The sequence below is a fragment of the Cibotium barometz genome, chromosome 63 (assembly GCF_041138505.1).
Source record: "Cibotium barometz isolate CiBa-2024 chromosome 63, ASM4113850v1, whole genome shotgun sequence".
In the NCBI taxonomy this organism is placed as follows: domain Eukaryota; kingdom Viridiplantae; phylum Streptophyta; class Polypodiopsida; order Cyatheales; family Cibotiaceae; genus Cibotium; species Cibotium barometz.
In genome coordinates, this window is record NC_141108.1 from 25,406,619 (window position 1) to 25,467,566 (window position 60,948).

Genomic DNA, 60,948 nt, shown 5'->3' on the forward strand with positions numbered 1-60,948 from the left:
ATGTTGGCCTATCGCCTTATTGATACTTGGTAGGCGAGGAGTATTCTACTCCACACCGATGCCTTGGTTGATAAGGGGTAGCCTTGCCTAAAGTGAGCTAATAGATTCCTGGATGATACCTTGTGTTAAACATGGTACCAGGATCGATGTTAGTTTTGCCTTAGGAAGGTCGCCATTGTGTGTAAAAATTGTCACGTGCATTAAACAAAAAAAAATAAAGGCAAAAAGCTCCTGTAACTCTGATGTTTCTTGTTTCCCTAGGCTTGTGGTATTAACTTGTTCTTAGAGTAGACACAGTGTGGTCATGTGTTTATTTATTAAGCTTGGTTATTTTCCTTGACTTAGGCCAGTTATAAACCTTGATTAACCTTTGACACCTTGCTTACTCTTGATTTACTTTCAATAATTTTAAACTCCTGTTAATTTGCTACACTAGCTCATTCATGTGACCCTTAAACTAAGTTCTCATAGCAACATCCATTGTGGTCTAACATGCTTGAATTTATACACTTTATATCTTTTAAATTCCAGCATACCTTCACTCTACTTCCCTGTTTTGCAGACGGTCTACCACAACAACCCTCTCGAGCTTACCATACCATAGCTTCCGAGGACGGAATCTACATCAGGAAGGGGGGCATGTTAACCTATGACGGACATTGAGACGTACTATGTTTTACGTCATTAATTTAAATATTCTGAGTCATGGGCCGGGCTTGTCGGCACCATATGTTAAGGATGAAGGGATTGGGTGATCGCCGATGAGAGGCGCACCTTGAATATCAGTAGGATAAGGGTTAGGGTCGGTCGGCCATGTATGGGCGCCCAAGTGTGAACGGCCAAGTCACCTATAAGAGTCAAATGTAACCCTAAAATCCTCATTCTCATGTGTTGTGAATACAAGAGTGCTCTTGCCTTATCTCTTTGGTTTCCTTCTCCTGCGTGTGTGTGAGAGAGAGAGAGAGAGAGTGATCGAGCACTGTGTAGCGGCACGGCGGCGGAGAGGCGGTAGAGCGGACGGGGGCGGCTCCTCCTTCACGGCTGCGACACGGGAATCCTTCAAGGCGGCAGTTAAGCGGTGAGTGACACACCTTTTTGCATTCTGTTTTGAGCTTGCTTCCCTGGTTGTATGCTTGCAGCCATTCGTGGCTCGCATACGGTGTTCGGCAAGTCCCCAGCTACGACCTGTGCGGCAAAAGCACACAAACTTGTTACATCTTACCATAGCTTTCTTTAATCCCCTACCTTCCTCATGCACAAATCTTCCCATTTTCTCTGCTTTCCATCTATTGATTTTATTGTTGGTGTTTTTATCTTGCTAAAAAGAACACCATTATAGGTTTCCCTTTATAATTATCACCATGCTTTCTTTTGAATAAAACTTGCCCTCTTGTGTTCTTTCTGTTAGACTTGGTTGAAAGATGTACTCCTTGCATATTAAAACTCCCCCAACTCAAGTGTTGTTTTGCCATGAAGAAACAATTCATGGGCTCCCCTCTTTTTCTATATTGCCATGTTGCCTTGAAATCTCAACATATATTTTTCTTCTTCTAGGAAATGATGATGATTATGATGGTGGTGAGAGCAACAGAGCGATCCAATAAGATGTTCTACATTGCCCGCATCCATCTTCATCTTTTTTTTAAAAACACACTAGAGAGAGCGAGTAAGCTTGTCGAAGAACCTAATTTTTATGTGGGAGAAAATGCAATGTACTATGAGAATCAAAGTACACAAATCATACTCACAAGCCATATATCAAAGTTTCAAAAAGAGATCTCAATCTCAAAGTTCCAAAAAGAGATCTCATATGCTCAATACTAAAGTGCTCAAATCAAGTTCCAAAAATAGATCAGTATTCTTTCAAGGAACACGTTCCTTGGCTCTTATAAAATTTAGAGAGAATTGTGCCAACCCTCCACCCTTATGAAATTGTGGTTTTAATACTTATATTTTAATTTATATATGAATATACACAAAAATTCTTATTGTATTTTTTAAGAAGTCAAAGTTCCGAAAATAGATCTCACATGCTTAGTATCAAATTATGCAAATCATATTTCTATTTCTAAGAGTATATATATTACATAGCATTATTGGAATATACACATTAAAAAGCTCTCTATTAAATTTGTTGAACACATAGCATCCCTTCTTCATATTGAGCATAGTCTATGCTCAAACCAACGGTGCTCTTCATAGATTTCTTTTGAGAAACAATAGCCTTCACACCATTTTGCTCATCAGTTCATGAGAAAACTTAAAACTAACACATCCCTCTTTTTGGTGTGCTGTGCATCCTTAACCCACAACCACTTATCCCTTACTTGGATAGGCTTAATGCAAAAAACCATGGGAATCACAGACCACGAAAACAACACAACATATAACTGGATTTTATAGAGAATATTTAAGAGAGTAAGTTGTAAAACAAACATGTGAGGAGATCTGCCACGTGCAGAAACAAACAAGCGATACAAGATTTTCATGTGGATGATGCATGCGTGGGCAAAGAACGAGGATTGGTGACAAGTGGCTTCCTATGTATTTGTCTTCCTTATCGGTGATCGATCAGCGCTGCTAGCTGTTACCCTGTCCTTGCCTGTGTGAAAACATTGATAGTTCTGATGGCTCTCCTCTACGCCAATGCCCTTTCAAGCACCCACAAATCGCGTCTTGCTTCCTCTCCCCTCTCTAAGCACACCATTTGCATTCGTAGCAGCAGCAGCAGCTGCTGCTCTTCTAGATCACTAGCACCTCGGAAGACAGTCCTGTGTGCCCCAAGGTTGACAAAAGTATCCCCTCAATCCTTAAGGTTAGTTTAAACGTCTTCCATTATACACATTTATATAATGGTGATCTTCTTTGTGAGGGCAGTTGTAGTTCAGAATTGCGACGCTTAATATGTTTATTTGTGTGTGTGTGTGTGTGTGTGTGTGTGTGTGTGCAGGTTCGCATCACCTTTCTTTGTTGATGCAGGCCTGCTTAAGCTCAGAACTGTGATCGCACAGATCAAGGGATCCAGTGGTAATGGTGGAGCTTGTAAAGCCACTAGCTCGATCTCTTTGTCCGCAGAGACCCTCAGATGGATTGTCACAGGAGCCGCAGCGTAAAATCCGAAACAACCCACCACCACACACCACCCGCTCCCCTCGCTCCCCCAAAACACAGTTTGTTATTCTCAATGTGTGTAGCCATGACCTTGGAAGCCTCAGCAGAGTTGAGGTTTTTGAAAGGGGGATGGCTGATCAATGTGTGAAGGAAATCATTGCATACTTTATGGCGGGGCCAAGGTAGCCCATGATTGCCAGGATTTTGAGAATGTTGGCAACATCCATTCTTTACCTGTCAAGGTCGTTTGACGGGTTTAGTTACAGATTCCACACGGGATCCAAGCTGTCACTCTTACTCATACCTGCACATCAACATCAGCTTTGGTATCTGCAATTGTACGACCTTGATGGCCATGGTCTTGCAGTTTTTCCAGAAAGGGCTCCCAGCTTTGCCGGTCGGTGGTTGCCCTTGCCTTTGCCTGGAAAACTGCCCTCCTCATGTCCTTTCCCTACACCATTGCTGGCCTAGACTGTCCTGAAGTCAATGTTCGGGTCGGTCTTTGCATACCTGAAAGTGTAGGGAAAGACCGTCGGGAGGCCTTTCCGGGGAGGACTTTTTGGGAGCCCCAGCAATGTCTAAGACTGTAGCCATTTATGGGGAATGGCTGATCAATGTCTGTCCGGATACTGTTACCCAGCTTCATGTGTGAAGGAGAGTCATGGCATACATGATGGTTCAAGCACCCTTGAGTGTCTTCTAGGCAAGTGGCCCTGTTACAAGGGGTCATGGCATACATGATGTTTTGGTTAAAGATGGCCAGCTCCTCTAATGTAGGCTTGTTTTTCTGTAAGCCCATGAAGTTGGGACCCTTCTCATGCCATGTGTGATTTGATGCAGGCTGCTCATGTTTCTGAAGAACACGGCTATCAACAAGTCATTCTTGGTTCCTTTGTTGGCCCTACAAGCACCTCGAGATGCCGTCACTTGGATTAGGTAAGCTGACTGATATGTATAATTGGGAAAAATCTGCCATTATCTTTATTAATGCACGGCACTTGAGACGTTATATACATGGAGTACCTTGTGGGGATACCTCAAATGTCTTTCGACTTTGACACTTGCAGGGGTGAATACGGCCTTTGGGCAGCATTTCTGGCTCTATTGGTTCGGCTATTCTATCACATCCCTGGTAATGTGTGGTCTAAAAAAATCCTTCTCCTTTGTTCATGTCATCTCACATAGTTATAGAAGTGAACACATTATATATCTGTTTAGGGGCTTTAAGCATCTATCATTAGTGTCTAAGCCTGGGCATTCCAATCTATTGTTTTCACATACCAGTCTCCTATTTGTGTTTGGCTTCCTCAGGAGAGCTTGAGTTGCCTTTGATATTCGTGCTGCTTGTCATTACATCCCCTTACCAAGCTATGGATTTCAGGCAAGTTGAAGAGAATCATTCCTCTTATGTATGATGTGGATGCTTGTGTAGTTACGTTGGTTAGCAAAGTTGTCATTGTTTGAATTAGTTGTTTGGTAATGGAGGAAACAGACCATAGAGCATACATCAACTAAGGCTGGATACATGCCCTCTCAACTAGAGAGCAAATCAGGACTGCCTGAAGCACCCAACCCTAATACACATGCAGGGGGGCCGCCTTCACTACCGGTGGATTGGAGTCTATCATACCTGTTGATAATTGGGATGGATGGTCTCTCATGCCGGTCAGGTGCCCTGCGTGTCTGTATCCAGCCTAAAAGTGTTCCATAGGTGCTTACATGCATACAGTGTGTGCCCTTATGGATAGCTTATGTATGTAATGGCTGATGTGTGATCAACGGTGTATTATATATGCTTACTGATTGCATGTTTAAAATGTTTTTAAGAACCTATAAAAATTGCTTCTGAAAACACTTCATGTGTATTGCAGAGGGACAACAGCAGCTATTGTTGTGTGTGCTGGTGTTGCTGCCTACCTAGCATATCAACACTTCTCTGCAGCAGGTGGAATCAAAGAATCTTTTAAAGAGGGCACATTTTTGGCAAGCTTGGCAGTTATTTGCCTTATAGTTGTTCCAGTTGTTTTGTTCTTTGGAGGGTTCTGAGATATTCAATATGGTGTAGGGTGTCTTTCTTGTAAGGTGGAGGTGTTCTGAGGTAGTAAATATGGGATATGGTGTCTTTCTTGTAAGTAGAACTTGCACAACAGTGGTTCTGAATATTCAGTGTATGTTGGGTTTTATCCAATTGCCTAATTTTCCTTGATAGCAGCTGGCTATGAAGTTACTTGGATTCTCTACTGTACTTGGGCTGCTAGAGTACCCCTGGCCTGCTGGCCTGGTGGCTACGTCATTTAACTTCTTAGAGATTTGGAAAGAAGGAGCACACCATAGCAACAGCAAGCCTTGCTACATAATGCTGTCTCTGCATACAAGAGTTGCTACTTACCGACTGCTCGGCCTTTTCCTTCTTTTGGAGTCTTTAACAGAGTTAGAGCGTGATCCTGTGGATTGCTTGAAAACTTTCTCACTGCAGAAGGTAAATAGAGTAGAGCAACTCTTCTGGGCCAGCGATATGACAATTCTTCCCCTTCTCGAAGCAATCCATGGCAGAACGGCAACTTTTAAATCTCCGAAATATCTAGTTTTTATTACTAGAATCTTTGAGAAATAAAAAATCATTAAGGGTTGCTCAAAATCTTAGCCAATACACTGTTCTTTTCGAGCACTCCATGGCAGTGCTCGAAAAAAAACCTGTAATATCACCTTCCAATTTAAAAAAATACCTGCTAATTTATAGCTTGAAGGTGCCAATACTTGTAAAATTTGAGGAAATATAACCTTCAATACTTGTAAAATTTGAGGAAATATAGTACAAATATCTTTAAAATAAAAAAAGTTTTCATTGATAATTTTTTAATTTTATATATAAGGGTTTTCCAATTTTTGAGAAAATGATTTTTTTCGAGTAGTGCTCCACGGGGTAGCGAGAGTATGTTTTTTCATGTGGCATCAATCCTACACTATTACTACACTATTACTTGTTATTTTGTCCTATTACTTTATTTTGCCCTTGCCATAGCACCCATGTGTCATTCTATGGCCATCCCATTTTACCATGTGCAACAAGGAAGAGTTAACTAGTGAAAGACTCAAGTCACTTATATGATTTAATCATCTTTCTCTTTCTCTCTATTGTCATTTTTAAAAAATAGAACACCTCATCATTGTGTGATAAGTGAGCACACCTCACCACACAAATCACACTAATGAAAAAAGGAAACAATTACTTTTCAATTAAAAAATATTTTTTTAAACAAAAATTATATTTACATGCATACATACATATATACATGCATACCCAGGTGCATCTATTTGAGGATATAATAAATGAGCATATCTCACTACACAACTCCACTAGCAAAAAGAAAAAAAGTAAAAGCAATTACTTTTCTATTAAAAAAATATTTTTTTAAACAAAAATTTTATATACATTCTTACATATACATATACATGTGTACCCACACACACACATGCACACACATGGGTATACACAATTACATGCACTCATGCACTCACGTACACACGCATAGACACTTAAGCATACATGTGCATAGTCATACACTTGCATATGCACGTGTGCATGCATTCACATGTGTACTTGATTCACTAGCATGCACACACGCATACACATGCACACTCCAGTGTACACACATGCATGCACACAAGCTGTACACTTGTGTGTATGCACACACATACACACAAGCTCACATATATGCGTACACATACATGCGTGCATCCACACAGGCGCACAGATGCACGCACATGGTCTTGCATACGTGTACACACTCTTGTGTGCGTGCACACAAAGACACATACACGTGTATACATATAGGCACGCGCACAGACAAGCCCACGGTGTACATGCACATATGATTATCGGTACACAATCATACGCGTACACATAGAGTCAATACACGTAGTCTCAACATGAGGGTAACATGAGCTAGGTTCACTAAGACTTTAATAGATCGGGGTACACTAACATAGACATGTGCGCACACACAGTATTGACACAAAGACACGCACGCATGTGTGCACACAGAGTTGGCGTGCACACACTTAACATACACATGCATGCATATACACATACACTTCCACTACGCACGCAATCGATACACATGTACGTGCACATGGAATCAACACATATATGATCACGTATATGCATGTGCACTACACACGCAATCGATACACATGTACGTGCACATGGAATCAACACATTTATGATCACGTATATGCATGTGCGTGCACACACCCATGTGTGTACACATGCACATGATGCACATACACAAAGGCATGCATGTATACACACTCTTGTATGCTTCATGTGCATGTGTGTACACATGCACATACGCATAAAGACATACACGTATGCACACTCTTGCATGCTTCCACGCATGCACTTGCACACACACCAAACATGCATACACACGTGCACATACACTCGCACACGTACACTCGAGCGTGCATGCATACACGCACATGCACATATACTCAAGTGTGTACACACATACGTGCACATATGCATACACATACATGTATACATAAGTGTGCGTGCATGCACACGCTTGTACACACGTACACATGCATGCACATACACGCGTGCATTCGTACATAGGCACATAGATGCACACCCACTCTCTTGTGCACATGTATATAGAGATATACACATGCATACATATAGGCACACGTACATACACTCTCAGGTGTACACAAAATCGACGCACACCCAATCACACATGTACATGCATGTACACAGACCCATATATGTGTGCACACACAAGTGCATGACGCATATACACATACTCGCATGTTTTTACACACGTACACAACACACACAAAGACATACACATGAAAATATGCGTGTATGCACACTTGAACGTGAATACACATATACATGAGCACGTATGCATGCACACATGCACACGTGCACATGTACACGCACACCTACACACATATGCATGTGTATACACATGTGAATCCACACACAGGCACACATACACTCTTGCGTATGTACACATACACATGCATACATAAAGCACACAAACAAGCATAAACATGGTGCTGCACACACACATGCAATTTTGTCGACACATAATCATACACGTGCGCACATTGAGTTGATACAGACACTCTCAACATGAGGGTAATGTGGGAGCCACCTTCATTAAGGCTTTAATACATAAAGGTGCACTCACACAAATGTGTGCGTACACACTATCGACACATAAAGGCACACACACTCGCACACGCACGTGCGAACACAGAGAGTTGACATGCATACACTCGACAAACACATGCACATATATACACACATGCACTTCCACGTGTGCACATACATAATCATACACACATGCACGTGCACATAGAATCGTCACATACAGAATCAACACATACATAAACATACAGAATCAACACATACACAATCATACACACATGCACGTGCACATAGAATCGTCACATACATGCACACATCCCCACACATGCATTTATGTGCATACACATAAATACACACACACCTGCATGCTTACACATACACACTTGCACACACACACACACACACACACACACACACACACACACACACACACACACTTGCACACAGCACACATAGATATACACATGCACATGCACGTGCATGCACACACTCGAGCATGGAAACACACACACACGTGTACACGTGCACAAAAATGGGTTTATGCATGCATACACACACACATGTACACACGCATGCATGTACATACACACGTGCATCTCCACACACACAACAAGCACATAGATGCACACCCACACTCTCTTGCGCACATGTACACAACGACATAAACATGCATACACATTGGTGGATGCTCATATAAACACACACACACATACAGGGCGACACACAATTGCACGCATGCGTACACAGGGTTGATACACATAGTCGACACACACAGTTTGAGCGTGCGGGTAGCATGAGCCACCTTCATTAAGGCTTTATTACTTGATGGTGCACTCAGATAGACACGTGTGTACACATTATCGACACATCAAGGCACACATAATAGCATGCATGTGCACACTCACAAAGTTGGCGTCGTGCACACAGTTGACACACACATGCACATGTATACACACATATATGTCCATGTGTGTGTACACATAAAAAACACCCACACATACATTATCTAAGCGCAAGGGTCTAATCCCTCTGCCAGACCACTGTATGTAGAAGGATTAAACATGCACACACACACTTGCACACATATGCACAACACACAAACACACACATACGTGTACATATGCATGCACACATAAGTATTCGAGCATGCGTACACACGTACACACACATGTACATACATATACACGTGCATCCCCACACACACAAGCACATAGATGCACAAAAACACTCTCTTGTGCACATGTACACAAAGATATACACGTGCATATACATCGACGCATACACGTGCATACAAAGATATACAAGTTCATACACAGATATACACGTGCATACACGTTGACGCATGCACATATAATCACACACACACACACACACGGAGCGACACATACAATCCCACGCATGTGTACACAGAGTTGACACACATAGTTGACACACACATTCTAAGAGTGAGGGTACCATGAGCTACCTTAATGGTGCACTCACATAGACATCTGCATACACACTATTGTTACATAAATGCACACACATTTGCATGCAATTTGCATGCAAGTGCACACTCACAAAGTTGGCATGCACACAATTGACACACATGCACATGTATACACATATGCATGTCCACGTGCACACACACACACGCGCGCGCGTACAATGTCTGAGCACAAGGGTCTATATCTATAGTAGCGAGTGTGTGTGTGTGTGAGGGTGCACATGTGGGTGCATGTGTGTGTGTGTGTGTGTGTGTGTGTGTGTATGTGTGTGTGTGTGCGTGCGTGTGTGTGTGTGCGAGAAAGAGAGAGAGAGAGAGAGAGAGGTTTGAACTTACACACATGAAAAGAGAGAGAGAGAGAGATGTTGAACCCATACACACGTACACATACATATTTATAGTATTGTTCATCCCAAGAAAACATATACACATCTCACACTATGAGTGTATTCACACATAATCACTCATATTCGAATATAAGCTTACAAGTTGGTACATAGGGCAATTGAAATATTATTTCAAGGTGATTACCGAGTTTTGTTTCAACGCACGGGTCTGTGACTTTCATGCTCTCTTTATTCTGAAGGCAACACAGTCGTTCGAGCAGCAATGCGGGAAACTAATCTCAAATCTACTACCACATGGCAGGTCTAAGAGCTCCTCTCTAGTCACGTGTCACATGGCAACAACAAGGTAATACCAAGAAGGTAGTGCGTAGGGCGTAGCAATGCGGGGTCAAGTACTAGTTACCTTCAAAAAAGAAAAAAGAAATTATATCATATTAAACTGAGGTCTTTATAGATCTATTATGTTCTCTCTATTCTTGATGAGAGGGCAGCAACGCGGGGTCAAGTACTAGTTACCTTTAAAAAAGAAACAAGAAATTATATCATATTAAACTGAGGTTTTAATAGATCTATTATGTTCTCTCTATTCTTGATGAGACAACTCAAAAAAAGCGGATCTCCCCCACTTAATTGGTGATGGACAGGAATTCTTCCTCATCCAACTGATCGTCTGTGCGAGAAACACGTTGACAGCTCTATGGTAATTGTGTAAAACCCTTGAATATTGCCAATTAAACTAAGCCTCGGTCCCTTGTTTGTAGCTTGAAAAAAAATGATTTCTCAAACACTATAATAAAGACTTTAGTGGATTTGTTTCTTTAGTAAACATTTGGGAAACTTAGTTTAAAATCATATACACATTTCCTCTTCATTTTCCATGAAGTTGAAAAATTGATGATACGAGGAAACATGTTTTCAAAATTTAACACTAATATTGCATGTTTGTCATCTAGCACAAGATGCTCTATCAACCATTTTGAACTTTCAAGTGGTTGAAGTATAAGGTCAACCTAACATTTCCAAAACGTTGCTGCTGCATAGTAGCAACCCATGAGATGCCTTTAGTGGTTTATACCAACAATGGTGGCTCTGGAGGACCAACAGAATACTAGTTTCATTATAAGATAGGGAGTAAATGCAAACAAGGTGATGTCATTTGGATTATGCAACGCTCTAGGCATGTTCTATAGTCACTTGAAAGAAAATTAGTTTCATTATAGAATGGGGAGTAGATCCATAAAAGGTTATGTGCAATATTCCCATACGCATTCTAGAGGACACCTTCCATGATTAATGAGAGCATTCTTATATTATTTTAGTGTACTTAGAGAAATATCCAAGCACCTAAAGCACCTTAGGTTTTTTCTCGAGGGGTTCACCTAAAAATATGTAAGTATACCACGTGTGTTCACACTGAAGGGGTTTTTTAATTCAAAATTTTAAGGTAAATTTATAGAAATACATTTACAGAAGGGGTTTTTCTAATTGATTTTGAAAAAAACTTATAAGTCTATAAAGAAAAAGGGGTCATTTTATTCATGAAAAATTCACAAGTAAGGGGTTTTTAAAATACCCCTTGAACACACATTATACGTAGGGTTTCTTAGTAATGCACCCCCCTCCTCCCGAGGGTTTTGTAGATATACCAAGATAGGGGGTTGAGTCTCACTAGTAAACATGCGCTTTTCTTTTGTAACTCCAGTACCATTATGGCATGCTAGACAAGGGGTCGAGTCTCATTAGTAAACATGCGCTTTTTTTTGTAACTCTAGTACCATTATGGCATGCAATATCACCAAGTGGTTTGTTATTTTAAAGAAAAAAACATTTATTGTATATGTTTTCTGAAAACAAAGATTTAGTAACTCATAAAAACTCAATAATAAACGATGTATGTCTCTTGGGATAAGTGTGCATATGTACTATGACCTCTTTGTAGACTTGTGTATCTAAAGTCAAATTAATAGCACATTACATTATGATAGATCAGGGGTGTGATCACGAATTATGTCGTAGATCTACTTGCATTTTGGAAACTTGTGTACAATGTATTCAAAAAAATTAAAAGAATATTTCATGCTCCACGTTTTAATCTCTTGTAGATCAATGTGTGTATATATTTTAATCTCGGATAATCTAGTGTGCTTGCATTTTGGGATCTCAAAGAAAGTGTATAAATGCTACGGTACTCAAAATATCAAATTAACTCAACACATTCTGATCTCTTGTCGATCATAGTGTGTATTTTTATCTGTTTTGGGGGTCATCATGTCATAGCCTATTGGGGTCATCATGTCATAGCTAATAGGCCCAACCATTCTGATTTTGGGCAGTTCATGCATTGATTATTGCTATTTTGATCATGTCCTAGCCCAATAGGCCTAAATGTTTGATTTTAGGCAGTTCACACACTAAGTATTACTACATGCTATTCTTTGTTGGTGGTGGTTATGGAAAGTGGTAAAGGCAGACTAGGAGGTTTATAAATGTCTCTTACTAATTGGTTTTGTGTAATTTGAGCAACATTGGGTACTTGTTATTGTGTGGCTAGTGTTGTAAGAAGTGCTATGTGTTGTCTTTAAAGAGGTGGTAAATGCTTATAAATTGATAAAAAATGACCTTGAATTTCTAACTTAACCTTGGTCATACTTTACATATGCATAACTATCACATGTAAGCAACTTCTCTCTCTAAATTATTTTTTAGAGAATTCTATTTTGTTAATGAATACACTTTTAATCCTTAATTGTTATTTGAATTTGGTCTTAACCATCCAAATTCTATTAGCCTTCTGCCTTCGAGAAGTTCAGGTGTGAACAAAGTGTTTGGCTTTTAGTCTTCAATATTCAGTTCATTGCTCTTCGCTTTTAGTCCATGGTTCTCGGCTTCTTTTAGCATTCAGCACTTTTCTCTATATTCAGAAGCATGTTTTTCTATCTAAAATTTTCTATCTTCAACAGTCAATGCTTTGCATTCCAAATTCAATAGTAGTTGGCTGGGTTTACTTTCAGCAGAGTTAGATTACAGTAGAGTCAGATTACACGTCTGCCAACTCCAAACTACTGACTCCACGTCAGCATCAGACCTACTAACTCCACATTAGCTTTGGATCTATTGATGCCACATCACCTTTCGAACTCGTCAACATGAAACCTGTTGACTCCACGTCAGCTTCGGATCTACTAATGCCACATTGAACTACTGACTCCACGTTAGCATTGGACCTACTAACTCACGTCAGCTTTAAATCTACTGACACCATGTCACCTTTCAGAACTGTTGACTCTGCGTTAGTATCAGACCTGCTGACTCCATATTAACTCTGGATCTACTGATGCCACATCACCTTCGGACGACCTGCTCACTCCACATCAACATAAGACCTGTTGATTCTACATCAACTTCCATCGGGCCTACTGTCTCCATGTCAATATTAGGCATGTTGATTCCATGTATGCTTTCGTCTTGCTGTTTCCCCATCAGCTTTTAGTCAGCTGATTTCGACCTGCTACTTCCCCATCTGATTCCGCACACTTGCCAATTTTGCAACCTACTTTTGGTAAGTTTTCTTATCCCTCTACAGGCATTGAAGTACTTTGACTTCCTTTTTTGCAAGTCCTTCTTGTGTCAGCTACACTTCAGTCTGTACATTCCTTTGTTGTGTAACATGTCCGAAAACACCAATGAGTTGTTCGGAATGATGTCCATTGAGGACAAGTTGGATGGAACCAACTATTCCATGTGGATGTATATGATGCGTCATGTTCTGGTGGTGGTAAAGAACCTATGGGTATATGTATCTGGTGCTGACACTCGGCCTGTTGGGCCAACATATGATCTATCAGCACATCCTCTAGATCTGCTATTTTGGCACCAGTGAATCAGTTCTAGTGTACAGCCTGCACATGTTCCTTCTACACCAAAATAACTCAAATGGGATACCAAACATGCATAGTTGCACATGCACTTATTTCTCTCTCCTATAAACGGTAAGTTTTTCCTGTAGGAGGAACATGTGCATGTACAGCTTGCACGTGTTCCTTGTACATTGGAACAACTCAGATGGGATGCCAAAGATGCACATAACGGCAAGTTATTCCTCACATCCGATCATGTTCCTCTGTTAAGAGTGCATGGGACGTCCTTGCAAATGAAGATTAACTTTATATTAGATCCGCAATGAAGCTCGAGTTGCCTATCTTTAGGAAAAGCTTGACTTGGAGCATCTGATAGAGGGTGAATCTATGGATGCATTTCTGACCCGTGTCAAGGATCTACGGGAACAACTGATCAATATTGATGAGGTTATTCGGGATAGTTCTCTTGTCTCTACCATTCTGAATGGCATGCTTGAATCATATCAGGGATTGGCTACCATACTTCGCCTCCTCATAAAGAGCAATTCCGAATTGTATACTTTGGATAAGGTGGTGGCTCTCCTACTTCAAGAAGAGAAATCTTGTTCTCATTAGAACAATATGTTACTTCCGATCAGGCATTTGTTGCCTCCCATCATGGCAAAGGTAAATATGGGGCTCCACCTCATGCCTAAGCCAAAGGGCAAAGCACCAGCCCGGTTAGATAACCCTAAGCCCAAAGAGGAGTCAACTGAGAAGAAGAAGAGATAGAATTACTGTCAAAAACCTAGTCATGTTTTAGAGGACCATCAGAAGTAGAACGAGAGTGAGAAGAACAAGAAGAAGCAAGGACTTGCTTCCACTATAAAAGACAATGCAGAGGAAGTAAAAATTTTCACATGATGGCTATGTAGTGATCATAACATGCAGTGATCTACCTGCCTCTTATTTGTCCTTGTCAAATGCTTGACTGGTACTTTGATTCTGATGCCACTAAGCACATTATTCATGTAAGCAATTGTTTTCTACCTTAAGAGATGCTCTGTCAGGTGGAACCATACTCTTGTTTTGCTGACACCTTGTATGTACCCAAACTCCACAAGAATCTCATTTCTGTCTCAGCACTTGCCAAAGTTGGCTTGAAGATTCAGTTTTCTAATCATTGTTGTTCCATTCAACAACAGAACTGATTCTGATGTGCTTCTCTTGTCTAGTACATTGCGCAATGGCCTTTTTTTAGTGGACATCTCTACTTCATAACTTTCATTGATGGCTACACATGCTTTTGTTGGGTGTATGGTCTAAAAGTCAAGTCCCATGCCTTCTCAACTTTCTGTCAATTTCTTCCTCTTGTTGAAACTGCTTGCAATCATAAGCTGCTAACATTGTGTACCGATAGAGGGGGGGAATATTTGTCAAATGAGTTTGCTACTTTCATTCTGCCCCATGGCATTTCTCATCAGTGTACTACTCCTTATACACCATGGCATAATGGTGTAGTTGAACATTGGAATTAGACACTCATGGAAATGGCCAGTATCTTTCTTCTAGATTTTGGTTTGAAGTAGTCGTGTGCCAATTGTGTACTGAACTACTATCCAATTAAGGCTTTGAAATCTATTGACGGCTTATGAAGCTTGGAATGGTAGGATTCCAGTCATTACTCATATGCATGTATTTGGCTATCTGGCTTATGTGCATGTACTAGCATAGCACAGACATAAGCTTGAAGCAAAGGCTTTGAAATGTATCTTTGTAGGGTATAGTAGTGAAACCAAAGGATATCAGCTGTATGTTTCGTCCACTCGGAAGTTAATTGTATCTAGAGATGTCATCTTTGATGAATATACATCTCATCCCATGCTTTCCTGTCAACTATAGCCATCCATTGATTCTCCGGATGTATTTGATACATTGCTACCTTTGTTTGGTATTGGTATTGACTCCTTTGAGCTAGCTCGACTCTCAGCCACCTACTCTGCACTCCATCAACAGATTCAGTAGCTTAACAATATCCCTATTGCTCTGGATCTCGCTATGGGCATTATGAGTTCACAATCATGCCGTTTGGATTGACTAATGCCCCGGCGACATTCAATCGTCTTATGCAAGATATTTTCAAAGAATACTTGGATGATTTTGTTCTTGTCTTCTTTGATGATATCTTAGTAGACTCAAAGAATGCTGCAGATCATGAAGATCATGTGCGCAAAGTCCTGGAAATCCTAAGGAAACACCAAGTCTTTGCAAAGAAGAGCAAGTGTTCCTTCTCTGTTGTGACCAGGTGGAATACTTGGGATTCATAGTGTCAGGGATTTCTCCTAACCCCGCAAAGATCCAAGTAGTAGTTAAATGGCCAAAACCCAAGTCAGTAAAGGAAGTCAGATGATTCCTAGGGTTAACCGGATGGTATAGGATCTTTATACCTAGGTATGCTCAGATAGCATCCCCTCTAACTAACCTTCTCAAGGAAATGAGTCAAGTTCTTGGATACAAACTGGATGAAGGATGCATGTATTTTAATAATCGGCTATGTATCCCCAATGATGAGGGAATAAAGGGAAGAATTTTGAGAGAAGCCCATGATAGCCTGATAGTAGCTGGACATCCGGGGTTTATAAAAACCTATATGTTTGTGAAGAAAAGCTTCTTCTGGCTAGGACTCAAAAAGGATGTACTTGATCATGTAAGGAAATGCTTGATGTGCCAAAGAGTCAAGGCAGAGATAGTCAAGATGCCAGGGAAACTGCAGCCTCTAGACATTCCACAGATGAAGTGGGAATGCATCAGTATGGACTTTGTCACTGAATTACCTTCAGTGCAATCAGGTTACAAGTCCATTTTTGTGGTAGTTGACAGGCTAACCAAAGTTGCCCATCTGATTCCAGTGAAAGAAACATACTCTACAGTGGATGTTGCCAGAGTTTTCCTTAAGGAGATCTTCAAATTGCATGGTTTACCCAGGAGGATAGTAAGTGATCGAGATCCCAAATTCACATCAAAATTCTGGACTACGTTCTTTGAAGCAGTAGGAACTTTCTTAGATCTCAGCACAGCCTATCACCCCAAAACAGATGGCCAGACGGAAAGGGTGAATCAAGTAATTGAAGATATCCTTCGGTCATGCTGCACAGCAGCAGGGAACCCAAGAAGTGGTTAAGTCATTTGCATCTGGTTGGATTTGCATTTGGTCGAATTTGCTTAGTGTCATGAAATCGCACTATAAAAGTTGTATATTATGCGATATTGGCCACCCAAGGCCTAGTTAAGTAAGTTTTGGGCACCCAAGTGTGAATAAGGGCCAAATGTATATAAGAAGGTATTTTCTCATAATGAAAAGACACAATCTCCTTTTGTGCTATAGAGAGTTCTTCTTTGTGTCTCTTGAGAGAGATTGATATTGAGAGAGAGAGCATTCTAGCATTGTGCCTCTTCTATGCTTGTATGATTCATGCATGTGTGGGAGCGAGTGAGAGAGTGATTACCTTATGCGGCGACGGTGTGAGCGACTCTATGGTGACAGCGTGAGCGACTCTATGGTGACAGCGTGGAGGTGGAGCTTGTAGGTTTGGAGCTTAACAAGTGAGCTTGGAGGCCTCAAGGGACTCAAGTTTGAAGCATTGGTAAGTGTCCTATGATGGTTGTGATCTATTGCTCATCCTTTAGGTGAATGTATTGAGTTCCCTCTTGGAGGTGTGGTAGCCCATAACACCTAGATTTTTGGTTGGATGGGTTCTCAAACTCCAAGTTATGAGCTTTTTAGGTCTATAGAGAGGCAATGACATGTAGAACCCCCGGGTAGTAAATTTCCACTTTGACCAAGAAAACGAGGTCCAAATCTTGAAGTTTTTAGCTTTCTGGAATGAGGAAAGAGCATACTATCTAGCTATGATGTCAAAATAGGTTCAGTCTAGAAACCCTAATTTCTACAGAAACAGGGTATCCAGTGGAAAAATGGATGTAGCGGATATCTTCGGTGTCTAAATGGTGAGGTCTAAGGCTAGATGGGAAGCTTAGGGTATGGGGAGCCTAGCCCTATGCTCACTTTGCCAAAATGAAGTGTTTTTTGGACAGGGCAGCCTTCTTGTCTGGCTAGTAGACTTGCCAATTGGAGAAGTAAACGGAATCCGAATCAAACACTTGAGGGTTCCAAACGTAGCCCTTGGAGACTAGAATGAGACTATGTAAACACCTTGAAAGCAGCCCTAACCCTCTCGGCCTAAATTAGGGTTTAGTGCCATAGCAAAAAACTACCAAACTTCTCTCCAATCACAATCCGCACTTCCCCTTTGCTTTGGTAATGTCGTCTCCCTCGGACCTTTTTTGAAGGCATGAATTTCATCAATTTGTAACTTGGCATCCACATGTAACCTCAAGTACCTTGCATAAGTGCTTTTTGCAAAACAATTGATAGCACCTCCTTTGTTTTAAAAGACCAAATCTCAATATCAAATCAATTGAAATACCAAATCTCAATATCAATATCAATTGAAATCAATTGTAATACTAATTCCCATGCTAGATGCATCCCCAATAGGCACTTGGAAGTCTATGTAGAACATTGAAGCTTGCCGATCTCCTGGCCAAAAGCTCTTCCCACCCTCGTACTACCTAGGTTGAAACTAGGCACAAGTTGGGGCCATTTCTTCACCACTGGTACCTAATCCTCCACCTTACCACTTTTCCAAGGCACTCACGCGACAAGGTGGATTCAAGACATACTCCCCCCAGCTTTTTCTCCAAATACCGAGGTACCCTCACACATCACTTGCTTTACTGGAAATTGAAATGTGAATACAAGTGTGTGTGTGAGTTGTATAGCATGAACTTGAAAGTGTAAATGAATTTCACTTACAATTGGCACTTATAGTTGCATTCCATGAACATCCAATATACGAGGTTAATGTCGTAGAAGAGGTTATTTGGGAATACAATTTAGCTCCTTGATGTCTTCAATCCCCATGGCTTTATGTGGAAGCAAATCAATACCAATTGCACAAAGAAACCCCAAAAGAGAAAGGCAATTTGACTTCAATGATCCACTTGTGGGTATGCAATTCCCTTGATGAAATCAATACATAACATGATCAATGAGACCTATGGGCATATGTCTGTGCATGCATATTGAAGAGAAAACCCAAACAAGCTCCTGTTGCATAGGATTCATTATTGCCCCTACATTCTAGTAGTGCATTGTGTGAAAAATGAATGGATAAGATATGTGAAGTGGGAAGAAATTGTGAGAAATTGGTTGTGATGCTGTGTATGTTTGTGGTGTAGTGGTTTTAGGATAAAGCTTCACTGTTTGTTCTTGTTAATTTTGACATTCGCATCATTGAAAACACTAACGTCGTGAATGAGCAAGTTGGTGTGCGGTTTTCTTTCTTTTTTAAAAATTTCATAAAAATCAAAGACATAAGGGACCATTGACTGTGCCAAGAAATTGCATTTCATTCCTTTTAGGAGTGGCACAATCAATTTGGTATCAAATTGGATAAGTATTACGCACCCAAAATCACAAACTTTTGATGCAGGAAGTTCCACATAAAAGTGCAAAAAAGTTGTTCACGTCGTGAACCATTTCCTGTAGTCGCTCACGAAATTAGTGCTGCAATTAACGCCAGAAATCACGGGATTGCCTTGCCATAAATAGAAAACCTTATCCTCTAACACCTCTGACACCGCGAAGTCTGCCAAAATTTTTGAGCACGTGAAAGTTCAGTAAAGTGTTCACGACATGAAACATTCTGAATTTGTTCACGGTGTGAAACCCTTACTGGTTCACGACATGAAACCCTTTTGAAATTGTTCATGGCATGAAACACTTTCATGTTCATGACGTGAAACATTCTCTATAGATTCACGGGTTGACCAAACCTAACAATTAGACAGTCCAAAGCCACAAGGGTTGGTTAAGGAGCGCAGCCTATATCATAAAAGAGGGGATCTAATCCTAAAGGCAAAATTTTTGAGCACGTGAAAGTGCAGGATAACGTTCATGCCTTGAACCATTTCTTGCAATTTCACGGCTTCTGAAACATAGCGATAGAATCAAAAGAAAAATCAAATTGGGTTGACAAATAGCTTATCAAATCGTGCATACATGCACTTAAGATCTGGAAAACTCATCAGAGACGATCTTATGTCTGACAATAGTGCAACGAATCACCCAGGATCTTCCTATCAAAGAAGTGGGGTTAGGACATTCCGAGCACACACCTGAGTGTTTTAAGAAACCTGACCACCGCTGAAACTAGTAGTAAAGAGTCCATGGAAGAAGGGTTGAGATACGCTAGGTTTGGGAGGAAGAGAAGAAACCACACTCCCCAACCAGGTCCAGTGGTATCATTGATATGGCCCGGGGATTTTTCGGTCTCCAAACCAATCCTCATGATGAAGAAGCGCAATCTATGGGCATGGGTACGTCAACCAGCGTGAGACTCGCTCCACAACAAGAAGTGCCATTCTAAATGTCGAATTCTAGGCAGTCGAATACCGACACCCCCCGCATGAGACGAGACATAGAAAGTACGGCTAGGACAGGTCAAATATTCTTCCCCACACCACCGAGAAAGTAGAGTTATATCTCAAACGGAGTGTGGTGGAAAGAAAACTACGAGAACTGAGCTTAAGGAAACAAGAGCTCGATACTCAAAGGACGAGAGCTTAGCAAAAGGAAACAAAAAGTTTTAACCCACTCCAATCACGAGGGAAGGAACTAGAAATAATTATGGGTAGAAGTGAGGGAGAGATTCCAAACTTAGAACCCATAAACAAGGAATCCATAACAGAGGAAGGGTTTACAACCATAGAAGAAGAGGGTAACCTAGCAAGCATGGAAGGTGAAGTAGAGGACCGACTCTACACCAAAAAGGATATTGATCAGATGATCAATAACCCTACGTTCCTACAAGACATGGAACTTTTGATTCTGCAAAGACATACGGAGGTGACTAATGGGGAGTCACTCTAAGGTACCGTCGGCGGGGCTGGACCATCCCATGGACCTGAAATACCTAGAAGAGCCAATACAGGAAGGGGACAAGGTCTAGGAAGGGGGGGAGCAACTCCTCAAATGCCTAGGATAGATCCAACCATGGACCTTAAAGTGGCCATAAGGGTATGGCAGCAGAGATGGCCATAAGGGTATGGCAGCAGAGATGGGCCGGGGATGGCCAGAGAACTAGGCACTGCTCTAGAATCTCGACCTTCCTAGATGAAACCCCATATCATTTCAAAACTTGTACAAAAGTTCTCTAGGGACGGGGATCCTATCCAACATGTAGAGATTTTTGAATCCACATGTGAAACCTGCGGGCCAGTCAGTGATGTGACAATGATACATGCCTTTTCACTAACCTTGGAAGGAAAAACTCATCAGTGGTTTCGAATCCTTAAGCCTGAGGATAAGGTTAATTTCACAAGGCTAAAGAATATTTTCTTGCCCAGTTTTGCCCGAAGTGGTGATAGATGGAGCCCTGTGGCACAATTACATAATATCAAACAAAAGGAAGATGAGTCGATGAGAGACTATGTTTCTCATCTTAAGCACTTGAATTCGAGGTGCAAACTTGGGGAAAGGTTAACTAATGATCAGTTGTTACCTTGTTTCTGGAGGCGGGTTAGAGACCATAAAATGCATGATTACCTGGTACTAGCCCAACCTACTACTCTTGATGCATGTTGCAAACTGGCAATCGAATATGAAGATAACACGTTGGAATTGCCGCAACCAGAAGATGTTAAAACATCTTCAGCAACTACGACTTCGCGTGTCTCGAGCCACTAAGAAATTGGAACTCGAAGCAAGCAAGTCAGAAACATGACAATGGATGAGATCAATAATGCCATATTAGAGAAATTGAAAGTCAAGGAGGGAAGAGAAACATCTGGGCATGGGCATAATCACCTTTACCCCCATAGGGAATTGGTGTGGTGCTCTATGTGCGGGTTAAATCACACCACCACTGAGTGTCCATACTTAAGAGCAAGGCCATTACTCTATTGTGCTCACTGTGTAAAATTAGGAAATCATGACACTTCAATGTGTAAATATCTAAGGGTTCAAAATGTTGCACATCTACTTGCACTTAGAGCCCCATTGGCTTTACCAGCGCCACCTGTACAGATCACTGCTACTGCTGGATAACCCAACTCTTCCTACTTACCTAGGGGGATGTTTCGGGTACAAGACGCTTCACCTTTGCCGCCACCAATTCTACCACCACAACTACATAGGCTAAGATCAATCAAGTATTGATCGAAGAGTCGTCAGAAGATGTTGACATGGTGCGGGAAATAGAACTTAGTGGGGAGTACTTCGAGGAAACCGTTGAGGTTACGCTAGAATACTATGTCTTACATAATAACACGCTAATACCTGTGTTTCAAACCACGGTACAATGGAAGGGCAAGGACATGAACTCGAATCTGAGAAGAGAACTGCTACAATGCTTTGGCTACGGAGGGCCCCATTGAGTTGCCGAGTGCCCAAACAAGAATATGGGTCATACACATCAACCCACAACAAGTGGTGGCTTTGCCCAATGACATGCCAGTGCTCACCGGTACTAAATGTGGAATTGATCATTTGATCAAGGATTTTCCATTCCGAGCAAGTGGCTCTACTTCTAGTGCGCCAATCAGGCCACCATCCAGACCATTAGTGTATAATCTAGGAAGATCACACCACTCAATGTCCTAACAAGAGCTCAAGCTCAACTAGGAGACAAAGAAAGAAATCGAGCGAATGCGACTATTTCTAGAGCTGGCAGGAGAAGAGTGAAAAAAGTAGGTAAGGGTGACACAAGGGTCACAATCCAAGACGGATCCGAAGAAGATACAATTGATACCGGATCCACCCAATCGAAGGAAGAGGAGTGTCAAGGGATTAATCATAGAGGATCAGACCAGGAAAAACAAAGAGAGCAACCAATAACTCCTAAGGGGGTCTGTGAATATCCCAATGCCGACGGGGAAATAAGGAAGCTCGAAGATGCCAAGGCCTTAGTCGAAGAGTACCAACAGCTCCATGAAGCCAAGATGAGGGCCAACCATGTAGTAAGGGATACAATTTATCCACAAAACGAGCCAACCCGGGATAGGGAATTGGATGTGCCAACCCCAATTCCGGAAGGAACAGAAGAGGAGTCCCAAGCAAACACACTGTCCAGAATGTTTGAGGAAAATGGGTTAGGGGAGTCCATCCATTCCTTCCCTATGGAAGAATACGAGACACCTACATGGGAAGAACCCTCTATCTCCAAAGAACCCAGAGACATAGGAAGCCTCGTGGCTATGCTATCCATGCGTGTCCAAATTCCAGAGATGAGACTTTGCCGCCTTTGCAGAAAGAAGGCATACAAGGGAAACCTGAGTCGTTAAGATACCAGTTAACCAACAACTGGGATGCTACTACGAAAGCGACGACACATGCTACCATTCCAATTCATCATAATGGGTACTAGGCACTGGCTATCCTGGATGGTGGGGCAGGGGTTAGTATCATTACAAAATGTTGCTGGGAAAACTGGGGGAAACCTAAACTAAAAAAAAACAGATCTGATTGTTAAAATGGCCGACGGAACATCTTCGAGGCCCATTGGGCTTCTGGATAATGTTAAATTTAGACTTTTTCGTTTCGCTATATCATCGTACATTCGTGGTCATGGACTTCCTGCTGCCAGCCAACCTGACACATATGACATAATATTGGGGAGACCCTTCATGAGGGAATCCAAATTGGTGCATGATTGGGCCTTGGATCATGTGTATGTATGTAGGGATTTGCAAATCTTAAAGATTGATATCTGAGAACATGGAAAGCACACCCCATGGAGGGGCAGTTGTTTGGTAACGATTCGGTCACAACGGAGCGAACCACCTCTATACAGATATGCCAACCCTTGGAGGGAGATCCCAAGGATGAAGAGGAAATGAAAATGTATGCATCACTCTCTCCTCCTGACTTTAGTGAAAATTGGAAGCATGTGTTGGCCACACCATTGATGTGATGCAGCCCAGAGGAACCTAGTATTTGGAGTCTGGAACCATCCCCACAACCTCTATCTGCATGGTTAATTGGCAGAACATTGATGAGGAATCATGAGGGGAGACGTCAAGTACAGAAGGTACTATAGCACAAAGCCGTACAAATGCTCAACGCCTTAAACGGTGGCGGAAACAAAAACGGTATATAGCCCGATGAAATGCCCTATTACAAAGAAAACCCACGGATGCCTAGTGGCTAAGGTACCTTGAGGCCACTAAGGTACACGATGAGTTCTCAAAGGATTGGGGCGAGGAGTTGAGTAAGATATCGTTGGAGGGAAGGCACAAAGAGAAAATCATCCTTCAAGAGCCAAAAACACCCAAGCTTACAAAAGTTGGGCACCAAAAACGTAATAAAGCCCTAGCAGAGGCAGAACGTGAGGCTAAAAAGATCATGGCTAAAGCCAAAAGTGACAATGAGGACAAACTAGACTTGCTTTCAGTACCCGACCACTTCAAAACCTACACTGTTGATGAACGGAGGGTGGTCCGACTGACATCTACAAGGGTGAAAGAGGATGGGCTATCCACATCATACGATGGCCTGACAGAAGTCAAGGAGGTAGATATTGTGGGACCAGTGGAAGAAGCCATCTACATTGCTAAATATTTGACTTCGGTTGAAGAAGATGAGCTCATTGCTCTCCTCAAGGAATTTAAGGATTGTTTTGCCTAGAATTACAAGGAGATGAAGGGGATACCGCCTGAGGTGGTACACCATACGATTCCAATCATGGAAGGTTCGAGACCAACTAGGCAAAAGCCATACCAGATGAATCCTAAGTATGCAGCGACAATTGAAAGGAGGAAATTGACAAGCTCATTGCAGTGGATTTTAGCTATGAAATCGAACATACGGATTGGTTGTCACCAATCATAATAGTGTCAAAAAAGAATGGAAAGCTTAGGGTATGTGTTGATTTAAAAAAGGTTAATGCAACCACTAGAAAAGACCATTATCCACCATTGCCTTTTACATAACACATTTTGGAAAGAGTGGCTAGGAGAGAAGTTTACAACTTCTTGGATGGATTCTCCGGCTACAATCAGGTGTCCATAGCACCAGAGGAATAGCACCAGAGGACCAGCACAAGACCGCTTTCAACACAATGTGGGAGACATTTGCATACAAGGTTATGCCATTCGGCCTCACAAGCACCCCAGTGCACTCTTGATGGGTGGACCATCTAGCCTGCTTGAGGAAAGTGTTCGAGCAATGTCGATTATATCATATATCACTGAACCCCTTGAAGTGTCAGTTTTGGGTCAAGCAGCATGGTGTGATATTGGGACACATTGTCTCAAAGAATGGTATATCCACGAATGATAGCAAGGTCAAGCTGATATTGGAGCTACCACCGCCACCAACTACAAGGGAATGCAAAGGTTTATGAGTCATGTGGGGTATTATCGTTCGCCGCTTCATAATTTTTTATGCTGAAATAGCCAGACCCTTGTACAAGCTCCTCATTGTTTTTGAGTGGACCGAGAAGTGTCACGAAGCATATGATCGATTGAAGCAAGCATTGGCCAAGCACACCAATTCTACGACCCCCCAAACATCTGACGATCCATTTCATCTAACATTTGCTTCAACACATTCACTCTAGGTTGGACCAATTTAATGGCATTAAATAATCTTGTCCATAAAGTACCTTAAATTGACTCATCCCTATGCTTCCGATGATTAGATGCATTGTAAGCAAATTCTACCAAATGTAGATAATTCATCCATCTTTTGGGTTCTCACTTGAAGAATATCTTCGATTACCTAGTTCACCCTCTCTGTCTGGCCACATCAGTCTCTAGATGATGAAGCAGTACTAAGATCTAGAGAGGTTTCCACAGGTTCAAAGAATGCAGTGCAAAAAGAAGATGTGAACTTCACATCTTGATCATTGACAATCCGTTTGGGTAATCCATGGAGTTTGAATATTCCCTTCAAAAAGAAATATCAAGAGTGTAATAAGTCATTTTCATTGGAATCAAATGACCTTTATCAAGTGACCTACTACAACTGGAACTATATCTGCATTAACTAAAGGCATCAAGTAATGAAATCCATCCTTGTACAACACTTCCATTTTATTTGTGCAATACATAACGGATGCAACTTTCTCGGCATTTTTTATCCTTTTAGCTAGCAAACATGCTACTTTCGTGGAATTTTTGTCCTTTTGATCTTGATCTTCTTTTATTCTTTTGGCCTTGACAAACATATTTTAGTACATCCTTTTTAAGTCCAAGCCAAAAGAAACTCTTCTTTACATCCATGAAAGTCTTCACATATCCAAGGTGTCCTACTATAGAGCTATCATGAGCTTCATTTAAAATTCTATTTGTGAGATCTTTACCTTTAGGAATACACAATGGATTATTGAAGTACAAGCATTTATTCTCTAATCTGAATCCTTGAACTTTCTTTACTTCATGTGACATCTTGCTTAAGAAATGCAATAGACGAGCCAAAGAATTTATGTGATCCAATCTTCTCCATAATCTCAACAATGAGTAAAGGATTTGAAATTAATGTTACTGCGCGAGTAAGGAAGCCTTCCTGTTAAACATTTGCAACCATATTCTCTTTGCATGATCTACACTTGATATCGAAATCAAACTCTTAAAGTGTTTGCATACATCTTCTTTGCCTTATGTTAAGATTATTTTGGGTTAAAAAAACCACTTTCTAAAACAAACATAACCAAAAAGATAGGGTTGTCAAAGCTTCAAGGTATGCAATATTGCAAGTATCTTAAGATCATGGACATCATACTTCCTTTCATGAGGTCGTAATTTTCAAAGACTCATAAGGGAAATCCTTATTTCATTAGGATTCATCCAACAACAAATCCACTGGCATCAATAATAATGACTTCAAAGGGCTTCTTGAACTTTTGTAAACTTAGCACCAAATTACTCACTAAATCAACCTTCAGCTTATCAAAGGTACTATGACACATTGCAAACCATTGGAATGGAATATCCTTCTTAAGAAGTGTTGTCAAGAAAGCTTGGTAAATTGAGGAAAAAAGATCTAATACCACCCTATCAAACCTATGAGTCCTCTGACTTATTTTATCGTCTTTGGTTTTGGCTAATCATCAATACAGCTTGTACCTTGGTGGGATCAATTGATATACCATGTTTTGGCACTATAATCCCTAGTTATTCAATCCAGTTGAAAATGATAATATCCTGACCACCACCAATCAATCTTTGTAAATATCTAAGCTCCATGCAAACGGTCTAACAGTTTTTTTTATCTTGGGAATAGGACATTAATGCTTAATAGTAAGATAATTCAACCCTCGATAGTCAATAGATAATGTGAGAGTCCCATCCTTCTTGTTCTAGAAAAGAATTGGTGCACTCTAAGGGGATACGCTGGGCCAAACAAAGCCTTGCTCTCCAAAAGTTATCTAAATTATTCCTTGGGCTCAATTGCCTCTGGAATGGCCATCTTATAAGCTATTTTCACTATTGGTTGGGGGCTCCGAGGACCAACTCTAACCTCACGAGTCAAGGGTATTTCAATCAAATTCTCAAGAAATATGTAAGCATACTCACTTAGCCCTTCTAGATCCTTCGTATATATGACTTTATGCCTATAGGATTGAGCTTAACAACATAAATTGCTTGCTTCTTCCTGAGTACCTCAATAATTAGATACCCTTACAAGTTACAGGGGAGCTCTAGTTACTCCAATCCCTTCCACCTTGTGTAAGAGAATACAACGCGTAGTGTATACAAGATAACACTCACAAGAAGTAGGATCTTTCACAGCACAAATTTCTCAATAAGAGAGATAGAGAGGAATATTATATTATTGAAGTGATACAATAGATGGCAAATCCCCACAGACATGTGATCATGTGAAGGGAGCTTTGATGGCTGATTTGGAATTGTTAAGATGGATGCCATATGCTAGTAAAAACTAGGGAGTAAACTCAAAGTGATTATTGATAAAGTGTGTGGAGAAGGGATTGGTGGCTATGTATCTTTATAGGCCTATATGCACGAGGTGGTCATAGTAGATGGAGGCTATATGCTAGTAGAAACTAGGGAGTAAACTCAAAGTGATTACTGAGAAAGTGTCTGGAGAAGGGACTCGTGGCTGTGTATCTTTATAGGCCTATATACACAACGTGGCCATAACATGACCATGTAGGTCAGTGGTCATAGTAGTCAATGCCACCATCCTCGGTGTAGACTCAACCTATAAAGATGTAACAAAGACTGTATAGGGCCGTGGTCATACTTGGTGCCAACGTCCTCAATGTAGACTCGGCCTATAAAGATGTACCAGCCACTATATCATTCCCACCACGGCCATCCGGTCTCATCTTGGACCCCATTCAAGCCCCATAATGGGTGTCCAAGAGTAAAGTCTACCTACTCCATATGTGGACCATTATAAGATAACGGTCCAATGTAACATGTAGCCTATTTAGTAGTGTGCCAAATCTAATCCAAGATATCTCTAAACCATCTGGCCTCATAGGCCACCTTCTCATGTGAATATCTCTAAACCATCTGGCCTCATAGGCCACCTTCTCATGTGAATATGAGGATTCCAAGTGCCCATGATGCTCAACCGTGGCTACTTTTCATAATGGGGGTTGTATGAACATGAGCTAGCTAATGCCAGAACAATATAATATGAGAGTAGAGCATTGATATCCAACACCTTCTTGATTGTTGTGGACTAAGATCGTATGCCTCTAGTAGTAATGAGATCTGGGAGTGGAAGGAGTTGGGAAGGTAATAGCAACATAGGTATTTGGGCAATCCTTCATCAAATATCCTAGTTTCTGGTCTCTAAAAAACACTCACTCTTGAGCTGAAAGCTGAAATTATAGATCTAATGGCATTCTAGGGAAATAATGTTGGCATCTATTGGGCCCACTAGCTTCTGATACTTGGCCCTGATCATGTCCCCTATTTCTCTTTGACTTTGACATACCAAAATTAGATGAAGCTCTTTGGGGGAGGGGGTAAAAGGGCATTTGATGGGCCATCTCCTTAGGAAAGTTTTGTGCAAAATCTTCAACCATCCTAACTACTTCAGCTATAGATGAGGGCTTTATGTTCTTCAATAATATGTCCAAGGGAGGATCGGATCTTTTGATAGGGTCTCATCATCCATTGTAGAAGCATACAGAACTAGACTTACGCAATATCGGTGATATGCCTCAATAGGTTTGCCAACCCAAGATAGTGCTAGAAACTCATTCATCTTCTCTTCTTGAAATCCACGAGACAACCCTTTGATGAAGATAAGTCTTCATGTCTTTCCATCTCAACTAGTTGTAGTTTATATGGTTAGATTCAATGTGGTTTCTTGAGCTATTCTGGGCTACACAAGTAATATTCAATTTGGTAAGAGCCATCTTGTGCTTCTATCATTGTACCTTGCAATATCAAATTACTCATCTATAGAATCTGTCCAATTACACACTACCTATTTCAAGTTGTTACCCTCACCTTGGAATGGTTTTGACTGAGATCTATGGAGTGCCTCCTTAACATCATTATCCAATTCAACACTACCTCTTTGAGGTTTTTACCCTCACCTTGGAACGGTTTTGATTGGTTGAACTTTGAACTATAGTGAGGTTATGACAATAATAACCCATGTTTCACTTATATATAGTGCCCACTGCTGCTATAAATATGAGCTCTATGGAGTGCCTCCTTAAAATCATTATCTAATGCCTCAATTTTGGGTACAATGTTTTGAGCTTGACAGCCACACCTCATGATTCTTCTGAACAAAAAGGCTTTTGTTGAATGAAAATATTGGCAATGACGACTATATAAGTGGAAAATTATTTCTTTATTTCCTCAAAATATTCACTGCATTGCCAAGAAAAGATCCTAATCTTGGGCTCCAAAAAGATGAAAACGGTGATATTGGCCTATAATTATAAACTTTCTACGAGGGAGAGGGCGATACACACTAAGATGATTTAGCTTAGCTAAATTTCATCTATAAGGTAAAAAGGCTTATGCCACGAATTTTGTACTCTTTTACAAAATCTAAACTCTCCATAATCATGGCCAAGTTTAAATTAGAGGCATAGAATGGAAGATAATCTATGTCTATCACCAAAATAAACTTTTCTTTGTCCTTGTCCCACCGATGATGCCATAAATATTGACTGATAAAGCTTTCTAAAATAATATTCTCGACAACCCAGATAGAAATTTGCAGCTTACTGCTCAAATGCTCAAAGGTAACTCAGATCGCTCTAATAAGTTCTAAGCCATATTGTACTTTAATTCTTCAAAACATTACTTGAAATAAAAGAAAAGATTCAAACAAAGGACAATAAAATATGTATTTTATTCCAAAAAGTTTTATTTTAAGTACATCAACGAAAGAGGTCATCAACAACCAAGCCTAGCTCTCATGGAGTGACCATGTGTGAAGAGACACTCCATAGTAAACTTGATTAGATGCTTGGCTGTAGTCGAGATTCTATGTCAAGGAATATAATGTCTAACTATTCTATACATCAATCTATGAGCTTTAAGATCTATACATCAATTGATGAGATCTAGAATCTCATTGAAAGCAATCTGTAACATCCAATCGAATTAGGATTATTCCAAGGGCAATGTTCTATGACAATGGCTCATCCTGGTTATAGGTAGCCTTGATCCATTGACTCATACCACCAGTACCTTCGATCGACAACTGTCATAATGTAAAGGCTCTCAAAGTGTTGGGCTAAGGTAACCCTATCTACACAACTAGATAAAGAGATAAGGTGCTCAAATACGAAGGCTATCATGTCATTCTCCATAGATAGCTCGGTGTTTCCAGATAGGTAGGGTCTCACTGTTGCTCCATCTAAATGAGAAATCCAGAAAAAAACTATAAGTTTTAGTTTAAGAGAGTGCACCATACGATAAAAATTAAATCAAAACTTTGTCTCTCTAGAAATAGGCTTTCCTTTGGAGAGATTGACTTAATTTAACCATATTTGATACAACTTGATTTTCTAGAGTCATCCTATCCTTAATTCTACTTACTTAGAAGGTCACTTCACTTTCTTTCTCTAGAATTCTCCTTCTAAAGTTTTCTATGTCTATAATCCTTTGTAAGAATTTAAAAATGAATTTCAAATTTAAATTCTAACAATTTTCCTTGGGCAAGATCGACAATTCCAATTCAAGATCAATGATCCAACAATGTATTCATGGTGGTAGTTACTTTATGTACTTTTCGAGTATTATAGGAGTCTTTACTCTATTTTACATCCTCTTATTAGAAAAGAATATTTGACTAGTAGTGTACAATCCAGGGTATCAAACATTATATCATGCTATTTTTATACACATTACCGGCTTGTAGTAGTAGACACACATTGTCATGTCACTTTATTTTATACCTTATTACATGGGTCTCTACTTATACACATCAAACATATTTCTCCTCATACAAGGCTACATAAAGAGATAAGAGTATATACTATAAGAAAAAGTACTCTCATACTGTAACGTATAATGTTCGGTCCATAGTGTGAACCCAATTATATAAGCTGGTGCTATAACTATGCCATATTGTAGTAATCTAAATATGACTGTCATATAGCTTGTCATCCACAGACGACATATCAACCATAATCTCACCAACCGTGCCAGTGGCATAAGTGTGGCTGCTATCACCTATGCGGATCATCAATGTCTATAGCACTAGTTGAGCTCAATATCTCAACAATTATGATGTTATTCTTAGATGCCTTATTCTGCGTCAAATGAATTTAATTCACAACTAGGAATCACAACTGAGACAGAGATGACATCTATCTCCACCAGGAAGATGGCACTATCAAGGTGAACTTAAAAAGCCATTCCTATAGAGATGTGACCAGGACGCCTATCAACATAGGGTCGAACATGACAACATACTCTACAAGCTTAAACTTATGTCAAGTGAATGGACATAGCTGTAAAAGATATGAGCAAGATGAGGAAACTTCCTGAAATCGGCCTCTGATAGAAACCAGAGTGCGGTAGACTAGCAGTCACCCGTCCACTTGTAGTCTAGATGTGAAAACAAAACAGATTGGAGCTAGAGTGCCCAAATCTGAAAACAAAGCGACACCTGTTGGCCCCAAAGCTTGGCGCCCCTTGCGGTATTTCTTTATTAAATTCCAAAAAAAAAATATGAATGGCTGAGTACAACAAAAATCAGCCAAGAGTTTACACCTGTATGTCCAATCTGACGGCCCACAATACCTCTTAGCACAGAGGATCTATGCACACAGATCTGTGTTCCACAATAACACACTGTGCCTCCCTCTGATCAGCCAAGAGCACTAAGCAGGGCAGCCATGAGCATACATCTGGAATAACTCAAGTGCTTGATACAACATCTCAGCTCATACATACATATGTTATCCAAACTCTGTCTCAACCCTTGTCAATCTGCCATACCCCTCCTCTCACAAGGGGCCAGATAACTCATATCTGCAACAGACATCAAGCAGTAGAAAGAGAGATAGATGAACAGAAGCGGAGCTTACCAAATTCAGCTCGTGAAACAGCACTGGAGAAAGCAACGGTACCAATCTGTACTTGCAGGTACTTGTTCCCACAACCCTGCTTCACACATGTGTTTGTACTTGTCTGTACCCTCCTCCTTGTGTTCACTTCTATGCTGTCTTTGAAAGTACAGATCTAAAAAACAGCACTGTACTTGTCTGTACTTGACTATACTTGCTTGTACTTGCTTGTACTTGACGGTACGGGCTGTTTCTGCAGAAAACCTGAAGTAGTCACCTGCTGATTTGCTGCTGGTCACCTGCGCCGTCTGCAACAGTATTGCCCAACACCTGTACTTGCCCCAAAACTGACCGTACAGTGTACTTGCAAAAAGTACAGAGCTGTACTTGCAGTCGTATAGCCTGTACAGCCTGAATTCAACAGTCGCAGCCGCCTATATCTGTCCCACAGCTCTGCGCCTCTCTATCCACAGCAGTACCTGCTGTTCGTACAGCACTGTACGATTGTTGTACGGCCTGCTTCAGCACACAGCTCACAGAAAACAGCAGCAACAACCCTAATCAGCAGTCGACCTGAGTTTTCTCAGCTTTTCCACGCATGTGAGCCCACTTTTGCTCCACGACTCTCAAAAGGGAAGAGAGAAGAGAGAAACACACACTCCAAAAGTGGAGTGGCCCTCCTCCCCAAAATAATCCCTAGGGCCCCAAACTTTAAAAGTCCCTAGGGGCCACTAAGGCCTAGGGGCAAACTTTAATAAACATTAAAGTTTAATGTTCTAGTTCCCCCCCTTCACACCTAGGGATGTCCACACATCTTAAACTCTGTCCGGGCACCCCCGCCCATGTGAATCATAAAATATTCTGACTCTGCAACCACCATGCCCACACTTGTGCTGTTCCATTTTCACAGGGCCATGACACTTCCATTGCTTCACTATTAGACCCTGAAAAGGAGAAAATTTGGATGCACATGTTGGCTACAATGAATGCATATCCTAGAACCATGGGAACTTAGTTCTAAGACAAAGATGGTAATGGCATTGTTCTTATCACAACCATATCTACCGTACTCGCAAAACCAAAAGGGGTTGAACTGCTTGAAAACCACGAAGAAACAATTCCTACGAAATGTAGTGTCATACCACTCACAGGCTTTAGTGCAAGCCTCGGGCAAAGCTATAACTCAGGATTGATGATGAGGACGAGAATGTGTTAGAAGAACACCAAGTACTCTTCATAGAATTCCTTGAAAGTAGAGAAGCATCTCTGAGGAAGCTAAAAAAACCAACACATGTCAAAACGAGAGACTCGCCTAGCCTTAAGGATGAAGAGCATTATTTGCATTATGTTAAAGACTTGAGAGCTGCTAAGGAGTTCTGTTCCAACTGGCAAGATCTAATGAAAAAACCAAGTCATAATATTTTTAAAATAGATCTTGAGTTTGTTAAACCTTTAGAAAAGAGAATCACATTGATTCGACCGTAATTTGACTCCAAAAAGGCTTCTAAGTTTAAATGTTTAAGATGAAACAAAGTTATACACGAGGGACAAATCAAGAGAGATCGCAAGAAAAGAGTTACAATGATAATGACCAAGAAAAGGATTGGAGACAAGTCCCCTCACATTACAAGAACTACAAGATTAAGAACAAAAAGATGTGGGCACCAACAACAAAAAGAGAGAAACAAAAAGAAATAGGGGTATCTTATGATGGACCAAAAGATGCCAAACAAATTGATCTAGCATTACCAAGGAAAGAGCCCAAAAAGATTTAATTCTCTACTAACTTAACCCCCGAGTATAGAGATTGAATTAACAAAGTTACTCAAGGAGTACAAAGATATATTCACTTGGAGTCGATCTTAAGGGAGTCTACGGTATGTTAGCATACGATTCCACTAGTGGTGGACAGTGCAAGGCCAGTTATACAAAAGCCTTACATGTAATCCAAGACCAAGGAAAAAGTTGATAGACTTATCTCACTAAGTTTTATATATGAGATTGAGCAAACAAACTAGGCATCACCAGTGGTCATAGTACCAAAAAAGAATATCAAGATTCTCGTATGCATAAACTTGAAAAAGGTAACTGCAACCACAGTGAGAGATCATTACCCACTAAAAGGGTAGCAAAAAAAGAAGCATACAACTTCTTAGATGGATTTTCAAAATACAACCGAGTATCTACAGATCCCAAAGACTAACATAAGATCACCCCCTTGTGTAATTAGAATGATGTCTTGTGTGGTTAAAAGTTCATACTTCTTGCAAGTGTCAACATGCGTCTCCATGACTATAGTGCCTTGCACAATGTGCTAGTTTTGGGTTAAAATTCCCCAACATGTTTTCAACTTAGTGGTCCAAGAAGGAGATGTGCATTGCAAAACCTTGCCATCCAACACCTTGTGTCTAAATTCCCCACCTAGTTGAGTCTGTCCAAACCATCCACTTAATTTAAGTCACGCAAGTTGGCGAGAGGCGTGCCAAAAGGATAGATAATGAAATACGTCACACAACCTTTAATGAGCGTCTACCATCCTATTCTTGCTCCTCGAAACACCAAGTGCAAAGTTGATGTTCAACCGGTGAAAAGGATCAAATCTTTGCCAACTAAGTGAATGAGTTTAAACCAAGATGGGAATGCTCCTCAATCTTGAAACATTCTTTCCCATTCATGTAAGAAATCCTTTTAAGTTTATTCAAGATAGAGACACACTCTTTCCCATTCAATTAAAACACAATATCACCTTGCTGGGGATGAACCTTGAATCTTCAACACCCTCAAAATTACGACGTAGTTATGAAAGTTTTCTTAAGCTTCCTCTAGTCCTCTAATTATGAATGCACCTTGAATATGTGTGGCAAATGAGGTAATTTACTTGTCCTCAACAACTCAGTTCCGTAGACAAATAAATAAGTTCTTACCGGTTGAAAAGATTATCTTGGAAATCCTTTGTTTTAAGAAAAGGAAATTGGCAACATCTTTAGAAACTAATCAAATCTTTTGTGAATACCAATTACATATATTTACTTATTTATTTATTTACTTGCATCTACATTTACATTTACATATAATATATCAATGGTAGAAACATAAAATATATATCTTTGGCCCATACAAAACATCTATAAAAGGACTACAAACAAATTGCTGTGACAAGTTGTTCATAAGAACAGCAGCATTCCCATCGAAGCCATGACTGCCACCATGAAAAGAAAAGGTATCCACTCTGATACGACAAGTCATTACTACTGTCATTACTACTCTGATCCCCAGCTGTGTAGCTCAATCAATTGTTCCTACCCTCAAGGTGGGTGCCCAAGTTTTGAACCCCCGCTCTATCACTACTGTATAATAGATTATACTCTTAGAAGAATTCTTGTCAAATACCATACCAAAAAGACATGCCTGCACATCTTCTAATACATACCACAACCTGTTGGACTGCTTTGTAATCCCAAATATGAGCATCAGGCAGACCGAAAAAGCGTCCGGTTATTGACAAGCTACTACATATTGGCCTTAAATCATCTAAACACTCTCAGCTAACATCCACTGCAATCCAACAACTTTTCATTTCTATTTGATCCAACCCAATTTGTCCATTTGGATACAAACATCATGCTGAGTTGCACATTCAAATGACATCTTCATCATATCCAAACAAACATATTAATAGCCTCTTAATCGAAAAACAGCCAAACATACAAAATCATTAAAATTGATATCATGGTGCAGTGCACATTCGGAAGGCATCTCAATCATATGCAAACACATGATTAAATGGCCTCTTAATCAACAATAAACAGTAGAACATACAAAATCAGTCAAGTGGCATCTCAATCATACATGATTAATTGGCATTTTACTGAAAAAAGAGCCAAACATACAAAATTATGGAGATGTTACCACATGAGCAAGACTGATTAGGGTTTCGCAAAACCCATTCTGTTTAATTAGCGTTCGATCTCCCCGGATTTCTTGAGCTTGATTACAATTAGAGTTTAGGGTAAGGTTAGGGTTAGAATTATGAGACTAGGGTTAAAAGCCTCAAAGTTCTTGACTTTCCTAGGGTGACGACTGGCAACAGAATTAGTGCAAGGGTTAAAGTTTGAGCACCTGCAGAATCAGCTACCGTTTGCAGGCGTGGCTTCAGCATCATTGTCACCGGCTCCATCCATCGGAGGAATAGTCTGCGGAGACAATCCAGTTCAGAGAAAAGCAGACAAATGCAAAGAAACCGACCCTAACCCTAACCCTAACCCGAATCTTGTCGGAGATAATGATGGTGATTGTGTAGGCATAATACCAGGTCAGGCTTGAAGATGTTGTGGACGATGGAGGCGCCAATAAGCAGGGAGGAGAGGCACACCACGAAGGAAAAGCTCATGGAAGGAGTGCCTGTTAGAGGCTTGGCCATTTTCTCTCCGTCTCTCTTTCTCGATACGAACTTCCAAAGCTCTAATGGTGTCTAAGAGGGGTTCAGACGAGTCCGCCCGCCGCCCAAGATGGACAATGTGAACGCATAATACATGGCATTAACGAGGTATGTTATCTCAAATATTGTAGTTTGGAAGTGTTTTTCCTCTCATCACAGCTTTGTAATCTAAGGATTCCATTAATGGAAAATAAAAGTGCACATACAGATAATATATGTGTACATGTGTGTGTGTGTATACATATATATAACCACACCACTTCCACTCCAAAAATTACTAGACCTAAGAAACGTGCGCTTCCTTGGAAGAATACTTTTGTTCTTGTAAATAGAATACCATAGATTTTGTGATTTTGATTTGTGTAATTGGATTTACATAGTATGTTGTATTTCAATGCAACGTTTGATTTGTGTACTTGGATTCTCTTTGTAAGATAAAATGGTGTGGCTAAGAGGAGGCATAAAACATCAATGCACAATACCATATACACCTTAGCAAAACGGTGTGGCTGAGAGGAAGAGAAAAACTCTCATGGAGATGGCACATTGCATGCTTTTATGTTTAAAAAAATAAAAATGTATGCTTATGTGGAGAAAACGATTGGAGAAAATAAATGCTTTAGAAATCAGCCCATACTGGCTAAAAACCAACTCGAATTTTAGCCCACAGATCAACCTATTGTGATGAGGCAATTATGGATGATGCAATGGATGAGGAAAGGTTAGTCATAAAGTCATCCAAGAGTATGCCAAAATGGCTGGTGCAGACATTATGGGACCACAAATTAGCTAGTCCTTTACCTAGCATAACACATGGAGGTTCTTATTATGTATCTTATTCTTTTGTGGATGATGCTCTCATTGCCATTATATGCAATTAATAGGAACTTTTTTCCTTTGAGGAAGCACAAGAAAATGATTATTGGGTGTAGGCCATCACGGATGAGTATGAGTAATTCCTAAAAAATGACACTTGTATTTAGCAGATTTTGCTTATGATAAAATGCCATTGGTACAAAGTGGGTTTATAAGCTTAAGTGTAAAGCTAATGGTAGCATTCAGTCCACAAGCAACACTGAGTGTTCAATCACAGCAACACTGAGTGTTCAGTCTTGCATATAATAAGCTAAGGGACTAAGTGTTCAATGTAAAGCTTAGGCACAAAAGCACAAGACCATAAGAGCACTTAATCTATTATAAGGGGGGTGATGTTCAACTTCATGATTTTAGTGATTCTTATCAGGCTATATGTTATGACACGTGAGTATCCACTAGTTTGCTTATACCTTGGTGGTTCATGTATATCATGGCTTAGCTAACAAGAAACAACCAACAGTGCCCACTTTGAGCTGTGAAGTTGAGTACATGGAAGCTTTAACTTGGTGATTCGTATATATCATGGCTCAGCAAGAAGTAGCCATGACAGTGGACACTTTAAGTTGTGAAGCTGAGTATGGGGAAGCTTTTACAGCAATGGTGGAGTGTGTATGGCTCAGACACCTTTTAGCAAATCTTGGTGTTGGACAATCCCCCATCTCCATCTTCACTACTGACAGCAGCCAAAGTGCATTGGCAATGTGAGGAATCCAATGTTTTATGCTTGCACAAAGCACATTGAGGTGCATTATCATTATGTCAAGGAGAGGCTCATTGCAGGAGACATTAGTATAGCTTATGTCTCTTACACACGACAATGTGATAGATATGTTTACAAAGCCTCGCTCTCTCACGTGAGAGAAATTTGAAGCTTTTCACAAAGTTTTGGGCTTATTTGGGGATTGATAAGCCACATGATCCCTATACATGCTCACATCATCACTATAGGGGGGATTTGTAGCCATTTACATAGTAGTGATATGTGGATAATAATGGATCAAGACACTTTTTCCCACTTCAGGAGGTTTTTCTCCCCAAGCATCTGTACATACTTTTATGAGTGCGCATGACCTTATCATGCCACTTCACTTATACTTCACTCATTCTCATCAATCTACTTTGAGTGTTGTGCTTTCATCTATCTCTCCTCGCTTGCTACTTCTATGTGTGTGTTGCTACATTGATCTCCATTCCAACACTGTTGGTGTGAAGAAGAAGATGCACATAAACCCATTTTTTTATGCACGTTTAAGCTTCAATTGTCCAAGTTCCCTAATGTTTTATGATGCCATTGGTGCATAAAAATTTGTTACTAGAGATGGGGGGATATCTTGGAAAAAATGAGTGCGGTTCCCTAATTTGACATGATGGTAGATTTCTTCTGACATTGGGCTTTCGCGTCTTGCTAAAGATGGATCCACCTTGTCGACGAACTCTAGACTGCCATTTTGAGTTGTCCTCCTTATGTCTTCCACATTGGCTCTTCTATTAGTTTTACTTGTTTGTATCTTTTTTCTTTCTTTATCTTTTTTGTTTCCTGTCTTTTTGTTGTTTTGTTTTTGTTGTTAAATTTAAGTTTTTCTATTATTGCCAAGTATATGTTTTTATACAATTAATAGCAGGTGCTACGTTACATATGTACAAGTGAGGTTCAAGGATTTTTTTGCAAGCTCAATGTGCAAAAGCGAAAAATCTCTTGCCCATCCATGAGGATGAAATCTTTGATTTCACCACAGTTGGTTTTTCATTGGTGCACTTGATTAAGCCATTATGGGGCATTTGAGCATAAAAAAGGCCTTATAAGGATCCCTAATTTTAAGGAATTAAGACTAATTTTATTGAGGCTTAAGGAGACAAAGCTCATAATGAAGCCTACTTTTGGGCCGGGATCTCTCTAATTTTCAAACTAGGATTCTCTTTCTAGCTATTAAAACCCCTACTAGCATAATCGCTAATATCTATGCTTTCAATCTTATTTACTCCACTTTAATAGTCATATTTCAAATTCCCCCCACATTCCATATCATCAAAACCATTTCTTTCACTCATTACTATTATTCATCACGTTTCCCACCAACCTATGCAGAGTAAGATACTCTCTCTCCCTTTTTCCCAAGCTCTCCTCTCCTATTGCGAATACAATAGGTCTACCTCTCTCTCTCTCTCTCTCTCTCTCTCTCTCTCTCTTCCCCAAGCTCCCATTGTGATACAATCCGACATCCCTATTGTGAATACTATAGGACAGCCCGGAGTCACTTTAGAATAGTCTCTTCCATTTTTCAAATGGCACACAGAGAAATTTCAGATTTAACAAGAGTGCGGAAGGTGGACTTGCATGTTCGTATATTGAATGAATATGCACCAATAAAAAAAGAACGTCTGAATGCACAGGGGAAGCATGCATGAAGACAAGAAGGTCGGCGGACTAATGTGGATCTTTGGGTTGATGGATATTTATATCCTAACAATCCTTCTTCACATTGTCCACCCTTCACTGATCTCCCTAGTTTGTTAGAGAGGGTGAGAATGGGCTGCTTGGGTATTGCAAAAGGTTAAGCATGAGTGATGCATGGAGAGTCCAATTTCTCCACTCACAAATACAAAGCTTACAAAGCACTTTGAGTAGAGTGCAACATGCACTATAAGATGCACAAAATAATATTGTAGAGCTCGAGAAAAGAGACAAAGAGAAAGAGGCTCGCGTTATGAAGCTACAAGACACAATCTCTCGAATGAAGATCACCCCCATGGGAGAAAGAGAGCGAAAGAGGACAATCAATAACATTCAAAAACTTGTAGTTGGTGATGGTGCTCGCAAGCGAAGAATCCATGCAACAAGGTTTATTTTTTGTTCTTTGTCTATTATTGTGCAAATCTAAACTGGTCACATCTTCTTTCCTCTAAACTAACCTCTAAACTCACGAAAGAGTTTGGTCTTGGTCATAGTCTGATTCAAGGTTCGAGTCTAATAAGATTTTTCTTAAACTATCTTTCTCGAAAAGGTTTGATAATTCAGTTACTATTTTACAGAATTTCTTTCTTTGAATCTTCACTTAACTGATTTCTAAATTAGTTACGAATTCCAATGTGAGGAATAAATTAATCATTTATTTGAATAGTTCGATCTCGATAGATTTCCTGAATTTTCTTTTTACAATCCGTGTGAGTATAAAACGATAGAAATTTCTCTCTTAGAGTATTTAATTATTCATTTATCAATTTCTCATAGAATTTAAACATATAATTTAAGAGAATTCTAATTTTGATATAAAAATTCTTTATGCATCTATTTATGCATAAAAATCAACTTCAATGGGAATAACACTTTTAAAAAAAACCTTTTATGCATCTATTTATGCATAAAATCAATTTTAATAGGAATAACACTTTTAAAATAAAAAGAATTTCTTTATGCATCTATTTATGCATAAAATCAATTTTAATAGGAATAACACTTTTAAAATAAAAAAATTCTTTATACATCTATTTATACATAAAATCAATTTTAATAGGAATAACACTTTTAAAATAAAAATAATTTCTTTATGCATAAAAATAAAATTTTACAAGAATAACACTTTTATAATAAAAATTTTCTTTATGCATCTTTCTATGCATAAAAATCAATTTTAATGAGAATAACACTTTTATAATTTAAAAAAAATCTATTATGCATCTTTCTAAGCATAAAATTAAATTTAATGAGAATAACACTTTTATAATAAAAAATTTCCATTATGCATCTTTTTATGCATAAAAATTAAATTTAATGAGAATAACACTTTTATAATTAAAAAAAATAGATTATGCATCCTATGCATAGAAATTAAATTCAATAAAAATAACACTTTTATAATAAAAATTTCCATTATGTATCTTTCTATGCATAGAAATTAAATTTAATGAGAATAACACTTTTATAATAAAAAAATTCCATTGTGCATCTTTCTATGCATAGAAATTAAATTTAATAAAAATAACACTTTTATAATAGAAAAATTTCCATTATGCATCTTTCTAAGCATAAAAATTAAATTTAATGAGAATAACACTTTTATAATAAAAAAATTTCATTATGGATCTTTCTATGCATAGAAATCAATTTTAATAATTAATGTCAGTTATATCCATGCATATTCATAGATGAATATGTCCATGGAGTAATTAGAATATTTCTTTTAGATGCAAAAATGGTGGGAATTACTCTTTTGGAATAACATAAAAATAAACTTTCTTTTTCACAAAATTTTAAAAAATTTTGTCATAACCTCCTTTGTATAGCTGACCATTTCTCATTTTTCTCATTCTTTAATTGACTTAAATTAACCCAAATTAGATGTATAGGACTCTAATCTACACAATTTTTGAAATTCAAGAGAGTAAACAATAAGAAAGTTTAATTAATCTTTTAGTTAATCTTTCTAGGATTAAGAAAGGCTGGAATGTAAAGAAGAGAAGGGGGTGGCCTTTTCCTCAAAGGCATAGCATTTGAATTTAATTCAATCAATAGTAAAACATGAAAATCAAGAAAATCATAGATTTAAAAATTAAACAAGTTAGAAAAATTAGCTTACATGGAGATTGTAAGCTTTCCTTTGGCTTGAGGGATTGAGGGTTCTACTCTTGTTTGAAGCAAGAGTGGCTACCAATTCACTTTGGAGAGGATTAGGCCAAAAACAATTAAATTATCAAGAAATTCAATGTAGATGGCTCAGGGCAGGAGTAGAGTAACAGTGCATAAACACCATTAAGCTTTTACAAAGGGGGAGGCTTCTATTTATAGGAAAAAGTGAGCCTCAAACCAAGCAAACTGATTCTAGAATTTTCCAGATTAGTTTGGTCAATTTTTGACCATTTTTGGGTCAGTTCAGCTTACTTTTTGGATCTAGTTTTGAAATAGGAGAGAGGAGAGATGAAATATCTCATTTAATTGATTTAAAATTGAGGGGTAATCATGAGAAAAAGGTGCCTACTTCATGAGGGGAGATCCCCACTCTGAGGTGTCAAAATTTAGTTTTTTTTAATCTTTTCTTTGGTCTTTAGTCCACTCTTCATCTTATGTGAGCATTTACTCATTTTTGGGGGGGTTTTCTTTTATTCTTCAATTTATCTCCTCCCTAAATTTGGATTAATCTTATTGGTCCATAAGAACCTTAATCCAAAATTTTCAAAAAATCTGGACCCTTAGGCTAAGGTCTTTTGTGCAGATTATAATTTATTTCTAATGCACCTTAGGATATTTTTTTTTAACTTCTGTTTCGGGGGGAATTTATTTTTAATAAGAAAGGATATTTTTCCATCCAAAAATATCTAAAAACTGAATTATCTCTCTCTAGAATATTTTCTCTCTCTAGGCCAAAACAGGTAGAAACAAGATCTTTTATTATTCTGAAAAGGGGGATTGATTACAAGGGAAGAAATTGGACATCTTGAGGGGCTAGGGAGGAATCTTACAGGTCGCCTAAGATACCCACATGTGCATCAGAGGAAGAAATAGAACATTAAGTTGGAGTTATTTCTGAACATGGGCTTGGATCATCTGGTTGGTTGACCTTGCTGGTCTTCAACGGATGAGTCCATGGCTCCTTTTTGGTAAAGTAGATCTCGTTGGTTGATCTAGTTAATCTTCAACGGAGAGTCCATATGGATTTTATAGATAGAAATTGAAAAAGTTAGAACTTGGATCCTGGAACTGGAATATTGAGGATTAGGATGGAAACACTGTGGTGTTATTGCAATTCTGTCTTGAAAATAGTTGAATGAAAAAAGGCAACTTCATATTGGGTACGTAAGTGGTGTGTCTAAATTAAGTCAATCTCTCCCAAGGAAAGCATATTTTTAGAGAGAGAAAGTCTTGATTTACCCTTAAATCAAGAGTTTAATCAAAAGTAGGGTTATACTTCAAAAAGCAAGCCTAGAGTATACCTTGAGAAGAGTGGCCAAATTAAATGACTATTGTTGATGATGGTGAATAATGACCAAAATTAAAGTCAAGAACATAAATAATAGGGACTGATGTGATGAATTCAAAGAGACCATATCCTTAAGCCAAGAACGGGAATAGTAGGGTTTGATGTGTAAATTCAAAGAGGCCAAATCCTTAAGATTTGTGGAACAACCTGAAAAATCTACATTGGAAGGATCCTGAGGATGAGACGTACTTAAGAGTAAACAAAAGATCCCTAGAGATTTTTGATATAAAGTTAAGCCTCAAATAGGAGAAATAGCACAGTGTTTAGAATGACACTTGTTTTTGTACAAAAAGAACCTTAGAATGACCATCTTTCCATGCAAAGGACCTTCAGCAAAGTTGACTAGGTTAACTTATGGAATTGAGACTTGGAAATGATCCCAAGATGGAAAGAATCTTGATTTGAAAAGAACAATAGGATGTATGTTTTGTGAAAGGACAATTTTTTTAAAGGAGTGTGTGTGTGGAAGGACTATTCTTCTTTTGTAAAGGAGTTTGTGCATTATTTTTAAGTGGTGTGTGTGAGAAAGGTGGCAATTCTCAATTATGGATGCATGAGTTCACACGGGTTCATAGGTCCTGTTGGTGGGCAGCAGAAGGTCAAGCTAAACCTATGGATTTGGTTGAAGTAGAAAAATGAGTAAACAATGGAAAGTGGGTGGTCGGGTGGACTCGAAAAGCATAAACTTTCCAAATGAAAAAAAAATATGCTATTAGAACAAGAAAAACCTAGGACAAATAGCTTAGTTCATGAACCATAATAAGGATAGAAGAGTTATCTTCATAATTGAGGAATTGAGACATCTTGTTGAGCCCTAGGGAGAGAGCCGCTTAATGTGACCTGCTTGTGAGAAACACCTAGTGGAATCGTTTACCTTTCTTGCATAGGGATTAGTCTAGTGAGACTGATGGAATAGCCTAGCGTTAGGAAATTGTGATATGAGTCATCCTACCCTTTATTGTGATTATTGTGATTCTGCTATCATAGATAGAGGAATAGGGGTCTCACAAAGCAGCACAACTGCTGGTATCAAAGTCTGAGCTAGGTTTAGATGTATTTTTATCGTATGGTGCACTCTCTCAAACTAAAACCTATAGTTTTTTTTTTGGGTTTCTCTTTTAGATGTAGCAACAACTAGACCCTACCTATCTAGAGTCCTCGAGCCATCTATGGAGAATGACATGATAGCCTTCGTATTTAAGCACCTTATCTCTATATCTCGTTGTGTAGATAGGGTTCCCCTCGCCCAACACTTTGAGAGCCTTTACATTCCGACAGTTTTGTCAATCGAAGGTACTGGTGGTATGAGATAGTGGATCATGGCTACCTATAATTGGGATGATCACCTTATCTCTTTATCTCATTGTGTAGATAGGGTTTCCCTAACCCAACACTTTGAGAGCCTTTACATTCCAATAGTTGTCGATTGAAGGTACTGGTTGTATGAGACAATGGATCATGTCTACCTATAACTAGGATGAGTGATTGCAAGGAACATTGCCCTTGCAAAATGATCCTTGTATGGGATCTCAAAGTTCTTTACGGATTGCTTTCAATGAGATTGTAGATCTCATCGATTGATGTATAGATCTTAAAGTTCATAGATTAACGTATAGAACTACTAGAAATTATATTCCTTGACATAGGAACTCGACTACCAGCGAAGCATCTAATCAAGTCTATTATGGAATGTCTCTTCACACATGGTCGCTCCATGAGAGCTAGGCTTGGTTGTTGATGACCTCTTTCATTGATGTACTCAAAATAAAACTTTTTGGAATAAAATATATCTTATCTTGTCCTTTGTTTGATCTTTTCTTTTATTTCAAGTAATGTTGTGAAAACTTAAAGTACATTATGGCTCAGAACTTATTAGAGTGATCCAAGTTACCTTTGAGCATTTGACCAGTAGACTGCAAATTTCTATCCGAGTTGTTGAGAATATTATTTTAGAAAGCTTTATCATTCAATATTTATGACATCATCAGTGGGACAAGGACAAAGAAAAGTATATTTTGGTGATAGGACAGATTATCTTCCATTCTATGCCTCTAATTTAAACTTGGCCATTATTATGGAGAGTTTAGATTTTGTAAAAGAGTACAAAATTTGTGGCATGTCTTTTTACCCTATAGATGAGTATTTAGCCAAGCTAAATCATCTTACTGTGTATCTCCCTCTCCCTCGTAGAAAGTTTAATATTATAAGCCAATATCACCGTTTTCATATTTTTGGATCCCAAGTTTAGGATCTTTTCTTGGCAATGTAATAAATATTTTGAGTAAATAAAGAAAATATTTTTTATGTTATATAGTCATCATTGCTAATATTTTGATTCAAGAAGAGCCTTTTCTTTAAATATTATCATGAGGCATGGGTGTCAAGCTCAAAAAATTGTATCCAAAATTGAGGCATTAGATAATGATGTTAAGGAGGCAATCCATAGATCTCAATAAAACCATTCCAAGGTGAGGGTAACAACCTCAAAGAGGTAGTGTTGAATTGGATAATGATGTTAAGGAGTCACTCCATAGATATCAGTTAAAACCATTCCAAGGTAAGGGTAACAACCTCAAAGAGGTAGTGTTGAATTGGATAGATTGTATAGATGAGTATTTTGATATTGCAAGGTACAATGATAGAAGAGCAAGATGACCAAATTTAACATTATTTGTGTAGAGGAGATGGAAATACATAAAGACTTATCTTCATCCAAGGTTTTGTCCCCTGGATTTCAAGAAGAGAAGATGAATGAGTTTCTTGAGCTATCTCAGGCAGGCAAACCTATTGAGGCATATCACCAATATTGTGTAAGTCTAGTTCAGTATGCTCCTACAATGGATGATGAGACCCTATCAAAAGATTAGATCCTCCCTTGGACATATTATTAAAGAATATAAAGCCCTCATCTATAGCTAAAGTAGTTAGGATGGCTCAAGATTTTGCACGACTTCCCTAAGGAGATGGCCCGTCAAAAGCCCTTTTGTCCCCTCCCCCAAAGAGAGCTTCATCTAATTTTGGTACATCAAAGTCAAAGAGAAATAGGGGACATGATCAGGGCCAAGTATTAGAAGCTAGTGGGCACAATAGATGCAAAAATTATTTCCCTAGAATGCCATGAGATCCATAATCTCAACTTTTAGCTCAAGAATGAGTGTAAGTATTTCCCTAGAATGCCATCAGATCTATAATTTTAGCTTTCAACTCAAGAATGAGTGTAAATATTTTAGATACCAAAAACTAGGATATTTGATGAGGATTGCCCAAATGCCTTTGTTGCTATTACCTTCCCAACTATTTCTACTCCCATATCTCATTATTACTAGAGGCATACGATCTTAGTCCACAATAATCAAGAACCTCTACCTTCAGAAGTAGAGAAATTAGAGAAGGTAGATCCAACCCAGTCAGCCACTTTCTAATGCTATTACAATAGTTAACCATTACATTCGTGGATCTTCATGGTAACAAGGTGTTTTATATCAATGCTCCACTCTCATATTATATTTTTCCGACATTAGCTAGCTCATGCTCATATACAGCCCCCATTATGAGAAGTAGCCATGGTTGAGCATCATGGGCACTTGTTAACCTATGATGACGGACATTAAGACATACTATGTTTTACGTCATGTGATTCATTTAAGTATTCTGAGTCATGGGCCGGGCTTGTCGGCACCATAGGTAAAGGATAAAGGGATTGGGTGATCGCCGATGAGAGGCGCACCTTGAATATCAGCAGGATAAGGGTTAGGATCGGTCGGCCATGTATGGGTGCCCATGTGTGAACGGCTAAGTCACCTATAAGAGTCAAATGTAACCCTAAAACTCTTATTCTCATGTGTTGAATACAAGAGTGCTCTTGCCTTATCTTCTTGGTTTCCTTCTCCTGCGTGTGTGTGTGAGAGAGAGAGAGAGAGAGTGAGAGCGATCGAGCACTGTGTAGCGGCACGGCGGCGGAGAGGCGGTAGAGCGACGGCGGCGGCTCCTTCTTCACTGCGACGCGGGAATCCTTCACGGCGGGGTTTGAGCGATGAGTGACACACCCTTGCATTCTGTTTGAGTTTGCTTTCCTGGTTGTATGCTTGCAGCCATTTGTGGCTCGCATACGGTGTTCGGCAAGTCCCCAGCTACGACTCGTGCGGCAAAAGCACACATTTTTGGCGCCGCTGCCGGGGAAATGCCCTGCACCAAGCTCCAGTTTTGCAGCTCGGTCTCCTGCGTGAAGTGAAATTTACACTGTAGGGAAGGCGACTGTGTGTGTGTGTGTGTTGTTGATGTTTTTTCGTGTTCTGTAATTTGGTTCTGCAATTCTGGTTTCCATGGTCATCTTCTTGCACCGCATACTGTTTTCTGGTTTTCTGTGCTGTTTGTGAGGGGATTCCTGAATCCCCAGGCATGCGTCTGTGTGCGAACAGCGCAACGGCCACGTCCAAACCCTAGAAAGAAACAATTAAAAAAACAAAAAAAAACAAAAAAGTCAAAAAGAAAAAAAGAGAAAATTAAATTTAAAAGAAAAACCCCCAAATGACCCCAACCTCGGCCCCGATCTCGGTCTCTTGATATACATATATATAAGAGAGTGAGCCTCCATAGCTTTCTTTCAAGTGAGAGCTTATGGGAAGTTGAGCCCTATATGTAGCCCACTCCCCAAGGAGTGAAGTGAGCATGTGGGATAAAGCCTTCACCCTTTCCTCCCCACAAGCAAATAGGCCTTCACCCTTTCCCCTTAAGGAAACAGACTGTTTTGAGGACCACAGGAGCTCTGGATAGGCGAACACGGTGCTTTAAAGCACGCTAGGACCCTTTAAACGATACGCTTGTTTCAAGCTATCACACGCCCTAGTTCAGGTTCGATCATAAGTAAGGGGGTTAGAAACGAGTTAAAAACAATACAAAAATAAGTAAAAACAGGGTGCGAAACACCCGAGAGACCACTTGGGTGGGCTTCAAAGGTAGTCACCAACGCCCGTAGGGTACCCACATCACATGCATCTATGCTCTGGTCGGGTAGTAGAGCCTGAGCCACTAGAAAGCATTTCAGTTTATGCAGGCTCACACCATCCCTCCACGTTGGCATCTTAGCCTTTAGTTGGAACCCAAGGAAGTGCAACCCAAGATCCATGAATAGCGGATAGTGATTCGTCCACTGACTCAAAAGCCATGGAATGGCACCTTACCAAGAACCCTGAGGAGACAAGCCAAAACATGCCAGTTTGGGCTCCACAACTCGGATCTAGCATGTTTAGTCATTTAATAAAGACCTTTAGTAGAGCTACACGCTCTGAACATGCGACAAGCGAAGTAAATGAAGAAGGAGGGGTAGTGGATTCACCATTCACATCTCATGTGGACCCTACCCTCCCAAAGAGTGTCCATGTGGATATTCTACCCACTTCGTTTAATGAGGGCCCACTGAGCTACCACCTTCTGACGCGCTTCCTAAAGTAGAGGTCCCTAGCAGAAGTCAATCCATAAGAAGTGACATTGCGTCCACTTCAAGATAACCGTTTGGCACACCAAGTCTAGATGGGATATTTCTCAATGAAAATTGGGAATATGATCTACACACACAGACTCTAACTGACCTATACACGGGTTACACATACCATGTAGGTTGGTTAGAAGTCCTACGATCTACATCTAGCGCCACTAATCTAGAGGAGCAACAACAAATGATATGTGAGGTTATTCATAGAATTATCCAAATTGAGAGGCAAAATAGGGGAGTGAACTTAGTTTCCAATGGCCCTATGAGATTTTTGGATACGGGCAAGGCCAAACAACCAACCCTATCACAATTGGAGACTCCCTCAGTGAGTCCCATAGACCCTTCGTATGTTGTTTCGCCTGGAGTCTCAATGCAGGTTGAGCCCACGAGCACAGTAACTTTAGCTTCCTTGGCTCAACTTTCCATTAAGGAATCCACAATGCCTACCCCAATGATGAGCATAATGGAAAGTGCACCTGTTACTGCTGTAGTTAGTACGACGCCGTTACCTAGTGGAACAGTACATACAACAGTGCGTGCCAGTGCCTATCAACCATATGTACCTATCGCTACTCATGCTCATGTAGCTCCTATGCCTCTTAGTATGCCAATGGCGTATGCTCCACGATCGCCATATCACAACCCTTATCCAAGAGGAGCTAGGCCTAGTCACATATCATATCCTACGTCAGCTGCCTACATACCCAGACCAACGCCAACTCCTATCAACCAGCCTATCCCAGAAGTGCCTCCACCAGCTATACCTGCTCATCTAGGTGATCTCGCAGCGTTTGCTCAGACGATTGGACGATCTATTGCGGAAAACATGCGGGGCTGAGAGAGAACCTAGAAACAAGGTAGTACAAGTGGCTAAGCTCACTTAAAACTTCAGTGGTAACGAGGATGTTAGGAAGCACATTGAAGTCTTTGAACATGTGTGTGATTCCTTGGAAGAGCACAATGAGCTGCATAAGTGTAAAGCTTTAGGCTTAACCTTGAGTGGAAAGGCCGGAGATTGGTATCGAACCTTAAGGGTTGAAGAGCGTACACACTACCCCACTCTCAAGAGATTGTTCTTGAAAGAATACATACGTGAGGGTGTGCTTTGGGGAGTAGCATCTCAACTCCAAAAAGCTGAACGCGAGGAAGGGGAGTCAGTGAGAGACTTTATTAGTCGATTGAAGCATCTAAATTCTCACTGCACTCCCGATGAGCGCTTCAATAACAACCAACTGCTCGATAGATTCATCCGAGGATTGCGCCACGAGGACATATACAATGGCCTAGTCATTAGAGGTCTTACAACGTGGGAAGCAGTCACTGCCAATGCAATCCAGTTAGAAGACAACTTGATGATTGCAGGTAAAAAGGTATCTTCGGAGACAAAATCCGTTAGTTCGGAAGTATCTGGGCACGAGCCAATGACGGTAAAACCTATTGCCAAGGAGCCTAAGATATCTGAAATGTCTGTGATGACTGACCTTACTAAGGCTCTCCCAAGAATACTTTAGGGATAATCGAGCTCCTCAGAATAGCCATATGTACCCAAGGAGAGAGCAACAATGGTGTTCGGTTTGCTTAGGACCACATAGCACGAGTGAATGTTCCATATTCATAGTCAAATTCAATGGAAATTGCAATGCATGTGGTAAGTATGGCCATCAATCTAAGGATTGCCTAGTACTTAAGCGAATCAGGCACCACTAGCCTGGTCAAACACACCTCAAGTACCCGCGCTAATGCCTGCACAACCTGTCGAGCAACCGTTCACAGCACATAGTTCCAAGGAATCCGAATGTAGTCCAGTCTATGCCGTTACCACCGCCAGTGCTAGGACCACAACCTCCACATCCAAGGATTACCCCAATAAACCAGATGGGTTGTGAGTCACATAGTGCGTGTGGGGATTATGAAGAGGAGATAGACCCCACTGCTCCATACGGGATTGATACGTTTGAAATGACTCCCCAGTACTACATGGAGGATCATTTCGGGCAAGTCAAGCCTGTATATCAAGCGGCTGCTCTCGCCATAAGAGGGCAAAACCTTAATACCTTGGCGAGGAGACCACCTCTTCAATGCTACGAGTGTGGTGGACCGCATCATGTAGCGGAGTACCCTAATAGGCTACAGAAGATCGCTACTCAAATGCAACCAAATCAAGGGAGCACATCGGGAATGCCGGTACTTACATGTAATCGTTGTGGCATAGATCATTTGATTGCTCAATGTCCACATAATCCTAATGCACCCAAGATTACACCATTGAATTTGGTTGAGGTCACCAACCAGGCACGAGGAACCATACCTGTCGTACCTTGCGAATGTAGTTACACGATCAATGCTTCAAAATCAAAACTACATTCTCGAAGAGAGGGATACTGCATCAATTGCTCAAGCAAAGAAAAAGAAAACGCGGCGGAAGAGATCGCTTAATGCCACAAGCTCCAAGCCTAGTTCAAAGACTAACATAGGGACAAGAGACGACCTCGTGTATATGAATGATCCTGAAGATGATTCCGATTCAATAGAAACCATGGGGACCAAAGCCACTACCTTAAGGGAGGAACCCACTCGGGAGCTCAACGAAGGAGAATCAAGCGAGTACATAAATAAGGGGAAACAGAAGGAAACTTCCTCGGCCCCACAACCAAGTCAGTTAATGCCCTCTCGACCACCCAAACTGACTGAGACTCCCCAAGACAAGCCACGTGGGCCAAAAACCCTCAAGAAAAAGATTGGAACTTATCCAAACCCAGTTGAGGAGATTGAACAAGTGCAACACTTAAGGGGTTTGGTGGAAGAAACACAAAGAGAACTGGAGCCAAACCGAGAAAAATCAAAATTCCAGACACAGTGTTTCCTACGTAAGTTCAGCCTCACAAGAACCATAAACCGTTAGCTATACCTAGTATCATTCGGGAAGAAAGTGAGGATAGGACATCAGGAAGTGGGCAAACACCCTTTTTGCTTGAAAGAATGTTTAGTGAGGGAATGTCTGACCCCATCGAAGAGGAAGTGATTCCATCTTCACGAGTCCCTAGTCAAGGGGCGATGTCTCGACGAAAAGTACCGTTGAATGTGTCTAAGCTAATGGATTTCATGTCCTCTGAAATCAGAACCACGATCATATCCAAATTATACGGAGATCTTGAGCTATTCTTAGCTCTTCGGGCATTTCTCAATGGAGAACTAAAGGCGGGGCTACCACAATTTGCAAACATGGATAAACCCGACACGCTTCAAGATGAAGGGGAACATTGGGATCTACAACCCAACCTAAATGAAGACTCAAGCATTGAAATACCTGTGAACAAGTTGGGACATTACTTTGAAGGTGACGAATCTAATGCCACCCTCCCCATTACTACCAAGGGATTAACTCTAAAGGGAATCCTTGATGGTGGTGCTGGAGTGAGCATTGTGACTAAAAATTGTTGGGAATCTATGGGGAGACATCACCTCGAAGTCACAAACATAGTGGTTAAGATGGCAAACCGAACTATTGCTAAACCTATTGGAATGTTAAGGGACCTTAAGATCAAGGTTCTGGGATACAAGGTAAGACATACCTTCATTGTAATGGATTTCTCCAAGCATCCTATGTCATATCAAATGATCTTAGGGCGTCCTTTCATGAGGGAAGCACAAATGGTACATGATTGGTCGAAAAACCATGTCTACCTACAATTCCAGGACTCTGTCATTCGAGTTGATCTTGAGAATGGTCATGCACATCCTTTAGGAAGCAAGGTTATCATTGATAATCAATCGGATACCACTATTCACTCCGCCCCATTAAGGTATTGCTATACATGCAAAAAAGAGACTGATGATGGGAAAGATTCTCCTTATATGGATGTCCTACCGGGTATGACTGAGTCGAATAACGTGGATTGGGTACACCTAGCGGCAACCATAGGCACATGGGGAAATAGAGGCACAAGTTGGGTAACACCTGAGGGGCAAGATATGCCACCGTTAGTGCCAATAAACATGATAGGTGTTATGCACTTGACTCCTGATGGCAAAAAGTGGCAAACTCAACTGACAGTAGTGAAGACTCTGACCAATGTAACTCTGAGTATGAATCTCAAGAACAAACTGACTCTGAGCCTGATGGGGGGGATGAATCAAATATTCACCCAAATGTGGAAGCAAGGTGCTCAAGGCCTAGGACAGTGACCTCCTACAGTTCATCCGAGAGTGAGGGGGACACAAGTGAAGATCGACCAAGTGAGTTCGAATCTGATAGAAACAAAAATCAAAAACTTGGTAAGAAGAAAACGAGACATAAGCGCCAACGCTATCGAGCTAATGTGCGAACCACAATAAACAAGGAGAGATCCACTGCAGAATGGCTTAGTTATGTAGGAGCTATTGACGCTCATCGGAAGTTAGCGGATAATTGGGGACAATACCTCCAAAGTGTCATGTGGTGTATTCCGCAACCTCATGACGTCGCCCAATTAGAGATCGAAGAGAAGCCGAAACTAAGTCGTACTGCAAGAAGGCGGCAAAACCAAGAGTTAGCTCAGCAATAAAAGGAAGCGGAATTGAAAGAAAAAAGCCTGGCACAACAAGAACCAGTAGACTTACACCCCGCACCCAAGCATTTCAAATCATTCACCACAGGGGAACGTAAAGTGGTCTACACAAAAGCCCAACGAACGCCTACCAATGGGAGTAACAGTGTCTACGATGGCCCTGCGGTAGTTAAGGAGATAGACTTAGCAGATCCGGGTGAGGAGTCTAAACCAGTTTTTATTGCTCAAGACCTCACCCAGTCAGAAGAAGCTGCACTTACGAAGCTTCTTAAGGAATTCAAGGACATATTTGCCTGGACATATCATGATATGAAGGGTGTTCCATCCTCTGTGGTGCAACACATGATTCCAATGATTAGCACTGCTAAACCAGTCCAGCAACGTCCCTACCCAATGAATCCTAAGTACGCAAAGATTGTACAAGAGGAAATTGAAAAGCTTGTAAAATGTGGATTCATATACCCTATTGAGCACTCAGAATGGGTTTCTCCGATAGTCATCGTACCAAAGAAGAATGGGAAACTCAGAGTGTGCGTTGATCTCAAAAAGGTTAATGCAGCCACCAGAAGGGATCATTACCCCTTGCCATATTCTGAACATGTGCTTGAAAGAGTGACAGGCAAGGATGTATATAGCTTTTTAGATGGGTACTCGGGTTACAATCAGATCACAATTGCAGTCGAGGACCAAGCTAAAACAGCATTTATCACGGAGTTTGGAGTGTTTGCCTTTCGCGTCATGGCTTTTGGCTTGACCAATGCACCTGCAACATTCCAACGATTGATAAACACGGCCTTTAAGGAATATCTAAGGGACTTTTGTGAAGCTTTCTTAGATGATCTTTGTGTTCATTCCTCTTGGGACGAGCACTTGATGTGTTTACGAAAAATATTTGAAAGGTGTAGATTATATCGCATCAAATGCCAATTCTGGGTTAAACACGGAGTTATCTTAGGACATATAGTGTCCAAAAATGGGATTTCCACTGACGAGAGTAAAATCAAGGTCATTCTGGAACTGCCCCCACCTACCAACTATAAGGGAGTCCAACGCTTTATGGGCCACGTTGGTTATTATCGAAGATTTATTCTATTCTTCACCGAGATAGCTCGACCATTGTATAAGCTTCTCATCGAGTTTATTTGGACCGAAGAATGTGACCGTGCCTATGAGCTATTAAAGAAGGCCTTGGCGAGTGCTCTAATCTTGAGAATGCCTAACTGGGATTTAATCTTCCATGTGCATATTGATGCATCAAATTTTGCTATTGGGTGTGTGTTAACTCAACCTGGAGAACACAAACTAAACTACCCCATTAGCTTTACCAGTCGCCAGTTGAACGATGCTGAGATGAACTACACCACTATGGAGCGAGAAGGGTTGGCAATGATATATGCAGTAAGGAAATTTCGTTATTACCTCCTTGCCACCAAGTTTGTTTTCTATGTGGATCATCAAGCATTGTTGTATCTGGTAAACAAACCATGCTCCACAGGAAGAATCACATGATGGCTATTGATTCTTCTTGAGTTTGATTTCACTGTTGTTGTGAGACCTGGCAAAAAACATGTTATGGCTGATCATTTGTCTCGCATACCTAATGGTGAGGCTCCTACGGGGGTTGATGATGACTTACCTGACACTTCCCTGTTCATGGTGGAGACAATGCCTGAATGGAGTGAGAAGATTATTAACTTTTTGGTTAATGGCTTTCCACCCAAGGAGCTTCGTAAAGATCTAGCTCGAAAGCTGATCAAGGAATGTGAACCCTATTGCCTGATAGCCGGGACTCTTTATAAAAGAGGAAAGGATGACGTTCTTAGGCGTTGTGCCCGAGAGGATGAGTATCTATACATTTTGCAAGAGGCACATATGGACATAGCTGGTGGTCACTTCTCAGGAGACTTAACTGCACGAAAGATCTTACAATCAGGGTATTGGTGGCCCACTATGTTCCAAGATGCATCACTTTTTGTAAAGGGTTGTGATGAATGCCAACGACACAAGAAACCCCAGCGGAAAGATCAGATGCCCCTACATCCGATCAAAGTAAACCAACCATTTGAAAAGTGGGGTTTGGACTTTGTAGGTCCAATTAGCCCAGCGGCCCGCAACACACAATCTCGCTATATTATTGTGGCCACTGACTATATGACCAAATGGGCTGAAGCGAAAGCGACACGTAAGGCAGATGCGAGGACAACAGCCAAGTTCCTCTTTGAAAATATAATCACACGCTTCGGTTGTCCTTTTGAACTTGTGAGCGACAATGGTACGCATTTTATAAATGACCTGATTAAGGAGCTCACAACGATTTCATGATATCCCATCATAAATCTACTCCTTATTATCCGCAAGCGAATGGCCAAGCCGAGAGTACCAACAAGACTTTAATCTCTGTTTTGACAACGACAGTTGAAGCTCATCGCACGGATTGGGATCTAAAGCTTACGACAGCTTTATGGGCCTATCGTACTGCGTACAAAGTGGCTATTAATTGCACGCTGTTCAAAATGGTATATGGCCAAGAAGAAATCATGCCGTGGGAATTTGTCATTCCTAGTCTTCGTGTTGCTACTCAAGAGGGTTGGGATGGTAATCCCTTAATAGAGTGTCTATATATCCTGGAGCGGCTAAACGACGAAGAAAGACAATTGGCTGTGTACAATGCCCTTGTGGAGAAGGATAGGAGGAAAAAATGGTTTGATCGCCACCTAAAGGACAAGGACATCAAGGTTGGGGATAAAGTCCTGATGTATGGAGTGCGTAACAAAAAGAAGAAGCTCAAATATGCTGGCAAGGGACCGTATAGAGTATGTGAAATTACCCCACAAGGTACCATCCGAGTGGAGACTCTCGACGGAGTTGAAACCATTGGGTTCCTGAATGGGAGTAAATTCAAAAGATACTATGACCCCCTGAGCCAAGAAGTATCAGAAGAAGGCAGCTAAAGAACAAGCTAAGCTTAAGAAGATACAAGTAAGAATTGAAGCCAAAGAACGTCAATAGCATGCTAGGCGCCAACGAGAAACCAACTTGGGAATTACGCAAGTATTTTTCGAGGAGGCAGAGGAGGATTCACTGGAATCTGACCCGCCTCTAAGATACCCAATTGAGTTACAGAGTCCTTACGGGGAGGTGCTGTATAATGCATTATTGGATACAGGAGCTCAATACAATTTGCTATCATATGGCATGTGGTGTCAACTTGGAAAACCACCTTTATCCAAGAGTGCTATCCAAGTTAAAGGAATCAACAAGAAGAAAACCCCTGTCTCAGGAATTCTGCACACTTCGGTTGCTTATGACAAGGGGACCGTAATCCAAAGCTTTTTGGCTATGCCTGCTGGTACCATGGAAGGGACTGTAAACTTGGGGCGCAAATGGATGTTGGCCATCAAGTGCAATATCGATTGGGCAACCAGACGAGTCATAATGCAAGAACCAACACTCAGTCTGACCGCTCAAAATCCCGCTCCTAAGCCATCAACTCTCAACAAAATGCTAGATAATGAAAAATCACAAAGTCCAGTGGCAAAACCATCTTTGATTGTTTGCCACCCCTCTAACGCTTCAACGCCAAGAGTGAAAACATGCAGGGTGGTCTCTAAAGCTCCGCTTATTATGCCAAAAAATACATACAAATGGGTCCCAAAAGCTTCGTTAACAGCTACTTCCCCTACTCAATCTCGTTCAGACAAGAAGCCTCGTAGGAAGAAAGCAGCTACCCACCCGAGAAAGGGCAATGTAACATCACGATGGATCCCTAAAAAATTATTAGTAGCCCAAGGGTATTACGAAGGGAATGACCAGATTTGGGTCCCTAAGCATAAGCTGAATCCCTCTACATTACCTGTAAAACCTTGCAAACCAAATGTTGCCACCCCAACGACAATTCAAGACCATGGTAAAGGAAAGGTAACAGAGTGCTCCGCACCACTTCTTCCAGAGTTAGTTTGGATTCCCAAACGATATCGATCAATACCACCTAGCTCAGGAAGGGGGGAGCCACATGAAGCTTCTAGCTCCTCATGCCAGGCACACGCTGATATAGAAGTTTCTTCATGCTCTACACCTACTCTTGTCAACACCCAACAAGAGACCAATGAGTCTATGTCTCCCTTTGTAAAAGTATCACCAGAAACCATTCCCTCCATTCGTCAATGGGAGCGTACACTACCATCTCTGCAGTTGGATGTAGCCACAAGGGTCATAAAAAGCTATCTGCCCACATCACAACCTATGACCCACTGGACAAATTGGTTCCAAGAGGCTGCAACATCATTGCAGAAAATATGATCTACCCAAGGAAAGGGGGAGCATGTACTCACGCTCGACATTCTATTGCTTCCTCCTTAACCTTCTCCCCTGACCATATAATTGCCAAATTCAAGGGGATGTATATATATAGCTTCATACACAGAAAAGAAAAGAAAAGAAAAGCAAAAAATAGTAAAAAGAGCAAGAGCACATTAAGAGCAGAAATATCCGTATATACAATCAAGAACTAGATTGACCTGTCATAAACCTACTGATGCTATATCTGTGTTTGCAGATATGGCAGATGCACGATCATCATACACTTCATCCACTCCCACCTTTGGTGAGAGGTATCATCTGTACCTTTCTCAGATATTTCACATGTGCTATCTTGTAATTGAAACTGAATGGGATCATATAGATATAGTAGCCAGAGAGGAAAATGTTGAGGAATTAGAATGGCTAATTTGCCTATTGACCATGACTGACCCCTACTCCGTAGAGGACATATCCCCGATAGCCCAATGCTTTCCTTTTCCACAAGATGACTATCCTCGCATGGTTACATTCTTGATGAGTTTATGTGGATGGGAAAATGAAAAGGAAATATCTGACGACGATGAATGGACGGATGAAACTCATGGCACTACTGAGGCTGACTTTATTTATTTGGATGATGCGGATAGAGGCTTAGCTTTAGGGCTAGAGCCAGGACTCTACAACATCCTCTTACCATATCCTCAGTAGGTGTGGTGACTGGTAGGTAGGTTAGTGTTTTCTAGTTTTTTATAGTTTGGAGTCATTAAATGAGTCTTTAATTTTTCACACTGATGTGCCTCTCGAGGTATAGTGCTTGTTAGTTGATTGTACAGGTTAAAAAGTTTGAGGTGGGTTTGCTTCCAAGTCCTGAGACTGCTGCAACGTTCATCAAAATATATCTACATCAAATTGCAAGCTGTCTCGTCAAATCAAGGAGATCTCCAATTTCAGGTGTAATTCTTCCATGCCCACTCTCTTTAATTTTTTACTGTTCGATTAATTGCATGAACTATAATGCATGACCACATGGAAATTGTCAAAATACTACTTAGTTTTTGAAGTTGCTTGACATGCTAGTGTAAATCATTAATGAGTTTAACCTTATTGGAATGCATGAAGTCTTTAGTTAACCTGGAATATGGTTGTCTTAAGACTAGGGTTATAACCATCTTAATGTTTGAACACCTGGCTGTGTGTGTGTTGACCTCTAGGACATAGCTTTTACCCCTTGTCGAAAGGATGTAAGAACACATTTTAGTTCAGGAGCGAAGATCAAAAGAAATAAATAAAAAAAGCCTACAATAAATGGCAATGCAAGTCTATTTTGTGCTCTAATGTTGGCCTATCGCCTTATTGTGAACTAATAGATTCCTGGATAATGCTTTGTGTTAAACATGGTGACAGGATCGATGTTAGTTTTACCATAGGGAGGTCGCCGTTATGTTAAACATGGTACCAGGATCGATGTTAGTTTTGCCATAGGGAGGTCGTCATTATGTATAAAAATTGTCACGTGTATAAAGTGGTATTAACTTGTTCTTAGAGTAGACACATTGTGGTCATCTGCTGTTTATTTATTAAGCTTGGTTATTCCCCTTGACTTAGGCCACTTATAAACCTTGATTAACCTTTGACACCTTGCTAATTCTTGATTTCCTTTCAATAATGTTAAACTCTTGTTAATTTGCTACACTAGCTCATTCATGTGACCCATCAAACTAAGTTTTCATAGCAACATTCATTGTGGTCTAACATGCTAGAATTTATTACACTTTATATCTTTTGAATTCCAGCATACTTTCACTCTATTTCCCTGTTTTGCAAACGGTCTACCACAACAAACCCTATAGAGCTTACCATACCATAGATTCCGAGGACAGAATCTACATCAGGAAAGGGGGCATGTTAACCTATGAGACGGACATTAAGACGTACTATGTTTTACGTCATGTGATTCATTTAAGTATTTTGAGTCATGGGTCGGCCGGGCTTGTCGGCACCATAGGTAAAGGATAAAGGGATTGGGTGATAAAGAGTCAAATGTAACCCTAAAACTCTTATTCTCATGTGTTGAATACAAGAGTGCTCTTGCCTTATCTTCTTGGTTTCCTTCTCCTGCGTGTGAGAGAGAGAGAGAGAGAGTGAGAACGATCGAGCACTGTGTAGCGACATGGCAGCGGAGAGGCGGTAGAGCGACGACGGCGGCTCCTTCACTGCGACGTGGGAATCCTTTATGGCGGCGGTTTGAGCGGTGAGTGACACACCCTTGCATTCTGTTTGAGTTTGCTTTCCTGGTTGTATGCTTGCAGCCATTCGTGGCTCGCATACGGTGTTCGGCAAGTCCCCATACGACTCGTGCTGGACATTAAGACGTACTATGTTTTACGTCATGTGATTCATTTAAGTATTCTGAGTCATGGGCCGGGCTTGTCGGCACCATAGGTAAAGGATAAAGGGATTGGGTGATCGCCGATGAGAGGCGCACCTTGAATATCAGTAGGATAAGGGTTAGGATCGGCCGGCCATGTATGGGCGCCTATGTGTGAACGGCTAAGTCACCTATAAGAGTCAAATGTAACCCTAAAACTCTTATTCTCATGTGTTGAATACAAGAGTGCTCTTGCCTTATCTTCTTGGTTTCCTTCTCCTGTGTGTGAGAGAGAGAGAGAGAGAGAGAGAGAGAGAGAGTGAGAGTGATCGAGCACTGTGTAGCGGCACGGCGACGGAGAGGCGGTAGAGCAGCGACGGCGGCTCCTTCTTCACTGCAACGCGGGAAATATGCTCTCCTCACAATGGCTGAGCG

At 40.5% G+C, this 60,948-nt stretch overlaps 2 protein-coding genes across 5 annotated transcripts; one reads left to right on the plus strand and one right to left on the minus strand.

Annotated features, from left to right (window-relative positions):
• The first annotated feature begins 2,542 nt into the window (after positions 1-2,542).
• Positions 2,543-5,294, plus strand: LOC147603877 (cold-regulated 413 inner membrane protein 1, chloroplastic-like). 2 transcript variants are annotated; one of them, XM_086796240.1, is made up of 6 exons: positions 2,546-2,815; positions 2,951-3,109; positions 3,952-4,047; positions 4,179-4,243; positions 4,423-4,492; positions 4,983-5,294. In XM_086796240.1, exons 1-6 carry the CDS (start codon positions 2,628-2,630, stop codon positions 5,155-5,157), a joined length of 753 nt encoding a protein of 250 aa, XP_086652366.1. In that variant the 5' UTR covers positions 2,546-2,627; the 3' UTR covers positions 5,158-5,294. The 2 variants fall into 2 exon arrangements, with proteins under 2 accessions (XP_086652368.1, XP_086652366.1); XM_086796242.1 differs by lacking the exon at positions 2,951-3,109 and having other exon boundaries at positions 2,543-2,815.
• Positions 5,295-35,598: 30,304 nt separating this feature from the next.
• On the minus strand, positions 35,599-37,014 carry LOC147603878 (uncharacterized). Of its 3 annotated transcripts, XR_015265559.1 has the most exons (4): positions 36,832-37,014; positions 36,642-36,715; positions 36,432-36,508; positions 35,599-36,170 (listed from the first exon to the last, which is right to left on the minus strand). XR_015265559.1 is itself a non-coding variant. In XM_086796210.1 (3 exons), the coding sequence occupies exons 1-2, from the start codon at positions 36,940-36,942 to the stop codon at positions 36,650-36,652; spliced, it is 177 nt and encodes a 58-aa protein (XP_086652336.1). In that variant the 5' UTR covers positions 36,943-37,013; the 3' UTR covers positions 36,366-36,508; positions 36,642-36,649. The 3 variants fall into 3 exon arrangements, 2 of the variants coding, with proteins under 2 accessions (XP_086652336.1, XP_086652335.1); XM_086796210.1 differs by lacking the exon at positions 35,599-36,170 and having other exon boundaries at positions 36,366-36,508; positions 36,832-37,013; XM_086796209.1 differs by lacking the exon at positions 35,599-36,170 and having other exon boundaries at positions 36,366-36,715; positions 36,832-37,010.
• Between the last annotated feature and the right edge of the window lie 23,934 nt (positions 37,015-60,948).

Excerpts from the sequence above, each read along its gene's own strand:
- LOC147603877 (XM_086796240.1), top strand. The coding sequence starts at position 2,628 with ATGGCTCTCCTCTACGCCAATGCCCTTTCAAGCACCCACAAATCGCGT. Across the intron at positions 4,244-4,422 it reads GCTATTCTATCACATCCCTG|GAGAGCTTGAGTTGCCTTTG; the intron begins GTAATGTGTGGT and ends TGGCTTCCTCAG. Across the intron at positions 4,493-4,982 it reads TACCAAGCTATGGATTTCAG|AGGGACAACAGCAGCTATTG; the intron begins GCAAGTTGAAGA and ends TGTGTATTGCAG.
- LOC147603878 (XM_086796210.1), bottom strand. The coding sequence starts at position 36,942 with ATGGCCAAGCCTCTAACAGGCACTCCTTCCATGAGCTTTTCCTTCGTG. Across the intron at positions 36,716-36,831 it reads ACATCTTCAAGCCTGACCTG|ACTATTCCTCCGATGGATGG; the intron begins GTATTATGCCTA and ends TTGTCTCCGCAG.